Source organism: Euprymna scolopes, chromosome 36, assembly GCF_053919585.1.
Source record: "Euprymna scolopes isolate OS-2025 chromosome 36, ASM5391958v1, whole genome shotgun sequence".
In the NCBI taxonomy this organism is placed as follows: domain Eukaryota; kingdom Metazoa; phylum Mollusca; class Cephalopoda; order Sepiida; family Sepiolidae; genus Euprymna; species Euprymna scolopes.
In genome coordinates this window covers 11,609,609-11,681,697 of record NC_136517.1, presented here as the reverse complement: position 1 = coordinate 11,681,697, position 72,089 = coordinate 11,609,609, and the positions used below count along the sequence as shown (strand labels likewise).

Sequence of the window (72,089 nt, the reverse complement as noted above, 5' to 3'; positions counted from 1 at the left end):
TGACGACTGCAGATTTGGTAAGAAAAATCCGGTGGTTGTTCTGAATTCCCCCTATATTAAAAAAAAAAAAAAACTTGGTTTATTCATTTTATTTTTTACGACAATACCCGGTAAAATCTCTTCAGAGCGTATTGTGGTTATGAGAAAAAGCTGTGTACGCATTATAAATGTTTCTTTCCCGTGTCTTATTAGTACATTAGGGGTCATTTCGAGTTAAAAATTTATTTATTTTTTTTTTTTTTTTTACATGGAGGTCACCACTTATCAAGGCCCGAAGGCCACTCAGGTATAAGGGTTATTGCGTGTACAGTAATCAATGAGATAGTGTTGTAGTAACCATTAGTATTGGGGGTTTTGATAGTGTCTTACTTAAGGGGGCGGTTTGTCAGGAGTTTGTGTATGTTGGATTTGAAGACATCCAAGTTGTAGTCAGGTGTGAAACAGGCAAGCGGCAGAGAGTTCCACGTTCCACTGGCGTGCAGTTTTAAGAAAGTAGCTTTGCTCATGGAATCTACATTTTGATTTAGGCACAGATAAAGAGTGGGGAAAATTATTGACCGTAGTTTCAGCCAGACGGGTGTTTCTCGTGAAAGACTGGCGAGAGGGGACGAGGGATTGGAGCTCAGACGAGCACCTGCCATGGATATAGCGATAAAACAAAGATAGGCTCACAACGTCTCTTCTGTGGAAGAGAGGTTGCAGGGAAGAGAAAAGGGCATCCCCCACTAAACCACGAAGTCTATTTTGTACTCTGTCAAGGCAGGATAGGCTGTTTTTAGCAGCCCCTTCCCAGATGTGGCAGCAGTATTCCATTCTTGGACGTACTTGGCTTTACTGCACTCATCTGAATTAGAGAAAATCGTGATTTAAATGTGTGTCTCGTGTGATCGAGCGTGCCGGAAAATGAAATGAGACCCACTTGACAACTCGAAAATTCTAAAAGAAACAATTTAAACAAATTTTATTTTCTACTTATGTAGAATAAATGCAACAACAAAAGAAAACATGAAAAATAATTGTAATTAATTTTTTTTCAAATGTTTAAAAAAAATTTTTTTTTTTTTTTTCCAATATAATTATTGGAAAAAAAAAAAAAATTTTTTTAAACAGTCGTGTTCTGGTCGAATAAGTTTTTTTTTTTATTTTATTCAAGAAAATAAAAGGTACTCATTTTTGTTTATCGCTACAAGTGCTAATCTGGACTTGCACCAATTTTCTTGATAATAATTACCTATAACTATAATCTCTGGCAAAAAGAACCCCCCCCTCCAAGAAAAAAACCGGCCAAACAAAAAATATCCATCCAAAAAGAACATGCCCCCCCAAAAAAAAAACATCCATAAAAAACGTCAAAAGAAAAAAGAAAAAAAGTCAAATAAATATCCACCAAAAAAATAAAACCTAAAATAATCCAAAAAACGCAAAGTCCAAGCAAAAAAAACCAAAAAGGCCACACATGCCAAACTTCTTTCCTTTTCGGATTAATGAATGCTCCCTCGAACGAATTGCGTACAAGAGTTATATTTCATAGGATTAGCAAATCTCTCGACAAAGGCTTGCTTTCTAAGGCAATTGCTCTTGACATATCAAAGGCCTTCTATAAGATTTCTAGCTACGGTATAACTGGAAATGTTTTCTCAATTATTAAATCATTTCTCTCTGATAGGCGCATAAGAGTAGTGGTTGATGGGCAGAAATCAGAGGCCCACATTATTAATGCTGGAGTCTCTCAGGGGTCCGTCCTGGGCCCAACTCTCTTTCTGATCTACATCAATGATCTCCCAAAACACATACTTAAATCATTCGTTGACATCTATGCTGATGACACGACCATCTATGGCAACGCATCAAAGGCTGTAAATGACAAAAGTTCTCTGATTCTCTCTCTCCTTTGATCTTAGCGCGTACAGTGGGGGAAGAAGTGGCTGGTTACTTTTAATGCATCTAAAACCAAGCTCCTACCTTTACATCATCAATGCTCTGATCTCCATCTGGCATCAATTGAAATGGATGGCTTTTGGTTTGAGGAGGCTCCATGTTTTGACAAGCTTCTGGGTTTGACCTTTACTCCTGATCTTAAAGGGAACATGTACATCAAGTCTGTTGCCAAGGTCGCTGGGAAGATGGTGGGATCCTTCTACCACTCCAGAAGATATCTCCCTACTGATGCAATTCTCTATCTGTATAAAAGTCAAGTACATCCAAGGATGGAGTACTGCTGCCACATTTGGGCAGGAGCTGCTAAAAACAGCCTATCCTGCCTTGACAGAGTAGAAAAAAGCCATCATGGCTTAGTGGGGGATGCCCTTTTCTCTTCCATGCAACCTCTCTCCCACAGAAGAGACGTTGCGAGCCTGTCTTTGTTTTATTGTTATTTCCATGGCAAGTGCTCGTCTGGACTCCAATCTCTGGCCCCCCCCCCTCGCCAATCTTTCACAAAAAATACCCGTCTAGCTGAAACCACTGTCATTAATTTTCCCCACTTTTTATCTGTGCCTAAATCAAAACGTAGATTCCATGAGCAAAACTTCTTTCTTAGAAATGCACGACTGTGGAACTCTCTTCTGTTTGCCTGTTTTCCACCTGACCACAACTTGGATGTCTTCAAGTCCAACATAAACAAATTCCTGATGAACCGCCCCCTTATCCCTGACTGGCTTTCGGGCCTTAATAAGTGGTGACCTCCATGTAAAAAAAAAAAAAAAAAAAAAAATTGGAGCCAATGCGTGTACATTAACAAAAATAACAACTTGCTTAAATTATTTATTTTAAAGACATTAACCATTAAAGTTTTTTCATTTTAGAATTTCCGAGTTGTCAATTTAGTCTCATTTTGTTTTCTGGTACGCTCGATCTGACTTTTTGATCACCCGTCTAGTCTTCAGAACGTCTTCTGGTCATATTACATATTCATCATTAGTTATTTAGACGAGACATACACATTTTAATTATGATTTTCTCTAGTTCAGATGGGTGCAGTAAATAAACTTTTAACTTGAAATGACCCCTAGTGTACTAATGTATAACATAAGACACAGAAAAGAAACATTTATAATGCGTACACAGCTTTATTTTCTCATAACCACAATACGCTCTGAAGTGATATTACCCAATACCCAGCGTAGTATAAACATCCCCAACCTCTCCATGTTAAGAACGGCTTGCAGAATAGACACCCCTTAACCTCAAAAGCCGTTCTTAACATGGGGAGGTTGGGGGTGTTTATACTACGTTGGATACTGCCGTAAAAAATCTTTATATGATGTACAGGTTAAGTCCAAAAATTCAGTACACAAAGTTAAGATGCCGGAAGTGGACGGTTTAGCTAAAATATGGAACGAAAGTCACTAAACATAAAACGAAATACAAAACCATATGGAAATAATTTATTTCACAAAATTTTGTGCTATCAGGAAACAATAAAAAAAATAATAATAAACTTTGGTTTCATAATTGTTTTATGAGACATTATTTACGATAAAATTTGTGAAAGAAATTCTAAGACTTTAAAATATATATTTAAAAAATTATTTACAGAAATGTAAAAAATAATTTTATTTCCATTTGAATATTTTTTTAATATAAAAAAATAATTTTAATGCATCTTGTGCTATTAGGAAACCATAACAAATAATAAACTTATTTTTTATATTTCCATGAATAGTTTTTTTTCTATAGTTTTTAACACTTGTTATCACAAAAAAACTAATGAGAATTTGTATTTTTGTCATTATGATAAAATAAAGTGTTTCTATATGGTTTCGTATTTCGTTTCATGCTTAGTGACTTCCATTCCATATTTACCTAAACCACAACCACTGAGAGTAAAAAGGCCTGTTAACTGAAAAATGTCTGCAGGCAATGTAGGTAAGATTTGTCAGACTGTCTTAAAAAAAGAGCAATAAAATCTTTATGAAAAGAAAAAGGAACACAGTTCGATTAATACTGAAACTGAACTCTATTCAATATAAAATATAAATATTATCTATGTAAAATTAAGTAATTTTAAAGCAATATACAATTTAATACTGATAAAACTGAATTATGAATTTAGGGAACAAACAATTAAAGAAACGTTAAACAAATATTTTTTGGCCTTCAGAACAAGATCAGTGTAGTATCTGTTTTGATGCTACACTTTACCTTTTCTGTCGTCGGTTGGTGGAGGAGAAATCTTTCATGACTGAGATTATTTTTGATCCTATGAAATTAGTTTTTGGGGCCCTAAAAGCCCAAAATTTGACATTTTTGGAATATTTCAATTTCTTGTATTTGACTTCTCGTTATGCTTCCAAAAAACTTTCAACCACTACCTGTAATAGAGCACGTATGAGAATATCAGTAGTAACCAAAGGGTAGATGGCTAGTGAAAATATGAGCAGCAGCAGGTGTTAAAGCATGTATGCAAATTAGCAGGTGTGTGTGAGGTTGCATCACAGGAAAAGGAGAGAAAAATACTCCACGTAGTCAGAGAGAAGCAAAGTATGCACCAGGTAAAATGAACATGTGAAAGTTGAGGGTAAGAAAGCACTAGCTGTCGCCAGTATGGGGTGGCAGCAACAGAAACGTAAAAAAAAAAAAAAAAAAAAAAAAAAAAAAGCATGTGTGTGTGAAGAGACTTTAAAACAATGAAATGCATTGTTTTGGAAGAACCACAAATAAATGCATTTCATTTGCACGTTTTAAAAAATATGCAGAGTCAGATTTTATTTTTGTTTGTTCCTTTGCGATGGTACCAGATGGTGTGGGTGTCCAAGAGAGGTTTGAACTGTAGCGACACAGTTAAAAAGTAATGATCATGCCACGTTGAATACCTGAGAACTTCTCATTCTCTCTTTCCACAAATGAGCGCTCTGGGCCCAAAGTGCATTTTTATACATCAAAGTCAGTTAATTTTTAGTCTTGATATCCACCTGTCGTTAGCTCAGACAGTAACTAATACGGCTGGAGTGCTAAATGTTTTGGTTTCAATTCTAGCTGATGGCACTCAAGTCTTTTTTTACAAAGGAGTCACCACTTGCCAAGGCCCGGAGGCTACTCGAGGATAAGGGTTAATGAGTGCACAATGATCAAGAGGAACATGTCATAGTCATCGTTAGTGGAAATTTGGTAAATTGGATTACTTAAGAGGATGGCTCATCAAAAATTTATTTTTAACTTTAGAAATCACTACTATATATTGGGTACAATATAATAACCAATAGAATTATTGACTCTATAATACTATTATAGTCAATACTCTATTGCAGATTTATTAAATATGAAATCTGCATAAATTATAATATTAAGTGTATTTTATGACTGGGCCAACTGGGCAGCCACTATTAGGTACAAAAAAAATAATCGATTGAGAATTGAATCTATAATAAAAAATATTAAATCTGTATAAATTAAAATATCATACTTAGATGTATTTTATGGCCGCGTAATGCCGGGTTGCCTGTGAGTATATAGTATGTATAGATTATATGTGAATTATTGCTAGTGAAAGATTTCTTTGACTAGAGTTAAGTATTCAAGCTTTTGATTACACAACCCTGATCATAATGATCTCCGTCAACCCTGAAGAATAAACATAGCCAAAGAAAACTCTGTGCTTGTGCAATATAATGGAATTTCAAACAAATGTATTTCAGGTATAAACTCTATCACATACTTGCATGCTATGTCGAAATTAGTATAATTTCCAAAAACTACGAAAACTTGTCCAGTAGATGTGCTAGATCTATTTTTCAAAAAAAAATTATAGACACTAGCAGTTCGATATTTTCTATTTTTTCAATGTCAGATTTCAAAGAAAGTAAGAGCAGTAACTCTATTTGTTGTATAAAATTAATTGCATAATTCTTCCACATTAAGATATACGATAAAACTTAATTTGAAAAATTCTATTTTTACTTGTAATTTTCTACTGGATCATCTTTCATAATTTTACTAATTTTGACATAAGTTAGTACATAATAATGTTTTTACCTGAAATTAATTGGTTTTAAATTCAATTTATACTGCATAAGCATCAAAGAATTTTTTTTTTTTTTTTTTTTTTATAATCGTGATCAGAAAATTTAAGCTTGCTTTACAACTTGTAAAGTAATGAATTTGCTCGTACTCTCTAACTCCAACTCTGGTCTTTATACCTTTTTTCTTTTTCTTTTTCAGAAAGAAGATATTCAAACTATACCAAATCTGCTAACATGTTGTCGAATGGCATCAGCTCCCTTTCTTAGTTACCTTGTATTAAATGGTTCCTACTCCTGGGCCCTCGGCTTACTTATGCTTGCTGGAGTCACAGATTTGGTAAGATTTGGAAAGAATCCATTAGGATTCTTTCCTACCATTTAATTGGAAGTGAAAGTATTTCCACTGTTTGAATGCATGGAAAATTGAAAAAAGATAATGGTTTAGAAACCAGTTAATATGCAGATTGTTTTATAAACATATTTGTTTATTTAAATTTTACTTTTCAACCCATATAAGAATCCTCATCATAAAGATACACAAAACATTTTAGTGTCCCCCCCCCCCCAACCATAAAATAACTATGGCTATATTCTACATTTCAGGAATGTGGAGTTAGAAAATAGTTTTCTGGATCAAAGATTTTTTAAAGAACAGGATCTCATCCTAGCTTTTAAGATTTTATTACAAGTATCTGAATCAGTTCATAAAAATGTTTTTATTTTTTTAAACTCAAACGAAAAAAAAAATTGGAGCATGGCAAAAATGGTTAAGTTCAGGGTCCTGTTAAAAACTATACCAGTTCTATAATTGAATAGCCCTCTCCAAAAAAGAATGAAAAATGTAATAGTATGTTTTTGTAAACCGCTCGTGAAAACTTACTGACAGCATTATTAACGTCCTAAATTGAGATGAAAAAAAATGAACAAATTTCTTAGTAAAAAAAAGTTGTCTCCCTCAGAACAATGACAAATTGTAAAACAACGCCTTGTAATACCTAATAATAACCTATTAATCGCTTAAAAATGATTTGCCTTATAAAAATATAACTATATTTATGATTTTTGGAATGTGATATTTTTGTTTCGTCCTTTGTTTTTCGATATGAGCGAATCATGGACAAGAACCATATATTTTAATATTCTTAAAAAAAAAAAAAACTTATCAACTGAATTGCGAAAATTCTGACAAATTAAAAATATAAAACTTAAAATTTTATTAACATGAATGCATTCCTTTCTTTTTCTTTTATATTAAAATTTTTTTTTTCTTTAGCTTGATGGTTATATTGCACGAAACTTCAAGAACCAAAATACTATGTTGGGTACGGCACTCGACCCATTGGCTGACAAAATCCTTATTAGTTTTCTGACTGTCTCTTTAACAATGGTTGATTTAATTCCATGTGAGTCTTTTTTCATCATTGCTTTCATTTTTTTGTATTACATAAGTTACTAATTTGTACATATGATGATTTGTGTAGATAAGAAGACTTTGTTAGTTTGGTCACATTGAAAGAATGGACGAGAGTGTTTTGGTTAGATGTAGAAGTGTTGACCTTCATGGTTGAACAAGGAACCTTTTTTTTTTTTTTTTTTTCTGTTTTTTTTTCTAGCTGGAGATGGATCATCCTACCAGATGCCAGACCTTCACCTACTATCTCATACATTCCAACTAAGATCTTTTTAAGATTCTAACCATCTCTTTAAGTGCAATGTTTGTATATCTCTTGCACTTTGGCCATCGCACAAAGATCTCAAAGAGTACTAACAAGCAATAAATTAAACCAAACAATCTCTTCAACATTAAATAACCCAAAAGGGGTTGATATGCAAATGAAATAAACCATCAAATCAATCTGCATCTGAATTCTCATCAGTCTATATTTTTGTCTTATACTTTTTATACATAAACCAGTTATTCTCTTTCAAAATGCTTGTAATAATCCCACTATCTTTCCTGTGTACTTGATGCTTACAAGTACCACAAATCTAATATATAAAAGGTTGTCTGTCTCCATATTTTCAAACTATCTCCTCCAAAACTAGAAGTCGCAGAGCAGCACTAGTTATTGGATTTTTTAATTGATCGTTCTTCTGTGTCTTTAATCACTTAAAATAGTTTTTAATGGGTCAAAATTGAAAAAATTGTGATACATTTTGTACATTCATCTTATTTCATTTTTAATTTTAATCAGTTCATATGCGTGTCACATTGGTACAGTGGTAACGTCATCAGCTTTGAATGCTAGTTTTGATTTTGATTCTAGCTGATGGCACCTACTTTTTTTACTTTTGAAATCATGACTCTATAATATATATGAAATCTGGACAAATTAAAATATCATATTTAAGCATATTTTACGTATGAGTAAAGTCCCCCCCTCCCCCAGCGTTGAATAATTCCCTTTCCACAAATTGAGTTGGAGAACTTCACTCTTTGTGGAGGCTTTCCAAAATGTGTGTGATGAAAGTATTTCAAGTGTTTTTTTTCATTTATTGTCTTTCTCTGTCATTTCAGTTCCGCTTTTGCTGATCATCATTGGACGTGATTTAGGTCTCATAGGTGCTGTCACTTATATCAGATATATTACACTACCTCCTCCTGTAAGTACTCGGCCTCAAGCATCCCTCGTCTATCATTTTATTAATGTCTTACATTTTTTGACATTGAACATTATTTTGGTGGGCCAAAAAAATATTAATATAAAGATTACAATACTTTAATTTTATTAAAGTTGTAAAAATGCTTAAATATGTTTTAATTTATGCAGATTTCATATTTATTACTACAGAACCAATTCTCTTATTAAATATCATATTGTACCTACTATATAGTATTGACTTCAAAAGTTTCAAATAATAATGATTTGGGTACCATCAACTAGAATCAAAACCAAAACACTTAGTGCTCCAGCCTCATTCCCTATCGTTTGAGCTATCAACAGGTAAGAAAGATTTAAAATTAAACTATTTCAAGCTATGAATGAATTTTCACATGTGCAAAAGTAAAAGAAATCTGTCAGCAAGTTGAAATGAACATTTTTTGCATTTCAACTTGCCGACAGATTTCTGTACGTGTTATCCATCCATCCAAACAAAGATTTTATTCGTTTATTGGTTAAATATTTTTACATGTGTTCACTGATTTAGCATGTTTAACACCTGCAATCTTTTTACATTATTCAATTTTTTTACCAATGTGATTCAATATTCATATACAGAATCCTTGTCTAACAAAAATTCAAACATTTTAAGATTTATATATGGCAAAGAAAAAATCAGGTTCATGATTTTTATGATCTTGTGGTACATTTGATGAATTTTTTCATCATATTGTTGTCAGGTGTACGTCTTTGTAAAAATGATTTCTCAGTACATGATCTGGATATTTAACAATTGTACCTACAACTTACAACATGTTAAGTGTAAAAGTTTCTACATTGATAGCACTGTTAGGCCTTTACACAAACACACTAAAGATCATGTGAATTTATACATATCCTCCTTTTGCAAACATGTCACAACACACAATCTAATATTCAAAATTCTTGCAACTGTTATAAATACACAGTGGAACAAAAAATTTGTCGTCCTAAAGAAAACAACACTGTAGCTTTATTTTAAAACTTTTATTAAATGTCAATTCGGGTAACTTAATTATGTAGTAGAGCTGACCTCTATTCAATGTAGCTGCCTTCAGCCTCGATCACTGCCTCAATACGGGTCCAGAACAAGTGCCGGTGAGAGCTTGGCAAATACTTGGCAGATGGCAGCGATCAGGCTGGCTTTGGTGTTGTGGGAAGTCATGTTGATGTTCTTGACGTATGACCAAATGAAGTAGTCCATCGGAGTCGGGAGGAGGAGGAGGGTGCCAATGAGTAGAAGGGTACAAAGTCATAGCACTTTTTCTGAAGCTAAACTTGGGTCTCTTTTGACTTGTGGGTTGTCGCAGTCCTGCTGCCACACATAGGGTCTGCCAGCGGCTACCTGATTGAACCAGGGAATCACCACACTCTTTGGCACATTCAGGTACACTTTGGTGTTGATTTTAAAGTCATCTTTGCAGATGTGAGGTGGCATGATGTGGCCCTCACTTGAAACCATATCAAAGACCATAACTGTGACCAGAAACTTTGTTTTCATCATCCTGGGCACATCTGTTATTCGTGACAATCCAGAGATGCATTTTGAGGTGCTGGTAATGGTCCTGTTGTCATAACTTGGATCCGTAGAAAGCATGAGTTGTACATTGGCACATCTCATCTCTTGCTCGTTGAACATTGTGTCGCTTTCAGGCATGATAGAAGGCTCCTATCGCTCTTGGAATTTGTATAAAATTGGCCAATTAGTAGATGGTCTGCAACAAAATAAGAAAATGTTTTCATCAAGGAGAAATGGAATCATGTTGTCTTTTCTAAAGCAGCAATTTTATTGTTCCATTCTGTATAGATAATTTACACATATCTGAGGCCATCCTTAATTCAAGACGCAAGCTAAATATTAAGAACAGATTTGAACTGGACTATGTTTTTATAATATCATTCACACGTACACCTACATGCTGCCTCTTATCGCACATATTCTAATGCTACCCTCCCACTCGTCACACCAGATCTCTGCTCTACATTTCAATCATCTCGCCTACACTATCAGGACTAACATAAATACCAAAACATTAAATAATGAAATTAGACCACTCTGTATTCCTAGTTTATAGTTTTAAATTAAAAAATAATAATAAAAAGAAAGGACTATACACTAGAAAATTAAATCTAGACTGAATTTGTGTGTAATAAATAAAGCTAGGACAACAGCATATTCTTTTCATTGTTTTGACTCTCTAGTATATATCTGTTGATATCTTATATGCTTTTATATAGAGATGTGGTTCTCCGTTGATTATCTGTGTCTAACTCTGTCAGATATATACTCGAGAGTCAAGTATTAGTAATATAACACCATCTATGTATGCTATTGTTATGAAACAAAAAAAAATGTGAAAAACAATATCCTACAAATTTTTTAATTTTTTTTTTTTTTTTTTTATATAAATGGAATTTTGGACAAGAACCAATTATTGCATTTAGCTGACATTATGATTTGATGTGTTAAATTTTTTTATCAATTTTGTTCTGTAATTACATTGAGCTTACTAATGCAGAGTTACCCGGAAAAATACATTATATTCAATTTGACTCAACCAATCAATCAAAATATATATATATATATATATATATATATATACCTACTGAATTGAATGTGAGAAGAGAATCCCTTTTTATTACACACACATTCCAGATAACAAAAACTGTAATCAGACATACAAACATTATTTTGACTTAATTTCAAACATCTCAAGTTATGCTAGGGATTACCATCACCATGGCATATAAGAAAAAGAAAACAGAAGAACAAACTGAAGATGAATATTTTATTTGAAAATTTTAAAAGAGATTTCAATTTTATCAATAAATAGCAATATTAAAAAATAATTTCACTCTCGTTTGGTCTTTCTAACCATTAAATCTTATATTACATAAATATTTTTCATAATTATATATAACGGCACAGCCCATACACACTATGACAGCAACAGACAGGAAGTCTTAGGCTCAAAATGCTCAGATACATTTAAACTGTCCATTAAATATGAGTGTTTATTGATGAAAATATATCAAACTTATGAGTGACAGACCAATAAAATAAAGGGCATCGAGACATATCTTAAAAAAAAAAAAAAATTGATCTAAAGTATGAAGTTATCCTGCCAGATTTTTTAAATCCGAACATATAAATGGCATTTGCTGACTAGGCTTTACAAAGCAATGATTCGTCCCCACTTGGAATATGGGTTCTTAGTGTTTGCCAGAGTTAGCAAGGTGCTCTCTGATTCTTGAGCATCTACAGCATCGTACCATCATAATTTCATGCTGTGACCGTTCCCTCTGAAATATGTGCTTGGATTAGATCTGCTGTCGAAATGTAACAGTTGCTTCTGTTGCCTACATATTATTTTATGGTTCTTGCCCCACTGCAATGCTTAAATACCACCCTGTGCTGCGGCTGAGCAGACCAAATCACGTTAGACCCTCGGCATAATCACACCAGTGTTTGCTCAGAGATGTACTGTCAATCTCCTTTCATATTGTGTTCTACAGTCCTGAATGTGCTGCTTCAGAATTGTGTTAATAAACATGTATCACTGTCAAATTTTCAGAGTTCTGTATTGGCTATTATTCATTCCTTAATTAGCTTAGTAACCTTTGTCTATTGCTAATGGTTTTATGACCATGGCTTAATAAAGGGGAAATGTATATCCATCTGTTAGAAATATTAATGCTTTACTATTTCTTCTTTCTACCATGTTCTTAACACAAGTATATTTTATTTCATGTTGGTATCTTTTTGAAAATGCTGTTTTCTAGAAAATAAAACTTTTAGAGTGAAGACTTTATTTACTACTTTTAAACGTTTAAGTGGAAACAATTGTGTAATGAGTATTTCCCTTGACTTTTGATTAAAAAAAAAAAAAAAATTAAAAAAAACAAGGGAGGTAAATATTTTCTGGAAATTTTAGGCCAGTTTAGCAAAACTCAATTTTCACTAATTGTCTTCAAAAACTGTTTTCATTAATAATTAATTTTCTACTTACGATTTTCATAATTTTTGGATATGTTCATTACTGCAACATGACAATTAAATAGATACGATTGGTTTTACTTGAAATTCAATATTTCGATTTTCAAATTTCACTCCAATAACACCTATTTATTATAACAAGAACCCAAGTTTGCCCAGCTGGGCAAACTTGGGTTCTTGTACCAGAAAAATATCCAGTAAATAAAACATTGTTTAGTAAATCGTTATTTTTTTGCATTTCCATACACCAAACATGGATATAAATATCACTAAAACATCCGCTGGGTCATAAGCTTCATTTCGGTACCTTACTTAGGTTGCCTGTAGGCTGAGATAAACCGTCTCTCTCTCTCTCTCTCTCTCTCTCTCTCTCTCTCTCACACGCACACACAGTAAATCAAACTTACTAAGGGAGATAATAACTTTCGGTGAATACCGGAAAAATATCCAGTAAATAAAACGTTTAGTAAATCGTTTTTTTTTTTTTTTTTGTTTTTTGCATTTCCATACACCAAACATGGATATAAATATCACTAAAACATCTGCTGGGTCATAAGCTTCATTTCAGTACCTTACTTGCCTGGGTGGGTTGCCTATAGGCTGAGATAAACCACGTCACACACATACACATAAGGAAAATTTATAAGAAGTTCACTTAAGATATATTTTCTTTCTTTCAGAAAACATTCAGAAGGTTTATGGACATAACTCATTCAACTGCGGAACTGTCGCCATTATTTTTGAGCAAAGTAAGTTTCACTTATAATTTCTCAGTATTTATATATGTATACTGAAAAAAGAAGTCCCAGAAGCATTATTAAACCCAAAATGATTATATGTCTTTTATTGAAAATAAGACAATGAGAAGCAAGAAGAGAGAAATACTGCTGTGTCATCTGCGCAACGAATTGATTGATTAGCTGCTGTCAGTATAATCTGTTGGGATTGAAGAATTGGTCCTCTGTAATTTGGATTTAACATTAAATAACCTGAAAACTTGATGTGCTAAAAAAAATTGCTGGCATTTTATTATATACTATTAATACATTTAAATTAAACAATGCAGAAGCATAAGGTACTAAAATTAAGTCGGCCATTTTAATATTAGTTTTATTGAAAATTTAAATCCTTTTTAAAATAGGGCATATTTTTAATTAAAAAAGATGTTTTAATTCTTATATTCATTTTTACTCATATCTCCCCCTCCCCTCCCCGAACAAGGCACAAATTGCCACTGTGACGTAAGGTGCTTCTGTGAATTAGGAATCATGCCTACAGGGAGTTGAGTAGCGAGATGTCTGTTGACATTACATTTAAATTTCTACATATTAATAGGGTCGGAAGCAGGATACAGGGATAGAATTCCAAAGTCTAGCAGTCGAAAGGAAGAAACTTTTAGGGTGGAAGATTCTCCAGCATCAGTGGACCACTAGAGTGAAAGGGGGGAATTTTGCTGCTTGTCGGGTTGGGTGGAGATATTTACATCGAGGGAGGTGCCAGTGCTATAAGTTTGTCAGAGTACATTCCATGGAAGTGCTTGTAAAACAAGTACAGGGGGTTAGAGCTTCGTTAAGATACCCCCCCCCTCCCCCATAAAGAGATTAGTGATTTTCACCTCAGCCTATGTGACAACAATATTTCATATGTGGGTGAATAGTGGCTTTGTAAAGGTATGGTATTGTAATAACTGTGGAGAAGCAATAAGTGCTCACTGTTGGCTTATGCCCTCTCTAGAGAAGCCCTGGCATTTGAATCCGAAACCCATCCAATACGAAAAATATGATAAATGCAAATTTAAACGCTATTGTGGTTTGAGGTGGCAGTTTAAAAAGACCTTTTTTTTTTTTTTTTTTGTTCCATGGGAGTGAGATTATTTCATGCACGTGAGGCTGCTGTCAGTTGGGAAGAGGATAAAAAGAAAAATATAATGGCTGATTGACAAAGAACAAATCGAGTGATAGAAGAGAATAAGCCAACATTTTATCTGTGATGAAATGTTAACACAACTTTGACGTCATTTGTTCTCAATTCACAAAAATTTACATGACCAAACTAGGGATTAATTCCAGAAAAAAAAAATCGCTTGGTTACGAAAAAAGACAATAGATAATCTGTTAAGTGTATTTTTCTAGCACGGTAGAGGAAGCCAACCTTCTTTGCAGCTGCTTTGGCAATATCTTCTCAGTATTTGCTTGCATTCATGTTACCTGTGAATGTTAGGTTGAGGAGTGAATGATGAACTCTTAGCTAATGTTATTATCCAATGTAATTGGTAGTTGGATATGTTCTTTGTAATCATTGAAGTAAAGGTGTTTTGTCTTAGTAGCATTAAATGTTATCCATTTACATACCCATTCTACTACAGACTGGAGGATATTTTTTTAAGGTTTCAGAAGTTGGATATGTGTACATTTATTTCTATCGCATGTTTTGTCTAGAGCATAGTGTCATCAGCAAATATACCTATCTTGGACACAATTTCATCAGAGAAGTGGTTTATGAATATTAGGAACCATAAAGGTTCTAAGATCGACATTTGAGGCACATGTGTATTAATATTGTGCTGTTTGGATGTACAGCCATCAAGGACCACCTGAATATTTCTTTCATCAAAAAAGGATCTGATTATATTAAGTATTCGTCTAGTAATACTGTATAATTTAATTTGCTTGAGAAAACCTTCATGCTATACCCTGTCAAATGCTTTGGGTGTATCAAGAGCTACCATTGTAGTTTCCTCTGCTTTGTCCAGGATATGGTATCTGCTTGGAGATGACCGTTAGGATATCTGTAGCAGAAAAGGCTTGCCTAAATCCATCTGTAATGTTAATCTTCAATGATGTTGTTACATTTTAACACTCAGACCCAACACGTATCTGAAACAGTCACAAAAGGAACAAAAAAGGAAAGGAATTCAATTTTGCTTTTTCAGTTAAAATAAGTCATTTATTCATGGTACTTTTCAATACAATGCATTGCATTTAGTTTTAAGTCTTAGTTCATTGCGTCTACCATGTAGTTAACAAAACCTTGCCGCCTCAACACACTTTTTCATCCTCCTTGCCACATGGTATATTTTCTCTTTTCTTTCCCTTCTCTTCTGCTGTGACGTGACATTATGCGCCAGCTTGTTTATTTGCATATGTGTCATACGGCTGCTGCTAACACGTGACAGCGACTCTGTTACACATTCTGTCAATCAAAAAGAAATTTAGCATTTATGAGGTGTTAACAAGCACTTGGTTGATTCATGATTCAAAGATTTTAGAGAAACGGTGGAAACTAATGGGCGATTATTGAGTGAGTCAGTTGTTTCACCAGAATACTTGAATAATGATACTACAACCAATTTTCCAGTTATCGAGGAATCACGATCTAGTAATGCATTTATTGTAGAGTTTCGAGAGAACCGGAGCTAGCTCAGCAGAGCATTTCTTTATTAGTACTGGAGGGATGGATCGGGCTCACATGTCTTTGAGGTGTCTAGGATTTTTATTATATCACAAACTTAGGAAGGGATGATTACCAAATAAAGTGTAGCTTCTGTTTGCAAAGGGAAATTTGAGAGGGAGTGGTCTATGGTTGAGTTAAAGGCAAATTGCCAAGCAAGCAGTTCAGCTTTATTCATTGCTGTACAGAGAATATCATGACTGTTGGATAGTGGTGGAATTGTTGATTTATTATTCATTGCACAATTATAAATTTTCCAGAAATCATGAGTTCCTAATTTCTGAGACTCTAAGTGGTTTTCAGTACATCTTCTCTTGGCTAGTTATTTTATTCTTACAATGATTTTTAGCTTTTGTAACTTTTTGTCTCTTTGTATTTAACTTATGGTGGCTGTATTTGTGAACCACTTTGAGTTCTTTGAAGATGCCAAATGTGTGTAGTGTGACTTTTTTCTATAAATAAGCATTTTTTTTTTCTAGGTGTGTGTGTGTGTGGGGGGGGGTTCTTTAAATATTTTTAGTTGTCTGGAAGTTGTTTAATAGTTTTCAAGAAGAGGATCAATAATCCATATGATTTGGATTCTTCAGACTATTTTTGTCATCTTGAATGTTAATTGTATAAAGGTTTGGTCAATGTAACCTGTTCTAATCTAATCTAATCTATTTTGTCAGACTCTGGAATCTGTACAGAATTTCGGATGGAACTTTTTATTTCTCAATCTTCATCTTAAAAATTCAGGAACTGTTTAAATATTTTATTTTTAATTTTTTTTTAGGTTCAACATCATATTACAAATGATCTTCAATTTTAGTTTGTTATATATTGTACTGATTTCACAAATATAGTTTCATTACTAAAAATAATTTTTCAATATAAATTTAATGGATAAATTCAAAGTATCTAACAATTTAAACAAATTCTGCATTTTATTTTTTATATTTATACATCAGTATTATATAAGTAATAATGTGTAGTTAATTTATTGATACAAGCAACTTCAGTTATAACAATGTGAAAACTGTTCTTCGTGGCACACCAGTAATCATTCCACAGCAGAGTGGTTGGGAACCTCTGCTCTAACACGTCTTAAAATTATTATTGTTTCTATCTTCTTTTCATAGGTGAATACAGCAATTCAACTCTCTTTACTTGCTTTAAGTGTAGCTGCTCCAGTTTTTGGTTATGTTGACCATATTCTTTTGAAATCCTTGTGGTAAGACATTTTAAGTTTTCTATCAAAATTTGTAACAATATTTTTACATTCATAAGGCATGCATACTTTTTGATTACTTATCGATAATGAAACTTGAAATAGTTCTAACTAAAAAATGAATACCCCTGACTAAAAAAATAAAATCCATCTAAAATCAGAAATATTCTTTTTATGAAACTTTCAATATTTATTAACTAGCAGGGAGACCCGACATTGCCCAGGATTGAATGATGATCAATGAATATTTCACACTCCTATATTTTTATTGTCATCGAAATCTGTGAAATCGTTCGGGAGGAAGCTTCACATGCCTCCATGACTTAGTCCAAAATATGTTATTCTACATTGCATTCTAGAGAACCTACTGTTTCTTTTATGAATTTTTTTTTTTTTTATATATATATAAACTTCTTTCCAGTTAACAAAAAAAACAAAAACGTTAAGTTTACGTGCAGGGTTTGAACCTACAGATCATGTCGTGCAAAAAAAAAAAAAAAAAAAAAAACGTAAATTTTCAAGTTATATAAAAAAAATTTTGCAGTTAATGAAAAAAAATTAAGAAATTTATGTGCAGTGTTTAACCATGTCATGCAAAAAAAAACACGCTATCAACTAACCTACAGTAGAATTTTCATGGCCCGTTGTTCTATCATTGTTGCTCAGCGATGATATAAATAAAAATAACGGTTTCGATTACTGGTAATTATTGGGGGTATTCAGAGACAAAACTTGACTAAAATCATTCCCAGATTTATACACTAAAGTTCTGTAAATTTTAAAGAATCTGTTCAGCCGTTTCAGCATCTATAGGGAACGAACTCGCACACAAAGTTCCATTTATATAATTGTAGAGATAAATGAATATATAAGAAATGTAAGTTTATAGAAAGCAGAACAATGCAAAGATGTGACGAATAGACTCAAACTGACGCGACTTCAGTTATAATGGTAGAACCAGCTATGCAGTTGCACTTTTATTGATTAAATACGTTTTTGTTTTTATATATATATGTATATATATATATATATATATATACACACACACACACACTATTTTACATGTAGGATGTTCTTTGCTTCTGGCAGTCAGGTGGTGTGTCTGATTGTATAAAAAAGAAAAACATATATATATATATATATATATATATATATATATATATATATATATATATATACATATATTAAAACTGGTAATTAGTAAAAACCTGAAGAGTGCTCAATACTATTGCAGTGCAAACGTGTTTTAGTTTTTTATTAGCGTTTTATCTGTTTGGTTACATATGTTTCGGATGTTGGATCATGTTTACGATCCAACAGCCTCGTCAGACCTTACAGAAACCTTCTAAGGTCTGACGAGGCTGTTGGATCGTAAACATGGTCCAACATCCGAAACATATGTAACCAAACAGATAAAACAGTAATAAAAAAAATAAAACGCACACACACACACATATATATATATATATATATATATATATATAATATGGTTATACACATGAATTGGATCATTTAAAAGTAAAACTGCATAGCTGGTTCCACCATTATATCTTGAGTTGCAGCAGTCTGTCTATTCATCACACTTTTGCATTGTTCTGCCTTCTATAAACTTACGTTTCTTATTCTACACATTAAACAATGCTTCTAGCAATACTTTAACCTATTAATCTATTAATAAATGGATGTTAATATAAAGCATTTTTTTTTTTTTTTTTTTTTAAAACAACTGTTAAAAATTAAGGTCACCATTTTATGTAAAAACTGTATATAAAAAAAACTCTAGTAATTACAAGAAATTAAAAAAAATATTTTTTTCTTAATTCATTATTAATGTTTTTACAATTTTTTATTTTTTTTTTATTTTTCTTATGAACACATTTAAAAAGAATGTTAATGATATATATTTTTTTTCTCTTTAGGTATATTACAGCATCAACAACTATACTTTCTGGCTGTAGCTATGTTCATCAACGTAAAAAAGTGATTAAGATCCTTAACAAAAATTCCAACTCATATTAAAGGCATAAATAACAAAAAAAAAAAATGGATGAATCTTTCAGCATAAAAGCATTCTAATTGCTACATACCATAATATATTCATGTATAGGTTGAATTTTGAAGATCAGATTTTCTTTCCGTAAAAATGTTTGGAAGTCCAGAGTTCAGCCTAAAAACAAAATACAGAAAAATCTTTATGGTGCACATACTCTGCACAGAACGAAAATGTCATATTCCACAAATCACATAAACTGCTCAAATATTACAGGACTGATTTTGCTCTCTGTAGTTCGAATTTAGATGTCATCTCTTTATTTATTAAACATGATGGATCAAGACACAATGTCACGTTTCCTCACAAAGTTTGATTTTCTTAGTTAAAAAAACTACTTGATCAATTTACATGATTTTTTAAATATAACCTCTTTGTTCCGTGACTGCTATGTACATCATAAATATTTTTCTGTAATTTTTTTTATTTTTTATTTTTTTTTTATTGGCAAAGTTGAAGGATAAGCCGCTCTTAACTTTTGGTTTCACAAATTAAAATATTTATTTACTAGTTACTGAGTTCTGGGGCATTTTCATATCTCAAATCTCAATATCTGTAAGCAGGTCCATGGAGAATGTTTCATTTAACTTTTCTCGTTTCTTCACTAAAGTTTTTTAACACTCGTATTTCAATCCTCTTCCTCTTGCCATATAAGTATGTCAATAAACCAAACATATGTCTATTTCTAACAGAGAATAATAAACATGTTATGATCTATAACAGAAATCTCTCTGTTTAGGGATGAAATTGAAAATGAAGCCCTATATCAAGATCAAAGAATGGTATTGTATATTAGAAATTTGGTTCCTGTCCAGGATTCCTCTATATTAAAAAATAAAAAGAAAAGAATGATATACATATCTATGGCATAACGAAAGTATCATATTCCAAAAATTACCTAAATTTACTAAGTAGTTTTATTAAATAAAATCGAATTTTATGAGTAACCGAAGGGCAAGTGTCTTTTACTCCATGTTGCAAACAATCTAAAAAAACAAAGGGAGATAATTCAGTAATAATTCAAACTTGAGATTTCTATTTCTATGCCTATGAATTACCATTAATCACTTTAAAATGTTTTTTTTTATAAGAATAAAACTACTTGATCAATTTACAAGTGATCAAGTGATTTTTGGAATATGATATTCTTGTTTTGTCAGTTATGTACATCATACAGAATTTTTCTTTATTTTTCGTTTTTAATATATGGTAAATTCTCAACAAGAACCAGGAATTGAAAAAAAAAAAAATTCCTGGTTCTTGTTGAGAATTTCTCATATATTAAAAATCAAAAATAAAGAAAACTTCGACCTTCTTCAGCTGCATTTGTTCTGAATTTGGAAACTTTCTAGTCTAACTTTGAAATCTTTGTTGTCTAACTCAGATTTTCAAGTTAGTGGAAGCATTTCCCAAGTTTGCCAAAAAGATGCCCCTTATAAGGGTTGGATGATAGATCAGCCAAAATGTTGTGAATTAGCAACCAAGTTGAGAATCGTAGTTCAAATAAGGCAAAATAACAATCAGTTGAAAACTCTCAAAACGTAATCTTGGAATTATCATTGATAGGAATGCTACTATTTTTAACATGGATGTAATTTATGTTGTGCATATAATTTTAACAATTCTCTTTAGAGAAATTCTAAAGGAATAAAGTTTGGCTCAAAATAAATGATTCATAAAGTTTTGTATGAGCTCTGTTATTAGGCCAATCTTCAACAAAAACGTTCCTCTCGTGACGACGACCGGTTCTACGCATGCGTCAGATGACGTCATGACCTGATTTACTTTAAATAGTTGAAAAACTGACTAAATTTCATGTACGTCGCGTTAGCTCAGTTGATTAGCGCATTGGTTCATTATCTAAAGGTTTTGGGTTCGAATCGTGTGAGATGTCTTGTTTTTTTTTTTTTAATTTAAATATTAAACTAGTGTTATTTAAGCCATTTTTTTATGTAACGTTCGTTTTTCTGTTTTATTTTTACTTTGCTTATTCTTAGGTTTTCTGTTTTTTTTTTTTTTTGTTTTTTTTTTTTGTTTTTTTTTTACTTTGCTTATCCACCCCCGACCACACACCCAAAAACACCCGGGTACCCACCGATTTTTTAATTTTAATATCGAAACGGGCTTATTTAAGCCATTTTTCATGTGTTCGTTTTTCTGTTTTCATCGTTCGTTTGCCTTACGTTAGTTTTTTTTGTGTTTTTTTTTTCGATGTTTTGACCCCCCCCACTTAAGTTTTAACGTTGTTTTCTTTCACTTCGCTTATAACAAACAAACCTGGTCATTGACGTTATAGTCGTAACGCTCGACGACTTCTGTGCGCGCACCTGTCAATTTGGTTCTTACTTAAATAAATGCAAACATCTTTCAGTAACTCATTCTGGCTGGCCGATTTTATTTTCAAACTTCACCTCAGGGCTTTGGGTTCGATCCTACCAACTCCCCCCCCCATCCGTTTTCTTTTTTATTTAACACCACAAGCACCTCCAAACACCCAGGCAACGCCGGGTAACCCCACTAGTTATATATAAAATGCACATACGGTCACGGATCATGTTTGTTTTCTGGTTTAATGGATAATATCATCAGTTTCTTACTTCATTATTTATAATATAACTAGCCTGGGTGCCCTGCATTGCCCGAGTGTTTGGAGTGGTGTGTTGAGGAAAAAAAAAAAAAAAAAAAAGTGGTAGTAGGTAGGCAGGCTCAAACCCGTACCACAAATGAGGAAAAGAATGTTGAAAAAAAAAGTGACATCTTTGCTGTTGCGCTCATCATCAAACCTGAAGTGACATAGGTTTAAATTAAGGCTAGACAACTGAAAAGAGGGGATGACTTTTGAAAATATCGGTAGAAAAGTGCCCAGTTGAGGGTGAAGGAATTAATGTTTTTGGCCAATTTTTCGATATTTGTCGTCCGAAGGGTCGAGCTTCAAAATGATACTGATCTCGTGAAAATCCGTTGCCTCTGTCGAAAGTTTTAGGTAGACATACATACATACATTTAAACAGACAGGTGAGATTTATATTATAGACTAGTGAGGGGTACCCGGCGTTGCCCGGGTATTTTTCGGGGTATGTGGAAAAAAAAACAGGTGCCCGTGAAAAAAAAACGAAGCCTTCACAACGCGCAGTTGGAAAATAGTAAAGTGTTAAAAAAAAACAGGTGCGCATTTTTGATTGACGTGACGGCGATAGGTATTCAGCAGTTATGATTTTGTGCGGGACAGTTTTGAATGAGGTGAATAAATCTGTTTGTTTGTTTTTAAAAACCCGCTCCCTGTTTATTAGGAGGAGTGAAATGAAAGCTACAGTCTGATATGACGAAGTCGACATTGAACAAACGTTACTTAGCTCTCTTGAGACAACTGGCTTTCGGCCTGTGATTAGAGTCGAGTTTCGCTTTTTTTTATACCGAAAACCGAATGTAACGCGTGCCGATGCGGGAAATGTGGAATAATTAACGTTTGAAAGTCAATAAAATTAAATAGACAGGTGAGCTCCGTGGATAACTCTGAGATATTACAATTTATAGATGATATAAAAAGTTTTAAGTTGTGAACTGAGCAAGCGCTTCTTTGAAAAAAGCCTTTTGTGGACATCGAGGAAAAGCATACATACATACACACATACATTTTCGCTTTTATATATATAGATGGATCTCTTCCCCTTGTCTATTCTTTCTGTTTTATTGGATGACGTCTCAAAATAATATCTATTTATGACATCATAAATATCTTTCTGATGTCTCCCATTTCTGTTCTCATAGATAAGTTCAAATTAAAGGCAAGGGAGGGGAGGGCAGTAGCCCTAGGTATATCTAAGGCTTTTGACAGGGTACGGCACGATGGTCTTCTCATGAAAATAAAATCCTATGGTATTACTGGACGAATGCTTATCATAATTAGATCCTTCTTAAATAAGAGAAGAATTCAGGTTGTCCTCGATAGACGTACATCCAAAACATTTGGTATAAATGCGGGTGTACCTCGGGGATCGATCATTGGACCTTTATTATTTCTGATATTCATAAATTACTTACCTTATAAAATTGTCTCTGAGATGGTTATATTTGCCGACGACACCACGCTCTATAGCAGGCACGTAGCGAAAACTAATGAGCACATATCTAAGGTAATGGCCGAAACCCTAGAGGAAGAGCTTCAGTCTGTAATAGAATGGGGTCATGAATGGATGGTAACGTTCAACGCTGCCAAGACAAAGCTCGTTTCCTTTAATAATTACATGAAACCTTACCAACCACCAATAGCTATGGCTAGAGATATTTACCCGAGAGCACTTCGTTCAAGCTCCTTGGCTTAACGTTCACAGGAAACCGGAGTTGGAATAGATACATTGAGATCATTGCCAAGGCTGGTGCAAAGAAGTTGGGCTCTCTCTCTCTATCATGCTAGGAAGTTACTTACGCTTGAAAGTATCCTGTATCTCTACAAAACCTCCATTCGCCCATGTATGGAGTACTGCTGTTACATTTGGGCGGGTGCATCTGCTACTAATCTCTCACTCCTAGACAAAGTTCAAAAGAGTCACCAACCTAATAGATCCTGAACTGTCATCTAAGCTTCAGCCTCTGTCCCAACGATGAAATGTAGCATCCCTCTGCCTGTTCTAAAAGTATTTTAATGGTGAATGCATTGACGAACTGCAAGCACTTGTACCCCCTCAACGTAAATATCCCCGACAAACCTGACAAGCAGCAAAATCCTACCCCTTCAGTTGAGATCTCTAGATGTAAGAGAGCCTTCTACTCCAGTAGTTTCCTCCCCAGAACTGCTGGACTTGAGAATTCCCTTCCGAGTTCCTGCTTCCCTAACTGTACTGACATGCAGAAGTTCAAGTGTAATGTGAACAGACATCTTGCTGCTAAACTCCCTACACAGTACTCCTGGAACTTAGGTCCCTGATAGTAGCCCCCTACATCAAAGTTGCAGTATGCCTTGTTTGAGGTGAAAATGTAATAAAAAAAAAAAAAGAAAGTTTTTTTAAATAAAGAAATCCAACATGGCAGCTGTGTTATCAACAAATTATGTAGGGGTAGATAACCTCCAGTTACTTGTTTAGAAATATAGGCTATATGGTAATTTCCTAATTTAATAGCATAAATTTTTTTATTTTTTATATTTCCAAGCTAAAAGTAACTTGTTATCTGCCCCTAGGTATTTTGTTGATAGGACAAGCAAACAAAGGTTGCCATGCTAAATTTTAGTTTTAATATATTACCACAAATATGGTAAATACTGAATATTTGTTAGGTATTTTTGTTACCCCTCCCCCCCCCCCCAAAAAAAAATGACATGAATCATGATTTGAATACAAAATAAGTGTTTGAGAATTTTATCTCTTTTTAATAAAAATGGGTCCAAACAAGGCATGAAGCCACTAAAAAAAAAAAAAAAAAGTTCAAGGTCAAACCCTCACCAAAAATGTGTGATGGATAGATTTCAACCTAGAAAACAGCAATTTTTCCTTTATCAGCAACATTATTCATGGAATGTAAGGACTAAAGGATAAAATAAGGCTGCCGAGAGTAAGCTTTCTACTCTCCTTCATAAAAACGAAGGTACTTGTGCACAATTTGAACCCGATAACTCAATGTTCAATCTCCTCTACTCGAAACATGAAGTCAACCACTGGTGTTCGCCGATTATGAAAGCGTAACAAACGCTACTCAAACAAACACTGAATAAAACATTTAAATGTAATAAAATTAAGAGGAAAAAAAAACACTAAAATAAAAGAAACGATGATCTCCCCTCAAACAGCCATTCTTAACAACCATATACAACATGAATATCTCCACCTTGGAGTTGCAGATGCTGGAAGATGTCATTTCAGAATGCTGCAATCGCTGCAAAGAAAAAATGCAACTGTAGAAAAGTCTACCTAATCCTAATATCCCGGCTGTCTTTATTTAATTTGATTTAAAAAAAAAAAAAAAAAAAAAAAAAAAACGTTGCCTAGCCACATCCTACAGAAAAAAATTATTTGTGAAAAGAAAAAAAAAAAAAACAAATAACAAGCTTACTTTACATTAGTTACAAAAATAAAGAAAAAAATGAAAAAAAAAACACATTTAAAAAAAAAAGTGCTTTTTTTAAAAAGCTTAAAAAATATGAAAAAACACAAAAAATGATTTTCTTAATAATTTTGGCTGACAAAAAAGATTGTTGCAAAAAAAAAAAAAAATTGTTTACTTTTTTTTCACTTTAAAAAAAATTGTTACAAGAATAAAACAAATTGCTGTTTTCTAGGTTGAAATCTATCCATCTGGCATCAATTGAAATGAATGGCTCTCGTCTTGGGGAGGTCTCATGTTTTGACAAGCTTCTAGGCTTGACCCTTAGTCTGATTTGAAATGGAACATAGACATCAAATCCATTGCCAAGGCCACTGGAAAAATGGTGGGATCCTTCTATCGATCCAGTAGATATCTCATTGCTGATGCAATTCTCTATCTATATAAGAGTCGGGTATGTCCAAGGATGGAGTACTGTTGCCACACCTGGACAGGAGCTGCTAGAAAGGACTTATCCTGTCTTGATAGAGTTCAAAATAGACTTTGTAGCCTCATAGGGGATGTCCTTTTTTCTTCCCTGCAACCTCTTTCTCACAGAAGGGATATTGCGAGTTTCTCTGCTTTATCGTTATTTTCATGGCAAGTGCTCGACTGAGCTCCAATTTATGGTGCCCCCTCACCAAACTTTCACAAATGCTCATCTAGCTGAAAACGCTATCAATAATTCCCCCCACTCTTTACCTGTGCCTAAACCTAAATGTAGATGCCATGAACAAAGCTTCTTTCTTAGAACTGCACGCCTGTGGAATTGTCTTCCGTTTTCCTGCTAAGTCCAATGTAAACAAGTTCTTGATAAGCCGTTCCACTTAAGTTAACAAATTTACCGAATTTCCATCACTAACGATTACCATATTGTCCAACTGTATACTTTTTACCCCTTATCCTCGAATGGCCTCTGGGCCTTGATAAGTGGTAATGCCTGTAAAAAAAAAAAAAAAATTGTTACAGTAGGTCTTTGTTTTTTTTTATTTTCATTATAATTTTTTTTATCTGATGATTTTATATTTAAATGTTTTCTTCTGTATTTTCCTTGAGTAGCATTGTTACAATTTGATAATCAGTGACGCTTGTTGAAAGCCGATGGTTGACGTCATGTTTCAAGCAAATCCAAGCGGTTAGTTAATTACTTCTGGTTCAAATTCTGCACCAGTACCAAAACGAATCCATTTCACTGTAAATAATTAAAGATGATGATATAGTAAACTACACAGCAATATTTGCTTAACCAGCATATAATAAAGATGGTAAACTTATACATGAATATATTCGGTATTATTTTCCAATTTAAAAAAAAAAAAAAACTATTTTGAATGATTTGGTTCAACAAATCGTTATTAGATCACGCATATTTACAAAAGTGAAAATATTTGCATTTTTTTTTTTTTTTTTTTCTTTTAGAAAATATCTTAAGTAAATATTTACAAATTCATTCAATTTTTTTTTTTTTTAAATTATATTACTTGACCCCTGGTGTCATTTGAACAGTTCCAAACTGCTGTGATCGTTTTTGTAATAAATCATTTTCCTCAAACAATATGTTGTCTTCATTATTTGGTCTTGTTATTATTGTGTAATATGATGCAGACAAAAGGACACTGTAAGTAAAAATCCGGACAAAATCATCTCCACCCAAAACGAGGTATGAAAAGATATTTAAAAAAAAAAAAAAAATCAAATCAAAGCTTTTTTTTTTTTTTTATATATAAAGCATTGGAAATTACAATGGGATGGTTACTAGCTGGGGGAAAATGGAATTCAGAATATCTGACATGACGTAGGACCAGTGGGAGTTTTGCACATAACAGACACAATGCCCAACACTTTCAGTCTCAAGACATATAATTATCACCCTTGTTGCATGTTTCAGCCGATAGTTGGCAATATCAGTTTTTTTGTTTCTCTCTACACACGCAAACTAAATCTGAGGTGAACTTTCGCATACATTCCAGCCTTATCGAGGTAAGCCATCCATTGCAAAATTATAAACAAACTCTACAATCATGAATTACATCGGTAACAACTTTAAACAAAATAATCTTAGTTTACATCTGATTAGCAGCAAACAACACGCATGTATGCACATGCCTTTTTCACTAAAAGCTATTGTCTATAAAAAAAAATGTATATTCTTTCTTGTTTTACATAAAGTCTACGGCTGTGTGTGTATATATGGTATCTATTTCCATTAATTTATATTATCGAACGTGCAGTGCATACCGCAACACAAGTATTATATTAAGCATGTGTGTGTGAGGGGGGGGTAACAACGAGAGATTAGGACTGGGGAGACAATCTAATAGAGATGAAGCAAGGGTGCACAATCTAAAGTTATGCAACAATATTGTTCAATTGTCTTGTGTGAAATAAACAAAAAAGTCACCACCATTTTTTTTTTTTTTTTTTTTTTTAAATATTCCATTTGCTTGAAGGGAAAGAACTTAACTAACAAAGACAAAACTATTAATCAAGTTACTGCCCTTACATTCAAAATTATTTATAATTCAGGATAATTGAAATTCGTAACATTGTGTATTGTTGTATGGTCATTATGTTGTATATTAAAGATTCAGCATTTTAGCTAAAGTGCAACAACTGCCAACCCCGCGCTATTTTTTGTGGTTTTCTCTTTCATCTCTTCTTCCTATCCTAACTGAATCATCGTCTCTCTGAGAAGGGGGGGGGGCTTGCAGTGGCTCACAAATATCTCTACTATTATAGAAAAGTTATTTTGTGTGCGAGTTCTTCCAAATTTTGCACAAAGGTAATTTGTATGTCTAGCAGTGTCTTTAGATATGTTTTGTACAGAATTCATCCGATAAGTATGGAGAATCGAAAAAATTGGATCTTAAATATGGTACTGGTCGCGATTAGAGTTCCCTGCCGAACACCCTAAAAAAACACTGACTTCTCCCTTAGTTGCCATAGTAACTAAACGATCATGAATTTTTATTGACTTTGTTTTACTGTTTATGAATATTGAAATAAAAGACATTACTACACATTTATTAATAATATCTCACTTTTAATCACTTTTATCGACTTTTTCTTTTCTTTTTTAAATGACTACGTTTTACTGTTTATGTCTCACTTTTTTTATATTGTACTAGTGCACTTATTGATCCGTGCTGAAATAACGTTATTATTTTAAAAGCCATTCTTAACATGGGGAGGGTGTTTTGTACCTATTCTCTACTTTAACCTTACAATTGAATAAAAAAACATTAAACTTTAATTAAGCTTAGAAATACGATTTAAAATATAGCGCGGATCATAAGTGCACTTGCACCCATTTTTTTTTTAATAAATGTTTAGTAATTATTTTTCTTTTAATATTCATAAACAGTAAAAACGTCATCATTTAAAAAGAAAATGCTATTTAAAAAAGAAAAGAAAAAGTCGATAAAAGTGACACATAAACAGTAAAAAAAAAAGTCGATAAAAGTGATTAAAAGTGAGATATTATTAATAAATGTGTAGTGATGTCTTTTATTTCAATATTCATAAACAGTAAAACAAAGTCGATAAAAATTCATGGTCGTTTAGTTACTATGGCAACTAAGGGAGAAGTCAGTGTTTTTTTTAGGGTGTTCGGCAGGGAACTCTAATCGCGACCAGTACCCTTAAATATAGTCTTTCTTCTCTTATAGATTTAAAAAAAAAAAAAAAAAAATAATTTTCACAGGGGAATATTTTACGTTATATCGGCCAAGGTTATATCGGTGTAACATAAAATATTCCCCTGTAAAAATTCTTTTTTATCTATAAGAGGAAAAAGACTATATTTAAGATCGTGAAACCCAAATATTAACTGATGTCATATTGATAAAGAGAGACAGAACGACATTATTATTATTCCTCGTAATATATAATAATTAATAGAGGATTGATTCTATAATAATACATACATGATCTATATAAATTAAAATATATTTAAGCATGCTGTATTTGGAGCAAACTTTTAATTTTTGGCTAATCAGAACTAATCTCTTATGTGAGCATAGCTCTGGTTTCTAAAGTTTACTTATAGGAGTGTATCAGTGCTACTGCTGTTTACTTTCTTTAGCTGCAAGAAGACATAGCTATTTAACTCGCATATGTCACTCAGCTCAACCAACTAACTCTTATTTTTATTTTTTATTTTTTTTTAAATTTATTTATTACCTTTATTAACTTCAAACAAATTATATTGCCATTGAGATGTAAGGAGCTACTGTGGATATTAAGCCAGATTTATAGGAGGCATCCAAATTGGGGAGTGGTGCAGTGAGATGTTTGTTCACATTACATTTAAATATCTGCATATTTGTACAGTCAGAGAAACAAGGAGCAGAGGAGAAGTTCTAAAGTCTGGCTGTTCAAGAAAAGAAGCTATTGGTGGGTAAACCAAACAGCCATTAAGTACGGGCTATCAGTGTCGACAAAAATGGTAATCTACCGCAAGTGGACCTACTCCGAATTCCAGTCTACATGTAGACTTATCTTCAAATCATGACGCTATGGACTCTTTTTCAATTCCCTACAAACAGGACATTAGTTCCATATATTATGGACTGTCATGGGAGGATGTTTTCCTCATAAAATATTAAGATATTACAACTTCTTATAATTATCTTAAAAATGTATAATTATTACTATTAAAAACATTACACTAAAATTAAAATATAAAAATGTGCTTTTGAAGAGTTTCTAGAGAGTTCTAAATATAGACTACTAGCATGGGTATCCGGCGTTGCCTGGGTGTTTGGAGGTGTATGCTGAGAAAAAAAAAAATAAACAAAAAAAAAAAGGTCAATTTTTTTAAAACTTTGACCCCTTAACATTTATTGTTTTGGGCTCAAATCAAGTTATTAAGTTAGATCCATGTCCAAGCAACCTATATATAAAATTTCAAGTGTTTAAACCCAAAATTGTCGGAGGAGTTTGGTAGAGTTCTCAAAGGTCAAATCGCTCAACTTTGACCCCCTTATTCGCAAAATTTCTGCCTGAAAACCGATCATATAGATTTTCCCAAATCTCAGTACCCTGTACATCAAATTTCGAGTCTGTAGGCTTAAAATTGACAGAGTTATTGCATAGGGAAATGTACGCACACACACACACACACACACAGACACTTTCACTTTTATAGATATATAGATAAAAATGTTCTTTTTTGAGAGATTCTGGAATGTTCTAAGATTGTGGTGTTCCATTTGGAGCATTTCTGGATTTTTCCATTTACCATAACTAGATAAAGAAAGCTGATAGCATCAACTCTTTAATTAGTTAATTAGTGAGTCAGTTTGAGTCATTATGCCGCTCCAGGTTGTCAGACACTGACTAGATTAACTGGCCAATATTTCCTGGGATCCAAATCTGGTTGAAAGAAATCTTATAAAAAGAATCAATTACAAGCACCCCCAAAGAAAACTGGACACATTTGATAATTATAAAGATTTTCTGACCAAAGAAATATTGTTATTAATCTATAATATAAATTTCACCTGTCTGTTTAAATGTATGCACATATGTATGTCTGTATGTCTGCCTAAAACTTTCTACAGAGGCAACGGATGTTTATGAGATTAGTATCGTTTTAGAGCTCGACTCTTCAGACAAAAAATATCAAAAAGTTGGCTAAAAGCCCTCAATTCGGCACTTTTCTACACGGAGGGAGTCGCTTTTTTTCGCCGATATTTTCGAAAGTCATTTCCTCTTTTCGATAGACTAGCCTTAATTTAAACCTTCACCACTTCCGGTTTTGAGATGGATGCAACGGCAAAGACGTCACTTTTTTTTTTTCTCATGTTCTTTTCCTCCTTTGCAGTAAGGGTTCGAGCCTGTCTGTCTGCTACCACTTTTTATTTTTGCTCAACACACACCTCCAAACACCCGGACAATGCTAAACACTCAGGCTAGTTCTCAATAAACTCGGTCTTTTTTTCTAAATCTAAACTAGGCTGAATTAAGAACTTGCTTATCTCCCTTAGACCATTTGTAAATATTTTTGTTTTTATGTACAATAAATACTTTTTATTTTTCTTTAAACCTTGAGTTTTAATTTTTTTAAATATATGCTGCATGTTTAATACCCCTGGACTCAAACACACGACTCTCAAACTGTTTTCTTTGTCCAGCTTTATAGACTTATCTTCTATACACCTTATCTATTAATGCATATTTTATGAAGATAGCAAATTAAATTGATAGAAATGTTAAAATGAGACTTTGTTTTAATTCTACATTAGAATTTATTTCCGTTGCACCACAAATTCTTGCGGATATAGGTGTTAAGTACGAAGTGCCTTCAATAAGTTTCCACACTTTTTCCACATGATCACTTTTATTGATAGTACACACCCGACTAGCAGTAATTATCACTTTCTACACAGATGATTACATAAGCATGAAACACTAGTGTCATTGAGTATGAAAATAATTACAGATATTTATTTGAAAAATATTATAGCTATAAAGCTCCCTTTAAGAAATTAAAATTAAGCCCTCTTTATGGAATTGAGAAAAAAACGGTCAACTTTAGTGCAAATGTGAATTTTTTACTTTCTATCATTGAATGCTCTCTGATTGTTTAATATGAATGCCTATAATCTGGAATTTATAGGTACTTAATTCCTTTCAATTTTTCTACTAATTTGCCAGTGGCCTGGAGGAAAGATGCTAGCCTACAAAGCGAAAGGTGGTTTTGTGACAGAGTTTGAATCTCCCATCCAGCAGTAATTATCACTTTTTACCCTAATGATTGCATAAGCATATGTGGAAATTTTATTTCCACCATTTTCTTCTTCTTTATTCTGTTTACTCCTCTTTAATAACATGTGATCCTGTTCGGTTTGCTGATTGGATGAGCGACTTATTTATTTATTCAACAGTGAAGCATTTGAATTAAAAAATCAATTGATAACTGGTCGTCTTAGCATTAAAACGAGTTAAATATGTTTAAGTTATCTGACATATTTTGTCAAGGTCTTTGGCAAAGAAAAAGGGATCATAAAGCTTATAGTGGACACTCAACAACTCTGTCTTAACTAAGACATAAAAATTAGTTGTAAATTTGAATTACGGCAGAGAGACGTGAATATTTTAATTATCTCGAAAAGGATAATTATGAAACAAAGAATCGAAAATTCATTTCTAGAAGTTTTCTAAGCTACAAGAAAAAACGATTATCAAATTCTGCCGAAACCTTGAAATTTATCCTTTCTAATCCACTTGGAAGGAAGACTATTGTCGTTAGCATCATAAGTGCAAGGAATATTCGGATTAATTCGGTTAATTTTCTTCTCTAAAAAAAGACTTGTTCGCTTTGGTGAATGCACTTTTTTCAAACATGAGAGAATTCATGCAAGAAAGTTAAAAAAGAAAAAGCACAACGTGCTAAAGCATATACATATATTATTTAATTGGAATTCATTATTGAGATGAGTATTATTTATTAATTTATTTATTGCGGACTATTATCCCCATCTAGTTGTTGTTCCACAATGTTTCGGGCAACTATTCCTCTGGTCTTTCTCAGGTGGTAACCGTGATGGGATAGGAACTCTGAATCTTCTAACTGCATTCTCAGGATTTCAATCCTACCCAAAGCCGGTCAGAGGCTTACTTGGTTAGAACGTGGTGAGACGACAACAACTATGGATGGCAGTAATTGCTGAGAATGCAGTTAGAAAATTCGGAGTTCCTATCCCGTCACAGTTACCACCTGATAAAACCCTAGAAGAATAGTTGGCCAAAACGTCATGAAACAACAACTAAGAAAGATGAGGATAATAGTCCACAATAAATAAATTAGTGCTAAGGCATGTTTGAAAAAAAAATAAGAAAGCAGGATTACCTATAAAAAAAAAAAGAATATGCTGAAAATTCCTTTGGAAGGAGGATACTTTTATGAACACAAAGAACTCTTCTAAAAAAAAATGGATTTAATTTGAACTGAATATTATCCATCTAGTAAGTGAACTCTCTCTCTCTCTCCTTCTATTTCTATCCTTTCAAGAACTGTCACTTTATAAGAACTATTCTTTATGAACATGATTGACATATCTTGGCAGCCAGCGAGTGACTAAACTCTTTTCTATAACCTCCCTTTCTTAGACTATAGGTCCATCTCCTCAATAAAAAAGTTTTTTTTTTCTTCTCTTCCTTGAGTGTTTCTTTATTTTTATCAAGGTTGTCAAGTTAATATGCTATGTGGAAATGCCCTTCGTGGGACATAGCAAAAATAATTTCTGTACAGGAAACACTAGTGTCTGTAGATATAAAGATAATTGTTCATATTTATTTGAAATTTTTATATATATTTTACCTTAATCAAGTAGGTGTCGGACTGAATCAGATGTAGGGTTTATAGGTGTATCTTGGAAAGTTTCTGTCTTTTAGCTGGACACACACACACACACACACACACACACACACAAAAGAAAAAAATAAACATTATTCTGGTTTTGATAGGAGCAACTGGCATAATAAAAAAGAATCTTTAGAAATACTTAGAAACAATCCCTGGAAGACCAAGCTATAACGAAATACAAATAGCAGCCATAAAAGGAACAGCGTCTATTCTTAAAGAAGCCCTCAGATATAAATTTAAATCATAACGGGATCAAGTGTTAACTACAGGAGGAGTTAGCTCCCTTGATTTCTTAAACCTAACCAAAGTGAAATAAAAAAAAGGGAACACAAATAATTATGACTTTCCTTTAATGTATAATGTAATTTTATACATGTAAATATTTAGCAACAAAAAGTATGTCTATATTTAAAGAAGAATTGTTTAAACTTCTATTTGATACATACATAGTCATTATAGAATGGAGTTATATCTTTTATTTTCATGAAACAGAAAAACAAAAAATTAGGTACAAGGCCACCAAAAAATTTGGAAGGGGGATTTTTGATCATCTTTGTCACTCTACCTTAGGTAGGATTTAATAGATATTATGTTTCTAAAAATAAATAAATGAATTGTAGCGACTGCTATATATGGCCGGAACAAATCTTTGGCAGAGACATTTCATCGCAATCACCCATGTATGAAATATGTGCAAAGACACAATATCGTAATTGGCCCATCCGCACACATGCAGTAAAGGAACTATGTTGCATTTCGCATGCAGTGATACAACAAATAGTCTGGAGCATTCTAGAACATTTGTATATAAGCTTTTGCGCACGTAAATTAAATCTGTTCAGGATGCAGTTCTATGAATAATCATCATCGCTGCCCGATTCTGTTTTGTGAGACGTTAAATCACCAACATGACTTCGCATGCGTCATGCACCTAAATTCTCGGCATGAAAAGTCGCCATATCGAATACGGATTAATTAACAGTTTCACTTCAGATTCCTTCAGCTCAACTTGCGTCTAAGAGACTTTGTCTATGCTGGACGTTAAATTTTGTAACAGGACTTCTCACGCGTTATGCATCTTAAATTCTCAACATGAAAAAATTATCATATCTATCGAGATTTATTCTTCTGGGCAACTCTGTTATTTTGAACTGCTGTTTGCATACATATTAAACACACACACAAGCACACATGTCATTTAAGCAATTAATGATTTTCTTTTCCCTCCAGAAAATAACAACGTGTGTCTCTTTTGCTCATGAAAATCTGTAACCATGAAATTTTTGTCTTTTCTACAGGACACTTATTAGCAAAGACTGTCTAATGAACACTTGTTGCAAGACCCTTAATGTTGGAATTGTTATATTAGGAATAAGCGTATGGTGGTGAGAAGGAACCAGGCAAACAATATAGGTTTAAATTTTAAATGATTGATTTCTTAATCATTATTTAAAAAAACAAACTTAACGAAAGCAATAAAAAAAAATGTTCAAAGTTCGTAAGGATGTGAGAATGTTCAGGAAAGAAAATTTTTGGCGTAAAGTTAATGTTTGTATGTAACTTCTTAGGAGAGAAAAGTCGGGCGTTAATAGGAAACATGATGAAATAAGAAATGTAAATGTTAATTCTCGCTGTTGGTGCTTCCATGTGGAGAAGTTGATGAATGATGCATGCGAAAGTGATTTTTTAACGTCGGGAAAAGAAATCCGACAGCCGATGATTACCCCATGCTGGTTGACTGACTGTGACTCTGGGCTCGACTGACTGGTTTTGGCGCGTTTGCCCCCTTTTTATAGTGGACAGACCGGCTCCAGCAAGGGCTGTTAAGGAAAATATTTTTATATTCTCTTTCCTTGCAATATGATTGGCTGAAAACACGCTTCCAACCACGTCCAATGATGTATTCGCTGCTCCTGCTAATTTTGTTGCTTTCTTGCAAAGAAAGCTTCACAAATCGAAATGAGATCTCATATGCACTTCATAACAGAATGATTTGAATAACTTTTTCTTAAACAGGCTAATAAATGTTGTTATTTTATTCCAGTACAGCGATCTTGAGTTCATTACTGAATGTCGTTATTTTTCCGAAGTTATTCACGCCTTTTTAATTTATGAATGCGGATCTGACTCAGTAGTATCCTTCTGTAAATCAGAGATCTCATTAAATTTATCTTTAACGATCCCAGTAATACTCAACCATTTTCGACTTATAGATATTCCTGCACCTGCAACCATGATCTCTAAAATTGATGGATTCCGGTTATAAATTGGTGAATGCAAATCACACCCCACATATCTAGTGACTTCGCTGTGAGTCCTATAGAATAAATAACTATAAAATCTAATATATAAAAGACTATATGTCTGTCTGTCTCCATATTTTCCAATTCTGAAACTAAAAGTCGCAGAGCGGCGCTAGGATCCTCAAATGATTGGATTTTCTACGGACCTTTCTTTGATGAGTCTTTCGCCAGTTAAGATAGTTTTTAAGGGGTCAAAAAAAGGGCCAAAATTAGAAAAGATCGTTATACATTTTGTACATTTATCTTAGTTTATTTTAATCAGTTCTTACGCGTGTTACGTTGATACAGTGGTAACGTCGCCAGCTTTGAATGCTACGGTTTTGTTTTCGGTTTCGATTCTAGCTGATAGTACTCAAATATTTTTTTTACTTTTGAAATCACAATTCTATAATAATATATACGAAATTTGGACAAATTAAAATATCATATTTAAGCGTATTTTACGACTGGGCAAAGCCCCCCCCCCGCTAGTAAATCAATAAAATAAAAAAAACTAAATAAAATAAAGAAATAAACCAATAGAAAATCTCGTTCGACGAAATCACGTTAAACGAGATTTTCACGAGATCAAGCGTTATTTTACGCATTCCCGTAAATAACCAAAATGGCGTCTCGACGTGTTTTGTCAGATGATTTGAAGAATATTGAATTTGAAACTAGTGAAGGGGTTGAAGTAACCCCAACATTTGATAATATGGGTTTACGTGAAGAGCTGCTTCGTGGGATTTATGGCTATGGTAAGAAAAAGATTTTTTTTTTCAAACTTAGCCGTTACCGTTTTCTGTTTATTCTTCAAATTGAAAAAAAGCTATACACACACGTGTCTAGTTTTGTATCTTTATATATTTCTATCTTAAAAACAATATTACCGCAACATTTTAGTTATAGTTTTCTGACAATTTCATTTAATTAATATTTTAATAACCAAATGATACCGTAATATTTTTTAATTAACTTTGAAAATCCTATTAAAACAAAAATGAAAATAAAGACTTCCGATCACTGTCGGATAGTTACAGCTAAATGTTTAACAAGATCTATATTTGATTTAATACTTCTAAAATTGGGTACTTACGGACCGTGCTGAAATAATAACGTTATTACTTAAAAAAAAAAATTAATATAGGGGAGTTGGGAGTTTTTTTTTTTTTTTTTTTTTTTTTTTACTTTTGTAGTTTCACCTAATTTAATAAACAAAACATACCGTAAAATTAAAGGTGCTAATGCAGACTGATCCGCGCGATTTTTTAAATCGTATTTCCACATTTAATTAAAGTTTTATATGTTTTTTTTATTCAATTGTAAGGTTAAAGTACAGAATAGATACAAACGCCCTCCCCATGTTAAGAATGGCTTTTTAAATAATGTTATTATTTCAGCACGGATCACTCTCTGCATGAATACCAAATTAAATTAAACTTGGAAATCCGTGTTTGCGTACCTCAGTCTCGAGTAAAATGAACTCGAAAATCTAAAAAAACAAAACAAAACAAAAAACACACAATCCGTATTCTGTATAAGTACCTAAAAAACTGTTCGTTTCGACACTAGTGCATACTGCATAAGCAAATTGTTTTAATTTTAGTAAAGTCTCGTCCGTGCAAGGAACGGTTAACAAAGAATGTCAAGAATCGCTTTTTAAATTTGCTTTTGAACGTTATGTACAGATGTATGTTTTTATAAAATAATTAATGTAAATATTAAATACATGGTTCGCTTTGTAAAGTGTCTTATATGCACTCATACAAAATGGAAAACATGCTTTGCTTTAAAACGGAAACATCTGGATCTTTTGTAGATTAGTTGCTCCTCCGCGACATGTTGGACTTCTTAAGAACGAATATTAACAAATATATATATATATATATATATATATATATATATATATATATATATATAAGACTCATGCAGAGAATGATCCGTGCTGAAATAATAACGTTATTATTTAAAAAGCCATTCTTAACATGGGGAGGGAAAGGTTTTGTACCTATTGTTCTGTGTACTTTAACCTTACAATTGAATTTAAAAAAAACATAAAACTTTAATTAAACGTGGAAATACGATTTAAAAAATAGCGCGGTTCATCAGTAAGTGCATTCATTAGTACCTATATAATTATTATTGGGGAAGTGGTATTTTACAGCTGTCCTATTTTTAAATCTTCGAAACAACATGGAGGCAACTGAGGATCCACGTTTTCTATTTAAAATTTTGGTACTAGTGCAGTGCACTTATTGAACCGTGCTGAAATAATAACGTTATTATTTAGAAAGCCATTCTTAACGTAATGTTGAATACTGCCGGAGAACAAGAAAAGATGGCGTCATCTTTGAAGATTCGATAATCACTCGAAAATAAGAAATAAAACAATGGTGGTAGAAAGCCCAATAAAAAATGTGGGGTTTAATTACTGTAAACATAGATTCGAAAAAGTTGTCAAAAAACAAATATATAACAAATAAAATGTTATCAAAGGCAAGATAAATTACTTTTCTACCAAACTGGATATATTTTTCATGTTTTTATCAATGTAACATGTTTATTTAGCTCGAAAACCATACAGTGTTTACCGATGTATTGGAAAATTCAAGATGGCGCCTGACTCTCTCTTTAACACAGTAAGTTTGGGAAAAGTTGTTATAAATAAAAAATTAGACAAAATACTGTTAGAAACTCACCGAATATATGTCACCTATGTCACGGTAACATATATTGAGCGGGTTTTTAATAGTATTTTGTCTAGTTTTTTTTTATTTATAATACCTTTTCCACAACTTACTGTGTTAAAGAGAGAGTCAGCCGCCATTTTGAATTTTCCAATAAGTTGGTAAACACTATGTTTTTCGAGCTGAATAAACATGTTACATTGAATAAAAACACGAAAAATATATCCAGTTTGGTAGAAAAGTAACTTATCTTGTCTTTGATAACATTTATTTGTTATGTTTGTTTTTTGACAACTTTTTCGAATCTGTGTACAGTAATACAAACCCAAAATGTGACATTTTACGGTGGCCATGAAAATAAAAAAAAAAATTAAAAAAAATCAATATCGGTGCCATTTTTTGTTTGCCACACAGTACACACTGTCTGATATAATGTTTACGTCTGATCGTTTGAAAATTGAATGTGATTTTGAAACTTTTAAAATATTGATTTGAAAGCAATTTTATGGTTCAATTGGGGATCACGCATATTAACTTATTAGAGTTATTGCTTGTTGCCTACTTCATGGGGAAATAGTCAATTTGGCTATCCCGCCCAATTACATTCCACACTTTCTTGTTTGTTTTTTTAAATATAAGAATTTCCGTAAGCTAATTTTTTTTTTTTTTTTTTTTTTTTTTTTTTCAAATAAATTCCGTATTTATGGACAGATGAAAAAGGAACGAACCAAATTATATGTTCTGTGAGATATTCTCTCAACTCGGTTTTGCTTTTGGCAGAAAGAAAACCAATCAGAAATCACAACAGACTCACCTTTAAACTTAAACGTAAATTTTATTAAAGTAAAAAGATCCAAATTGCAAAAGATGTGTCATCTTTAGCTATCTGCCGAGCAGGACTGGTAACACCCGAAAATTGTAGTAGTTTGCGGTTTATCTTCGCGTAATGCAGGAAACAATACTCCACGCTGTTCGAAGAATAGCTTCAAGAGGTCGATGAGTTAAGTGATGCCTTTCAAATATGAATGCTGCGAGTCTGGTAGTCATCATGGAGTTCACTGTGCATAACCGTCTGAATGGCGGACAAAGGACAGGTCAAAATGTAGACCTTAATTTTGTCTCTGAGAGACCTAAGTAACGATGAAAGTCAATCAAATCGGAGAGCACAACAGTGTGTGATGAATAGAATATTTCGCCCAACATAAGGACATTGGTGTTTGCAAATGATAACATTTCGCCCCACATTGAGCATTAAAACGTCTCAATGAGACAAAGGGGTTTGAGGCTACAAGCCTCGAGTGAGTTTTCAGACGTCCATTTCCACCTGTTTATGTGAAAATTGCCAGGCTGAAAAGATAAATTTAGCGCCAAGAATACCCTCGGCAGTTAGTAAGAACAATCAATCTGATAGGATCAAACAAAATCATGGGCAGTCAAACCGACCAATGAGGAGCCTGCTTATTTCTGCAGAATTTCTTACAGTTCATCAACATTTCGTCTTTATTTCAATGCACTCCTCGAGATGAATAATTTGAAGAAAATAAAATACGCGTACAATATATTTGTTTGTAATGTGACAAGGATATAAAATATATTTATATACATATTTATAAGATTGTGTTTATTATGGAGTTAAATTCAAGTTTAGCCCCCTGATGTTTACAAAGGTTTTCCCCAGAGCTGTCATCTGCAAATGAAATGTTTTTTTTTTAATAAACAAACGAACAACGAAAAAATTGGGTTATCAATTTTTCTGTTTATTTCTTATTTTAGTAAATTTTTGCTTTAACCTCAACACTCACCTTTAAATTGATGACTTTTAGAAGTTTTTGAGTCTGCTGAAAACGAATATCAAATTCGAATTTGGGGGCAGACAAGTAGTTTTTTATTTTTATAGATATTAAGACTTTTTTTTCCAATGTATTAATGAATTTCATTGACAATCGCTATTCTTAACATGGGGATAAAGTGTTTTGTAACACGCATCCGCATATTCAGTTGTGGAAAAACATGGCCGCCAGTGGAAACAAGGGATTACATTGGATAATAAGGATTTTAATATCCGGAAAAATACTTAGCTGCCTCAAATTTAAATGTGATATTCGTTTGTGAATAAAGCCTATTATGAAAGTCATACGTTACATTTAATATTCATTATTTTTGTGCAGATGTCTAAATAAATATATTTAAAAAATGTAAATTAGAAAAAAAATGGTTTGTTTTACAATAGACATCAAATCGAAAAAGTGATAAAGAAACAAATATATAAATAAGTTACCAAAGGCAAGATAAGTTACTCTTCTACCTAGCTGGATAATTTTTTGTATTTTAGCATATCTTAAAACGTTTATTTGGTTTGACATACAAGCATTGCCATGTGGGTAAAACTTATCCAAGTAGATAGAAGAGTAACTTGCCTTTGCTTTTTTTTTTTTGCTTTGATGTCTATTGTAAAACAAACCTCTTATTCATTAGGCATTGCCAACTGAATGTGAAAAAAAGAACGCATGATGCTGTGACATCAAACTTAACTATACGAACTATGGAAAAGCAGAAGCAACTTAATGATTTTTTTAAAACCTTTGTTTATCTTCTTCAAGCTGCAATTAATAATTAATCTTTGTTATAATTTTAAGATTTACACAGTTTAATGGTTAATAACATTATAAACATTGGTATATTAAATATGAAATATGGTTTTACTGAATGTTCATTTGGTTAACTACCAGCTTCCACACTTTTATTCGGTAAAAAGACATGAGAGCCGTCTATAAAATGTGTAATATTTGTGCAATAATATTTTTGAATTGGTTTTAATTTGACAATAAAATAGCTGACAAGAGTCATCTTTATGTTAAGACTTAATATTTAAAAAAAATTTAAACAATTAAAAATCTATATTGTAATGGAACATTTTGAAATAATGGAATTTTAATTATTTTAATCTTTTAAAAATTAATTTTTAGGAAGTTTCTTTTTCTTGGCAATTCAACTATAGTATATATTGAGAAAAAATGCTATTTAAAAAAAAAAACCCATTAAATCATTTTTTAAATTGCAACTACAACGTAAGTTTTTGTTTGATATGTGTATTTAAATTTTAAAAAATAAATATTTTTTACTTATTTGAACTCTTATGTTTCATAATAAATAGAAATTTCAATAAATTTTAAATATATTTTGTTCAAATTTCGAAAAAATAAATAGGGAGGGCACGCACTAAAAAAAAATTTTTTCTCTCGTATATTTTACGGAAACTGCATTTTATGTAATTTCATTCTAAAATGCATAAGTATCGAAAATTTCATGAAAATCTGACCATTAGTTGATTTTTGCTAGATTTATTAAACATGGATTTGTTTTCACGTTTGGAATGCTTACTACATGGGAACGTTATTTTAAAGCGCCAATTATGTAAACACGATTTTCGTCTCACAATTTCATTATTTTCATATGATGAAAAATATTTTTTAAGATAATTAATAGTTTATTTTGCCCTTCTTTTAAATGGTACAAAAGTTATATTGATAATATTAATTTATAATAAAGTTACATCGTTTTACATATAGAGGGGGTAATTCTGTGGTGACTTTTGGAGGTGCCTATTATTCATATTTAAATATTTAAAAACACTAAATGAAACAAACAAATTGTGAAACCTTGTTACGTTTGTTGGATATTGAGGTGTGAGTTAAGTGTTCACCAATTCATAATTGGAATCATTTTAGAGATCAAGGTTGCAGATGCAGGGATATCTATAAGTCGAAAGTGATTGAGTATCACTGGGGCCATTAAAGATAAATTTAATGAGATCTCTGATTTACAGAAGGATTCTACCGAGTCACATCCATATAAAATTTCAAAGTTATCACCTTTAAGGTGATAACTTTGAAAAAATGACATTTGACAAGACTTGAGATCGCTGTACTGGGATGAAATAACATTTATTAACCTGTTTAAGAAACAGTAATTCTATTCTAATGTTAAGGTTTTTGCAATGAGTGTTCGTTAGACAGTCTTTGCTAATAAATGTTCTGTAGAAAAGGTAAAAAGTTTATAATTTACTTATTTTCATGAACAAAGGAACACGCGTTATTTTTTGGAGGGAAAAGAAAATGGTCATTAAAACATGTTTTTTTTTTTTTTGTTTTTTTTATTACATTTTCACCCCAAACAAGGCAAATTGCCACTTTGGTGTAGGGGGCTACTATCAGGGGCAACAACTACTGGGGTACTATGTAGAGATTTGGGCAGCAAGATGTCGGTTCACATTACATTTGAACTTCTGCACGTCAGTACTGTTGGGGAAGCAGGGACCTGGAATGGAATTCCAGAGTCTAGCGGTTCTGGGGAAGAAACTACTGGAGTAAAAAGATCTTTTACATCTAGGGATCTCTACAGTGTGGGGGTTGGATTTAGCAGCCTGTCGTGTTTGTCGAGGGTGCTCACATCGTGGGGGCACAAGTGATTGCAGTTCGTCAGAGCATTCACCACTAAAATATTTGTAGAAAAGGCAGAGGGATGCAACATTTCGTCGATGGGGCAGAGGCTGAAGCTTAGATGCCAGTTCAGGGCCTATCAGGTTTACGACTCTCTTTTGAACCTTGTCAAGGAGCGAGAGACTAGTAGCAGATGCACCAGCCCAGATGTGGCAGCAATACTCCATACATGGGCGAATGGTGGCCTTATAGAGGTGCAGGATACTTTCGGGTGTTAGCACGATAGAGAGAGCCCACCTTTCTTGCAGCGGCCCTGGCAATGCCTTCAATGTAATTGTTCCAACTCATGTTTCCTGTGAACATTAGGCCAAGGAGTTTGAAAGATGTACTTTCAGATAAAGAGTCGTTGGCCATTGCTATAGGTGGTAGAGAGGGTTTCTTGTAATTATTGAATGAAACTAGTTTAGTCTTGGCAGCATTGAACGCGACCAACCACTTTTGTCCCCATTCCACCTCAGATTGGAGGTCTTCCTCTAGTGTTTCTGCCATTTCTTTAGAAATGTGTTCATTCGTCTTCCTGTCATGCCTGCCATAGTGTAGTGTCATCAGCATATATACCCATCTCGGAGGCAATTTTGTTGGGGAGGTCATTTATGAATATCAGGAACAATAGAGGTCCAAGGATAGAACCCTGGGGCACCCCTGCATTTATATCATATTGTTTAGATGTACGACCGTCGAGGACAACCTGGATTTTTCTCTTATCTAAGGAGGATTTAATTATGTTAAGTATTCTACCAGTGATACCGTATGATCTAATTTTCCTGAGGAGACTCTCATGCCATACCCTGTCAAAAGTCTTAGATATATCTAGAGCTACCGCTCTGCCCTCTCCCGCTTTGTCCAGTGAATGGTATATACGTTCAGAGATTACAGTTAGGATGTCTTGTCTAAATCCATATTGTTTGTCAGTCAGAAGTTTAGCATCTGTAAGGTGATGGACTAGAGCATGGTTAATTAAGGTCTCAAATATTTTGGCAAAAAGTGGGAGGAGGCTAATGGGGCGATAATTTGATGGGTCAGTCCTTTCGCCAGAATTCTTGAATACTGGTACAACAGAAGCAGTTTTCCAACAGCCCGGAAAGCAAGCTTCGTTAAGGCATTTGTTGTAGAGTTTGGAGAGAACTGGAGCTACTTCGGCTGAGCACTTTTTTAATAGCACAGCTGGGATAAGATCTGGTCCACATGCTTTTGAAGTGTCAAGGTTTTTTATGATAGCATGCACCTGAGCAGGGGTGGTTTTCAGATCGTCTAGCGTGGCGTCTGTCCGCATAGGAAAGTCAGGTAGGGGGTGGTTGGAAGGGTCCAGTGTGGAGTTTGAGGCAGACCGACTGGCAAGCATGTTAGCCTTGTCGGTTGCTGAGGAGACAACCTCGTGATTGTTGGTTAGTGGAGGAATTGTTGATTGCCCATTATTTACTACACTGTTGTAGATTTTCCTAGTTTTTGTGCTTCGATGCGCTTTTTAGTGGTATCCGTAAATTCTCTCTTAGCTGTCGCTATTTCTTTCTTAACGTTATTTCTAGCTTCTATATACTTCAGTCTGTTTGAACTGGACTTATGTCGGTTAAATCTACTGTATGCATGCTGCTTTTGAGCAATGGCAGTTGCACAAGTCGACGTAAACCATTGGGGAGAGTGGGGCTTACTATAAAATTTCCGCATGGGAACTTGCGCTTCGATTGCAGTTTTGAACCAGTCAGTGGTCTCGTTTGCACACTGTTCAGCAGGGAGAGAAAAAATATTTCTCCATGGGGCATCTCTGATTAGTTCCCTGATGGCTTCCCAGTCAGCTTTTTATAATATCTCGTTGTTTTGAGCACTGGCTCTTCAGTTTTGGCTCTAGAGTTTAGGGCGATTTCAACCATTATCACTGCATGATCAGCATTCCCGAGTGGGCTGTGGGCCTTCATTATGCAGTCATCGGGAACTGTGGTCAAAAACAGATCTAGAAGTGATGCGTGTTGTTCTTCCTGGTCAGGGAAACGGGTTGGAAACGTAACAATTTGTGATAGGGAGTGAGATATAGTGAAGCTATGAGTTGTGCTGCCCGCTGCATCTGTGTAAGTAGAGAATCCAAGCCAGTTTTTGTGGTGGACATTAAAGTCACCAAATACGTGTATTTGTGCGCTAGTGTCGAGGGACAGTGCCGTGTCTATGCTGTCAGAGACTTTGTTTATTATGGTGCAGTCCTGAGTCGAGCGAGAGCGGTAGAGAAAATAATAGTAGCTAATATTGTCTTGTGTGTTCATTACATATGAAAACGGCAGTTCGAAATAACTTGTTGAAAAGAGTTAATTCGCGTTCAATATGGTAACTTTCCATACTAAGAATTTAGGTACATGATGTGTGCGAAGTCGGGCAGCGATGATGTTTACTTGTAGAATTGCATCCTAGACTGAATTGATTTTTGCAGTCAAAAAAAAGCTAATATACCTGTGTTCTCAAATATTTCAAACTATTTGTTGTATCACTACGCACAAAACTTAACATAGTTTTTTTTTATCGCATGTGCGCGGATGGGCAAATTACGACGTAAGCTTGCACGTACTTCATACGCGTGCGTGTTGAAAACGGTGATTGCTATGAAATGTTTCTGCTGGAGATTTGTTCCAGGCCGTATATAGCAGTTGCTACATGTGCAAAATGAATGGTCGATCCCTAAAATGTATAAACATTTTGACACCCCTCCTCCGCTTCATTTAAAAAGTCACCAAAATGAATAGTTGATCCCTAAAATGTATAAACATTTTGACCCCCTCCTCCCCTTCATTTTAAAAAGTCACCAAAATCCGAAGGGTCGAGCTTCAAAATGATATCAATCTCATGAAACTCTGTTGCCTTTATCGAAAGTTTTAGGCATACAAACATACATTTAAACAGATGGGTGAGATTTATATTATAGATGGTTTCTTCATTGTTTAGAAGAAACAGAAGCGTGTGCTCCATCCCAACTATTATCAATGGACCTGAGGTAATCTCGTCAGCATCAGACAAAGCCAAACTCTTTGTCAAGAACTTTGCAGCTAATTCTACCCTTTGCGACCAAGACCGCCAACCCCCAATATTTCCTCCTGTATCAGAAAACACGCTATGTGATATACGTATATCTGTACGTGATGTTGCCAAGCTAATCAAAAACCTTGATTCCAGTAAAGCAACTGGCCCTGATGGTATTCCAATTATAGTACTCAAAAAACTTCAACCTGAACTAGCGCCCATACTTACAAAACTGTTTAAACGTTGTCTTAAGGAGAATAGTTTCCCATCTCCCTGGAAAATCTCATCAGTATGCCCTGTATTTAAGAATTCAGGTGATCGCTCATCCCCCTCTCAGTACAGGCCAATAAGTCTCCTGTGCGTCATGAGTAAGTTGCTAGAATCTGTGTTAAATACAGAAGTAATCAAACATCTCAACAAAAATAACCTTCTTAGTGACACTCAATATGGTTTCCGTTCTGCTAGATCTACAGCAGATGTCCTTACAGTTATATCGCATAGGATTAGCAAATCTCTCGACGGTGGCAATCTTTCTAGGGCAATTGCTCTTGACATATCTAAAGCCTTTGATAGGGTATGGCATAAAGGTTTACTTCATAAGATCGCTAGCTATGGTATAGCTGGAAAAGTCTTCTCAATTATTAAATCATTTCTTTCTGATAGGTTCATAAGAGTAGTAGTTGAGGGGCAAAAATCAGAAGCTCACAGTATTAATGCCGGTGTCCCTCAGGGATCCATCCTGGGCCCAACTCTTTTCCTGATCTACATTAATGATCTTCCAAATCATATCCTTACATCATTTGTAGACATTTATGCTGACGACACTACCATTTATGGTACCACATCTAAGACAGTAAACGAGCAAGTACTCTCCAATTCTCTCTCCTCTGATCTTGAGCAGGTAGTACAATGGGGAAAGGAGTGGCTGGTTACTTTTAATGCATCTAAAACCAAGCTTCTCTCTTTACATCATCAACATTTTAATCCACATTTGTCATCAATTGAAATGAATGGCTCTCGTCTTCAGGAGGCCTCAAGTTTTGACAAGCTTCTGGGCTTGACCATTACTCCTGATCTTAAATGGAACACGTATATCAAATCTGTTGCCAAGGCCGCTGGAAAAATGGTGGGATCTTTCTATCGATCCAGTAGATATCTCACTGCTGATGCTATTCTCTATCTATATAAGAGCCAGGTACGTCCAAGGATGGAATACTGTTGCCACATCTGGGCAGGAGCTGCTAGAAATGACTTGTCCTGCCTTGATAGAGTTCAAAATAGACTTCGTAGCCTCGTAGGAGATGTCCTTTTCTCCTCCTTACAACCTCTATCTCACAGAAGAGATGTTGCGAGTTTGTCTCTGATGTATCGTTATTTTCATGGAAAGTGTTCAACTGAGCTTCAATCTATGGTCCCCCCTCGCCAAACTTTCACAAGAAACACTCGTCTAGCTGTAAACACTATCAATAATTTCCCCCACTCTTTATCTGTGCCTAAACCTAAACATAGATTCCATGAACAAAGCTTCTTTCTTAGAACTGCACGCCTGTGGAATTGTCTTCCGTTTTCCTGCTTTCCGGCTGACTACAATATGGTTGTGTTCAAGTCTAAGGTAAATAAGTTCTTGATGAGCCGTTCCATATAAGTTATTAAATTTACCAAATTTTCATTACTAATGATTACTATATTGACCAACTTCTACTGTACACTCTTTAACCCTTATCCTTGAGTGGCCTCTTGGCCTTGATAATGTGGTGATGCCTTTGTAAAAAAAAAAAAAAAAAAAAAAAAAAAAAAAAAAAAAGTTTTTTTTTTTTAATTCTCTCACAAAATATACTGTAAATGCATCCACATTTTCAAGATTATGGTGTTAAGAATTTTCGGTGCAGTTGCTAAATTGACATCCAAGAAAATATTATCTCCAACATTACAGTTCGTGTTCGCTGCAAGATCCACTCCCTCCAAAAATCTCTCCTTGCCATATGCCTTTCAAAGACAGTTGAGTGACTTCATCTGTGAAGTCATCGGCTGGAAGAAACCTTGCGATGATCAACTCAAAACCTGCCTCGGGACGGTGAAGCAGGATTGGGTCTATTGCTGGGACTGTAAATAGTTTACATTCATAGTGGAAACAGTCTTGGATTGCCATGCCTAGTCTGCCAGTATTCGTGACATGAATTTGTTGGAAAGAACTGACCCAACCGACCCAGAGTAAATGCCATGATCATCTTAGTAAATATCGGGATTTACATTATCAACAGTAAGTTTCACCAAACATTTCCAAGACTGGCGAGCAGTAACAAATTTTGCCAAAGAAACTGAATGTATAAAGTGAATTTTTTATTTTTACGTTTTTTGTGACCAAAAAGAAACTGGATGAGAGCCTGTGACTTCCAGCATTAATATGTTAGAAGTTTGAATTCATATCGTAAACAAATTGCATCCATCAGCATTGTTGATATATTTTGCTTTTGATCATGCTTAGATATTGGAAACTTCACAAGTTTCATTTCTTTATATAAACAGAAACCTGATGGGAAAAGCAGATTTTGCTTAATTTCTTAAGATGCATATTTTTCCCCAGTTTTGATATGAAAGATCATCTTTAACGGAAATGTTTTCATTCTGAAGACAAAACTCACCAATTAAGAAACTCTTTAAATAATTGTGATTGTATAACTATTTGCGTATTAATGTGATGTATAGAAATAAAATCTGGTCAGTGTATGTTGAGGACGTGTGTTGCATGATATGATAGGATGATTTAGATCTGCACAGTCTTGGGAAATGTGTGAAGAACAAGAAACTTTGTTGGTTTGGTAACATGAAAAATGACGTAGATTCCATGAACACAGCTTCTTTCTTAGAACAGCACGCCAGTGGAACTCTGTTCCGTTTGTCTGTTTTCCACCTGACTACAACTTGAATGTCTTCAAATCCAACGTAAACAAATTCCTGATGAACCGCCCCCTTAAGTAGACACTTTATAAAATCTCAACACTAACGTACAACGTACTGTACATGCAATAACCCTTATCCCTGAGTGGCTTCCGGGCCTTGATAAGTGGTGACCTCCTTGTAAAAAAAAAAAGAAAAAAAAAAAAAAAAAAAATTTTGTTTGGTGTAGAACAGTTGAGGTATTGGATTAGCAAAAGAAAGCCAAGAAAAACAAACTGTCCAGCAAATGGCAGCATGTACACCAAATGATAGTTTCCTTTTGTTTCTATCCTTTAGGTTTTGAGAAACCCTCAGCCATTCAACAGAGAGCTATTAAGCCCATCATTAATGGACGAGATGTTATTGCTCAGTAAGTATTTTTATTTTGGACACTAGTTTGGGTAAATTTTGTTAGCGATTTTAAAGAAGTCATTAGGCACCAAAAGTTCATGGACATCCACTGCACAGTTTTTCACAATTTTCTTTTATTGCATATTTCATGGAGCAAAAATCAATTTTAGAAGAAAAATCTAAACATAATAGAGATGTGCCAAATTTTGGAGAAGCAGAAAATATGAAATTTATACGTATCATTTGGATTATTCTACTGTTCTTTTATTGAATTTCACAACGTTTCGGCTGATGCAATCTCTAAACTTCTTCAGTTTAGAGACTGTTCTGTCTGCCTGCTTCCCACCTGACTATAACTTGGATGGCTTCAAGTCCAATGTTAACAAATTCTTAATGAACCGCCCCCTTAAGTAAACACTTCATCAAATCTCCACACTAACCTAATGTACTTGCAATAACCCTTATCCTTGAGTGGCTTCCGGGCCTTGATAAGTGGTGACCACTGTGTAAAAAAAGAAAAAGGTGTATCTTGTTGAACTCTGATGTTGGCATAGAATTTCAAACAATTCCAGAGTTCAGCAAGATACATCTGAAGAAGGTAACATTAGATGAAGCCTAGTAAAAATAACGCAAGATGAGTACAATAATATGAATTATGAATTCTTAAAAATTCAGAAACATATCAAATATATATACATTTGTTTAAACGGATTTTGACCCAAAAACATTGATATAATGAAAATATTTAAATAATAAATGAAAATATTTAAATAATAAACACACATCGCATGTTAGATCTGCAATACATTTGATATGTATCAAGATTCCAGATGTGTTTAAAGAATTTCTAAAGAAATGAATTTGGAATTTGAAAGTGGATCTATGTTTTCAAAGTTTATTAAAATTAGTGTTCCAGTTCTATTGGTGAGAAAGTCATGTTTATTTGCGGTGAAATAGTAATGAAATGATATGCCATGACTATCTTTTTTTTCTACATATGAACTTGAAAAAAAAAACACTGAAAATTATCAATAATGCTTTGGTTAGTGTACACATTTCAAATATTTATCGAGCAAGAATCAATATTAGTGATATAAAAACTTTACAGTTCTGAATTTTGAAGCTGGGGATTGATTATACGTATTTGGATTCTTCAGAGTACTCTTCTCATCTTGAATGTTATTTTCACATTGTTTGGTGGCTGTAACCTCTGACCTTTTTGTTCACAAGAACCCATGGTGCAATATATAGAGTACTTGGTAAAATTCAGTTGTAAAAGTTATACTGGAGATTGATGGTTCAATCTTCAGTGTGGGCAACACCCAAAATACAAATGTAAATTAAGATTTCTACCCAGTCATGGCTGATGGAATGAGAACATGCTACCTTTATGGATTAAAGAAAGATTTCTGTTAGAAATTCTGTGCATATTCCCAAGTTTGACAAAATCCATCTTAAGGTTTGAGGCTACATCAGCTGAAACATTATGCAAATGACACTCAAGATTAGAACAGTAGTCCGAAGAATTATCTTCCAAGTTTATGAAAAGAGTAATATAACACAGATTTTTTGCATAATTTATGTCATTACAAGAATAACCATGAAATTTACATTGTAAAAGAGTTAATTAATCTCTATTATTAGTTACATTATTTATTAATTTTTAACACAAAAAAAAAAACAAAAAAAACAAACAAACAAATTTTTATTTATGTTTTCCTTTTCATTCTATGTAGAGCCCAATCCGGTACTGGTAAAACGGCTACATTTGCTCTGTCTATTCTACAATGCCTGGATACTCAAATACGCGAGACACAGGCCTTGGTTCTTTCTCCGACTCGTGAGTTAGCAGTTCAAATTCAAAAGGTATCATGTTATTTTGATTAATACTTTTGTGTGACTTAAAAAAGCATGTTTGTTTAGTTATTTTATGTTTGTTCTCCAAAAGAAATAAATACAACTGCAGCATATAATATTCAAAATAATCGAATTGTTGAAAAGAAAAACTGGATAAATTTACATAACGTAACTAGTTGATGCTGTCAATTTCATTGCTGAATCAAATGAGGTTTGTCTCCTCCTCACCATTAAATGAGTGATTTTTGGATTCATATACTTAAAAACTGTCATATTGTGTTTTTCACCTTAATTTGATTTATGGGCGTTTTGTTGATTGGGGCATTCAAGTTACGGTTAATTAAAATATTATTAAACTCTACACAGTTTTTATGAGTTCTAAAAGTAATGCCTCTTTTTTCTTTCTTTTCTTTTTTTTTTCTTTTCTTTTTTTTTTTGCCCAAATAGATCAGAAGAAATTGCAAATTGCATTGTTATGATTATTGAACTTATGCATTCATGACCTGAACGTGTAATCTCTTTGTTGCTTATATTGACGGTGTGTAAAAAGCAACCCTTGTCATGAGCATGCGTCAGAAGCAGAGATGTATCATTGAATTCCTGGTAAAAGTGTATTGAGAATGGTGGTGACTATGTAGAAAAATAAATTCTGTAGCACAAAAGATTGCTCGTTTTAATGGTATCACCCCTGTCTTTGTAGTTTTTTCAACTTTTTGAGTTGAAAAAATAGGAGGCTTTACTTTTGGAACAACCCTCATATTTAAGTTGATTAAAACTGCTATGACTTTACTATCAGACACTTCTAGGCAACTTTTACAGACCAACCTCAGTAGTTGATATATCATCAATTACCTGCATTTCTTTTTGCTTGGTTAGGTTGGCTGCAGGGTTTGTCTTAACTGCCTTTATAGTTACCAAACCTTATAATTGAGGTCATTAAAAAGGTACATTAAAATCATATTTAAAGAGAACAATAGAAATACATAAGTGATGTGTGACTTGTTCAATTAATTCTAAATTACAGCTAATAAGAACCATTAAATTTATGTTTTCCAAACAATTCATAAAGTATGTATTTTATTATTAAAGTCCAGAAAAAAAAGCCTTAGGGAAACAAACGTTGATTAACTCAAATTTAGTACGATAGATTTACTTACAAATGGATGACATCACAACGTTAGCCTTATTTTTTATTTATTTATTCATTTATTTTTTTCAAAAGTTGCCAAAAATTACTATTTTTCTTGGTTATCCATTTTGAAGTAAAATACCTTTTTATAAAAAGAATGGTTCACAATTATAAAAGCATATAAAATCAGTGAAGGTTTTTGTTATGAATTTCGAAATTGTTTAGGTTTTTAAAACTAAAATTTTATAAATATACAAAATCCTTCAGCAATTTTAACTGAATGATGCACGGTACATCTGTTAGTATCTTATAAAATATTGTATTATATATTTCCTTGTGTTATTTTTAGGTCATTTTGGCTCTTGGTGACTACATGAACGTTCAATGCCATGCTTGCATTGGTGGGACCAACATTGGTGAAGATATCCGCAAACTTGATTATGGTCAGCATGTTGTTTCTGGTACTCCAGGTCGTGTCTTTGGTAAGAATTCAGTTGAATTTTCATTTTTGTAAAATTCTTGTCATATATTTATCTGTAATATTTTGCATTCATTTGTTCATAATATTAATTTAGATAGATAAAATCTCATTTCAAATTTTTGCATACAATCAAAAATAATGTCATATCACACATATTTTGTAAGATATTGTTTGTTTTTCAGCTATTTGAATTTATATTTGAACGTGTTATAGATATTAATACACTTCTAAGACAATAAGATTTACTGTGAAACTGCAGTATAGTTAGTTCTCATCCCAAACTCCCCTTATATTAAAAAACAAAAATAAAATATGTATATAATGTGATGGAATCAAGTAGTTTTATTTTTATAAGAAAATCAAATTTAATGAGCATCCGTTGAATGATTGTCTTGCCTGCCATTTTGAAAAAATGTCAAGAAACAAAGGGAGATAACTCCACAAATATTCACACTTTATAGATTATTGAACGTTAAAAAAAAAAAATTTATAAAAATTATTTGATCGATTTACATGACTTTTGGAATATGATAGTTTCGTTTTGTCACGGGTATGTATATCATAGATTTTTCTGGTAAAATCCATTGAGTGTGTACGCATTATAAATGTTTCTTTTCTGTGTCTTATGTTATATATTAGTACATTAGGGGTCATTTCAAGTTAAAAGTTTATTTACTGCACCTATCTGAACTAGAGAAAATAATGATTTAAATGTCTCGTCTAAATAACTAACGATAAATATCTAATATGGCCAACCAAACTGGTGATCGAGCGTACCGGAAAACAAAATGAGACCAAATTGACAACTGGCCTTTTTTTTTTTTGCCAGTTTATAGGTAATTATTAATAACAAAATTGGTGCAAGTCCAGTTAGTAGCACTTATAAACAAAAATGAGTACCTTTTATTTTCTTGAATAAAAAAAAACTTACTCAACAACTGTTTTTGCTTTAATAATTATTTTTTATTCAAACGTAACAAATAAAAATTTCAATTTGGCTTGAACTTTGCGGTTTTCGGATTATTTTTAATTTTTATTATTGTTTTTATAGTCGGATTTAACTAACAAACAAAACAAAAACAATTTTGGTGTTTATGCATTTATGTTACCATTATTTTTTATGGTTTAAGTGCCTTCCCCAATGTTTGAAGTGTTTCTAATGTTTTTACCTATAACTATAATCTCTGACCCCCCCCCCCCAAAAAAAAAATAAATATCCACCAAGAAAATAAAACATAACCAAATAATCCGAAAAGAGCAAAGTTCAAGCAAAAAAAAAAGGCCAGTTGTCAATTTGGTTTCATTTCGTTTTCCGGTACGCTTGATCAGACTTTTTGATCACCCGTCTGGTCGGCCATATTAGATATTCATCGTTAGTTATTTACATGAGACATACACATTTAAATCATGATTTTCTCTTGTTCAGATGGGTACAGTAAATAAACTTTTAACTCGAAATGACCCCTAATGTACTAATGTATAACATAAGACACAGAAAAGAAACATTTATAATGCGTACACAACTTTATTTTCTCATATAACCACCATATGCTTTCAATGGATTTTACAATTTTTCTTTATTTTATTATTGAAATCCTTTGCGATGACTAATTTGTATATTTATTTATTTATCCTTATCTTCATAGTTGTTTGACGATGTTTCGACCAACTATTCCTCTGACCTTTGTCAGGTGATTAATTGCGATGGGATAGGAATGCTGAGTCGTTTAACTGTATCCTCAGTAATTACTGTCCTCCATAGTTGTCGTCTCTACATTTTGGCCAACTAGTTTTCTGGTCAGCTTTAGGTAGGATTAATTGACCAAAACGTGGTGAGATGACAACAACAATGGAAGGCAGTAATTACTTAAGGATACAGTTAAGAAACTCAGCATTCCTATCCCGCCGCGGTTAACAACCTGATGAAGACCAGAGGAATAGTTGGCCGAAACGTTGTGAAACAACAACTGTAAAGATGAGGATAACAGTCTGCAAATAAATAAATATAGATTTTTCCTGGTCTTTTAATATCGGTGAAATTTTTGACAAGAGCCATATAGTTTTATAAGTTCTGCTTCCATCCTTATTTCAAATCTTAAGTCTGAAAACAAATGAAGAACAAATGAATTTATGTCGTGATTAATATGACAAAACTTTGTTTTCCTGATTTTTTTTTTTTTTTTTTTTTTTTTTTTTTTAATCCCCAAAGACATGATTCGCCGAAGGAATTTACGTACACGTTCCATCAAGATGTTAGTTCTTGATGAATCTGATGAAATGTTGAACAAGGGGTTTAAAGAGCAGATTTACGATGTCTACCGTTACTTACCACCAGCAACACAAGTTCTCCTCATCTCTGCTACCCTTCCCCATGAAATTTTGGAAATGACTGGTAAATTCATGACTGATCCTGTGCGCATTCTTGTCAAACGGTGAGTTTTATCATCTAAATCATCAAACATGTATAATAATAATAAATGTGTATCTTTTTTTTTTTTTTTATACATTTGCTGTCCCTCCACTGCAAAGCTTGAGAGTTAATGTTTTCCGAATACATGATGGATAGAAAAATGAATTTCTTCATAAAATAATTAAAAATGGCTGACTTGTGTTCTAAGAAATAGAAAAGCATCCTAGTGGATAAAATGTAATTATTAAATTCTACTTTGTAAATAAATTGGTTGTAAGGAGGACTTTTATTTCACAAAGTAATTCAATAAAATAGATTTATTTTGTATAAAAACAAAATGCATTCAAGTCGATTAATTTTATTAGCGGGATCTATGGAAATTCCAGTTCTATCTTTCATCTATTGTAGATATTACTGTCATGTCTAAAGATATTCTCATGCCATGAATGCATTTGGCAAACATGAACTGCACAGTGTTATTATACCATCTTTGTTCAAACTGAAACATGCTTATCAAACTATTCTGATGAGGTAATTTCAGAATATATCTCGTCATAGGAATCTATGTAAAACCTCTGTAGAAGTTTGACATATTTTCATTGTATGACTATCCAACACCAACTCGGATCTCACAATATTATTGTATCACTTTCGGGCATTACATATATTGCATATTGATCTTAACCTGAAGCCCAAGAGAGTTTATTTTCACATTCAACACAACAGTGACATCAGATGAAATTACGTTTTTTGCTTTACGTCTTTGGTTCCCTCTTTTGAAAAAGTAAAGGTCGATAACATATGAACATGAAATTGCTTTCACTCATCAATAAATAGATCAGTAATTTTTGTGAATCGTTTCTCAATAAGATTTTTATTTCATAAAGTAATTCATTAAAATTGTTGACTTATTAAGAAACAAAAAAGCATTAAAAAAAATGCCTCCTTCTCTGGCTAAGGACAGGAAGTTACTACACTTTGGTCTCAGTCTGAAAGTCGTGGATCAACAGCAAAATCACTTTCTGAAACGATATGATAAGAAATTAATCAAACATTTACACATATATTAAGAAAATAATTTTGTACCCGTTTAAAGATTGTTGTTTTTTTGATTTGAAGGGAATTTTACTATAATGATCACTTTTCTCATCCTAAACTTTTTTTTTTTTTTTTTTACTTCAATTTGTGATGCTTAATAGTTTTCTTTCTTTTCCAGTGATGAATTGACTCTAGAAGGGATCAAACAATTCTTTGTGGCTGTCGAAAGGGAAGAGTGGAAATTTGACACTCTTTGCGATCTCTATGATACGCTTACAATCACCCAAGCTGTCATTTTCTGCAATACAAAAAGAAAGGTAATGAATACTGTGCACTTTCCTATTTTAGGATTTCCCCATATAAATTTGGTCCCTAATCACAATGACCTCTTACATCTCTGACATTTTGACATGTTTAGGGTTAATCAAAGTGTTAAAAAAATGTTAGAAAATATTTTTTATCTGAAGTTTTTTTTAGTTCTTTTATTAATGAGAAGTACTTGGAAAATTTATTTCTGTCAAGACTTTTTGTTTTCCCATCTTTCTCTCATATATATAGTCCCGATTAAGAATGTACTCGCATAAAATCCAAAAATATCCACTAGGTTTGTTTAATAGTGCTCAATTACAAATAGATCTATTTATATGAATATTTATTCATGCAGACATGTTTAGGCTTTGCTACACTGGCATGATAATGTTTCTATCTGTAGTTATTAATAACTAAGATCTCATCAGGTAAAAATGTCTGCCTTTTCCTTTTGATGTTCATATTGAAAAGTATTTTAACATTCAAACATTTAAAGGAAAAGATAGACATGCCTGTATAATAAAATAAATAAATATGCGTGTGTGTGTGTGTGTGTGTGTGATTTCTGCGGTGGCTTTGGCCGATGGCAATAAAAAAAACTAAAAATGTCAAAAAGTCCGTTGAACTTTAGTGACAGATGAGTGAAGATGTAAAATTATGGTTTATCTAGGCAATAAAAAAAAATGAGATTTAAATCAATCAGAATTCTAATCAACAGGAATGGATAAAATTTGTGAGTTTATATAGCAATACAAATTAGCTTCAAATATTTGGAAATTAGGATTTTGATGACTGATGTGAGTTTGGGGGGGGGGCACAGAATGTTTTATCTATATATATAAATTTGTATTCCTGTCTGTTTGTTTGTTCACAATTTGATTAATATATACAAAAGATCCATTACTTTATTATTTCATTCATTCTTATATATAGTATGATTATTGCAAAATATACAATTAAGAGGTGACCTCATTTGCATATTACATTAAGAAAAATCGATTTTATTAATTAGCTGTATGTTAGTTGTTTATAGTGAGAGAATTGTTTTAAGTGTTCTATTTAAGTTTGGTATTCAAATTTGATTTATATTGATAACATATTTATTTTCACCGACATTGATTTTTTTTTTTTTTTTTATATAAACCAGTTTGTATTATTTCCCCTGGGTGCCAACTTTGTTCTTTTTTTTTTTCAGTGGATATTAATATTAAAAACTTTCAAGCATTATTTTTTGAATTAGTTTAAATAAAATAATTCCTTGATTTCACAATTAATGTTGTGGTCCAGTGGATTTTTATTTTAAAATAAACAAACAATCCAATTCAACTACGATTCTTTATTTAAAACAAAAAAAAAAATGCATTCATCTACATTTTTTACCAGTTTTTGTTCTTCACATTATTTGACATTGTAACTATTTTTTCTTTTCTTTTAATAACACAATAAGTCATAACTCCTCATTTTTATAACATAAAAACATTTATTTCGGTTAACGCAAATTCTACTTCGGTATTTTTGAAACTGAATTATTTACAGTTTTCGTTACAACAGACTGTAAAGACAAATCTTTCTAGACTGAAGTAGCATAAAAGAGATCCACTTAAACTTGTATATATAGGCATAAAAAGGTCCTCAATATCCGGAGAATAGCTTCTCTTCGTATCCCTTCTGCCAAAATATTTGGAGGAGTTTGTCATACTTTTCTTTTTTGGTTGGTGGTTGGGAGTGTGGATTACATTTTTGTGTTTTCATCTGTTCTTTTATTTTTGAAATTGTTGTCGGGGTAATGATGGAGTTGACATATAATAATGAAAAACTGCTCAATATTCTTAGTATAGCAGGTGTGGCCAAACCGAACTTCATGTCAACCCTGTCAATGCTGGGTATCCATGCTAGTGTGTGTATATATATATATATATATATATATATATATATATATATATATATACACACACACATACTAGCAGAAGACCTACCATTGCCCGTGATTGAATAAGAATCAACACATATTCCACACCACTACTTAGTTATATTTTTGGGAAAAAGAATTCCAGGAGAGTGCTCTATTATAAAGAAAAATTTTCAAAATTAGGGCGTAATATTTATATTTTTATTTTCAGAAGTTTAAATATAATATAAACCATCTGTCTATAGGCTGTCAATAGATATGAGACAGATCGGCTGAAGAGAGCTTGATATTAGGAACTAAAACGGTTCCTTATTTACTGGCTTGAAACCAACGGTACTGATGACTTATCTAAACTGTTGATCATCATTCAATCCCGAACAACGCTGAGTGTTTATTTGTCACATTCCAAAAATTATGTACATTGATCAAGTAATGCTGAGTGTTTATTTTTTATTTAACTTGTGTAATTTCATCTAACAATTTAATGAATAAAAAACTGACTTTTATTTAGAAAGCCATTCTTAATATGGGGAGGGGTGGATATTTTTTTAAAAACTATTCTGTACTTTCATCTTAAAATTTCATATACAAAACACTGAGTTATTTAGAATATAGACCGTGCTGAAGTAACATTTAGAAAGCCATTCTTAACATTTTACCATTTTGCATTTTGATCTAACAATTTAATAAACAAAAAAACTGACTATACAGAATACAGACCATGCTGGAACAATAACATTATTTAGAAAGCCATTAATATGGGGAGAGGAGAGTGTTGTGTAACTATTCTGTACTTTCATCCAACAATTTAATAAAATATTAATTTATACAGAATATGAACCATGCTGAAATAATAATTTTGCTGGAGAATTGATCCATCTTGTAAAAATGACTTAATTTTTCTTAAAATTATGGTAGCATGGTGGGAAGAGAAATTATTTCATATATGTTGTACAATACTTGTCGAGATTACTTTAAACTGTTTCATATATGTATTTACATTACCTGTTTGAGGGTAGGTAAAATTATTTTAAATGTGTTTTGTACATTATCCGTCCTAGGGAAGGTAAAATTTATTTCATATACATGCTGTAAATTACCTGTCCTATGGAAGATACAATTATTTCATACATATGTTGAGTAATACCTGTCCTAGAGTAGGTAAAATATTCTTTTGCTCAAGATAGCAAAGGATACATAGACATCAAAAATTCCTCTATCCAAAGAATAACAAGTATGTTCAAAATCTTCATTTTTCTCATTGTTTCATATGGTCCCCGAGCAATGCTGGGTAGTCCTGCTAGTAGAGGAAACAAAAACCAATTAACTTCAAATTAAACTGAAGATGAATTTTTATTTTTTTAAAATAGAGAATAACCAATGGGTTTTAAGCAGTATGAGACTTGTATATATATATATATATATATAAAAAAATTTGTTTATAAAAATATATAAACTTATATATATATATATATATAAAATTTGTTTATAAAAGCAATGGCAAAATTTCAAATTTCACAATTAGCCTGATAAATTCCTCTTGTGTCATGAAACAAATGTTTCTTTGTAGCTCACTTACCATAAGTATATTAATACTACTATATGCATGTGTGCATGTGATGAAGCTGTAAATTGACCATTGAAAAAATAACCGTTTTAAATCGCAGTTAGTGTCAAGATAAAATGTTAAAATCAAGCATATTCAACATTTATCAAGAAATCAATGAGAAACGTTGAATAGAAATTCTATAGGGGTATGGAGCTTATTTAAGACATATCCATATCGCAATGAACTTAAAGTGATTTCATCGCAAACAGGATTGCTGACCAACTTTCAAGCATCACATAATAGATGAGAAACTTACACAGAAAAATAGAAATGTAATTTTTATTTGTTTACAAATTACTTCAGGATAAATATATTCCGTTTTAATAAAATAAGTGTTGCATTATCATGAGGTCTTTCTTTACACATGATGTTCATGACAAAGAACATGTTATATTTTAGCGTTTCTCATTGATTTCTTTGTGAATGCTCAATGTGCATGCTTGATTTTAACATTTTATCATGACACTAATTGTGACTTGAAACGGTGATTATTTTTTTTTTTTATTGGTCTATTTAAGAAAAAACGTATCCGTATCGCAATGAACTTAAAATAACAAACTGAATGCTTGAAAAAGTTAAACTTTTTTTTTTTTCTAAGCTAAATAAATAAAAAATCAAGTAAATGTCATAACTCTCCACCTACACACACACACATGCACACACCATTTTATGGTTGAGGTGAACGAAATAATGTGCTAAGAAATAAAACTGATTTACATAGCATTTAAATATTTTTTCCCCCCCTTTTTTTTTTTTTTTTAACAGGTGGATTGGTTAACAGAAAAGATGCGTGAAGCTAATTTCACAGTCTCTTCTATGCACGGTGACATGCCACAAAAAGACAGAGATAACATTATGAAAGAGTTTCGATCTGGTGCAAGGTAAAATTACTGCGTTTTAAGTTTCTTAAAGCAGAAAGTCTATGCATGCTGACAAATTAAATAGTGGATACAGATAATCCATATGTACTTATTTTATTTTGATTCTATTAAAATTTAATCTTTATTTCAATTCAATGCTTTATAAAGTTAATCTGTGCAGTGATGATTATTACAGTGAATTTTTTTGTTATCAAAGTAATAAGTATAATGTGTGTTTGAGTCAATATTTCTTCAGTTAATTTCAAGAAAAGGAAATTAAAAAAACAAAAAACGAAACAATCTTTATTGCTTGTATTGATTCCTCTTTAAATGAAAATAGTCATAAGTTATCGACTAGCTACAACCACTATCAAGTTTCCCTCACTCTCCATCGGTGCTTAAATTTAAACACAGATTCCCTGGACAAAGCTTCTTTTCTAGAACTGCCTGCCAGTGGAACATTTCTGACTAACTATAATACTGTAATCTTCAAGTCCAATGTAAACAAGTTCTTGCTGAAGTGTCCCATTAAATAATCAAATTCTACCTAACTTACACCGTTAACAATTACTACACTAATCATATTTACTTTAACATCCAATTTTACATGCTGGCATGTAAAATTGGATGTTATTGTTTATTGAAATTTTCTGGTTGTATCCCAATAATCATATAATGTTCATTGTGACACAACATTATTGAATATGGAAAATTAATATTTCTTTTAAGTAACATTACAGTAGAGTCTGTCTGGCATATGTACATGGTGTGATGACGTATGGAAGTGAAGGTTGCGAACGTGTGTTTACTGGAAAGAAATATGAAAATGATATGATGAATATATAATGTTAGTCTTGAAGACATGCTTAGATCTGATGACCTCAGGAGAAGATGAACTCGTTAAGAGATGGTGATTTCTGTGAAGAAAAAAAAATGGTATAGAAACTCTTTCACATTTTATATGACAACCTTACAACACGGAACTGAGTTTGTTGACGACTCAAACCAGCTGACTTTTCATGGGAAGAATAATAGCTGGTTGATTGAAGAGTTAATTGAATGTTTGTTTCAGCCAGATTTTTGCCTACAATCTTCAGTATTGATAATTAAAAAAAAAAATAACGTATCATTAATTTAACTTTACTTTGTCAGAAAGTCTAGTTTTTTCCAGTTTAAGAAAAATAATAAAATAACATAAATATCGGATACATAATTTTGGTTATAGTCAATTCACGTACGTCATAATTTCTAGCGTAGCACTACTGGAAGTAGAGACGAGGAAAATTAGTTCCTTCGTTTTTTTTTCTCTGACTATAAATTAGTTATTTTGATTTCAACAATTTTATTTTTAAACTTTCATAAACATATTTATTCTTTAAATTCAAATACAAGTGGTCATTTTTAAAATTAAAAAAATATACTTATTTTTATAATTTCATAGACATATATTTCTTAAAAAATTTCAAATAAAATAGGAAAAGCATTTTTATTTTTTATTAAAAATGCAAATAAAGACTAATTGTGCTATTTTTATCTGTAGGATTTTAATTTTTTATTTTAAACTTTTCAATAATGTGGTTTTCTTATATTTTATTTCAATTAATTGCTTCACAATAGAAATACTGAAGAACAATAAAAGTGAAGAAACTGATTTGCCTCGTCACTGTTTCCGGTAGTGCTACGCTGGGAATTAAGAAACATGTTATCTGACTATAACCATAATTCTTCCTTTTTTAATTTCAATAAAATTTGTATATTATAGCGAATCATGTTATGATATGCTGGTACATATAATGTTTTTCGGGGGGGGGGGGGGTCTGTACTGAAAACGAAAAAAGGGGTAATTTTCTTTTAGTGTTTTTGATATGAGGCTTGATAGTTTGGATTTTTTTTTTTTTTTTACATGTATATACAAAAGTTAATATTCAATTTAGTGAAGCTATATAAAGAAATGAAGGGAATGTAATGTTAAAGATTTATTTCCAGGCATTTCATTTAATTTTTTTAAATAGTAAAAATTAAATAACTAAAATCCTGAAAATTAAATTAATTTATATTTTGGTGCCCCCCCCCCCATATCCAAGCGATATATTTTGCTTCCAAAAGATACCTTGTGTAACATTTTGAAAAAATATTTGTAATGAAAGATTTTTTTTGCGAAGAACAATCCATACATCATAAAAAAAAAATGCTGTTTAGCTTGTTAGTGTGTGCACACATTTTTATCTTCACATTAATTTTTTAGATGGTGGCAAGGCATAACAAGTGACATCAAACCTTTCATAAATTAAAAAAATATTTTCATAAATATTTTTTATATATTTATTATATATTTAAAAAAAAAAAAATAGTATACCACAGGTCACAGGTGATTTTCAAAGATTGTTCATCGCATGAATATATATATATATATATTTTAAGCATCTTCTATTTATGGTATCATAAAACCCACCTTTTACCAACCAAAACTATAGTATTTTTTTTTTCCTTTTTTTTCAGCCGAGTCCTTATCACTACAGATGTTTGGGCCCGTGGTATTGATGTTCAACAAGTATCATTGGTTATAAATTATGATTTACCAAACAATCGTGAATTGTACATCCACAGGTTAGTAATTACAATAGAAGATTTCTATTTGTTTGTTTTTGTGTTTGTGTGGGTAATATATATATATATAATTTTAACTCGCTTAAAAATAATTTTCTTACCCATGAACTTTTCAGGATTGGTCGATCTGGAAGATTTGGTCGAAAGGGTGTAGCCATTAATTTTGTGAAAAATGATGACATTCGAATCTTGCGAGATATTGAACAGTACTATTCCACTCAGATTGATGAAATGCCAATGAATGGTGAGTTTTTACACTTTTCTACTCCATTTGCTTTTATTTTTAATGTATATTTATAAATCCATTCAAGTACTTATCAAATCTAGATATTATCTTAAAGTGTATCCGGTGATGAGACCTAATTTGGAAACCTTGCAGTTTGAAGTTATTTCTTATTATTACACCCAGGTCCACTCTGACCTGGAATGTTCATACCTGTCAGGATTCCAATTATGTCTCAAATAAAATTTGTCCTACCTTGTATACGCTTGTTTTCTTTTACCTCAGCCCACCACTCCCCTCCCCATCCAAGTATCTTAGGTATGATACAAACTGCATAGAGTAAAGTTTCCCCTTGGTTCACGCATTTCTATGCTTAGATTAAATAGAAATTGTTTACAAAAAATATACAAAACATATCTACAGTTTCAGCATAAAATCATGCAACTACGTTTGATATTCATGTTATTTGGACTACTGAATAGTGCATAGTTGAAAATTCTGATAGGTGTTTCGGAAGCGTATCCATTCAAAGCAAAGATCATATTCTGTAGTTTGTCATCTTCATAATCTGCACACCAGTCAGATTATCTCAAGGAATTTGGAGAATTTGCTGCCGAGTAGTATGTAGGCATTTTTACTGTTGAAAACCAGAGCATACAATTTCTTTGATCAAATTCAATATCAATTGTAGAATTCACACTTGCAATGCTGCACAATCGCCTTAAAACTAAAATGGTGTTACATACTTGCTTAAATGTGGTGGGTACTTTTGCACTAGCTTTCTATTTTTCAGTTCTGCTTTAACAAAGGTGCCACTCTAGAACACTGGGGAAACTGCCAGTCATTTCCTCCTTAATATGAACGATCGCATGTCACCTGCCAACTATCCTCTCATTGGTATTACTAACTGTATCACTAAACTGATGGAATTCTGTGTCAAAGAAATGCCTAGGACACTCATTGTTTCATATGGTCTTTGTAATTTGAATTTATTCCTAATTTCAGTTGTAGCTATCAGCTTGTTGAATTTCTTCTAGACCACTTGATAGCGACTTATGGATGGAAGTTATCTTGATTTTGCTACAGCTTTTCTGTGCAACACGAGACTTCGATGAGTAGAGGATAATCTTTGAAACTAGTTTAAATTCTTCTCAGTCGAAATAAGTGCAGTAAAACCTCTAGATACGAAATCAATTCGTTCCAACTTCGTATCTTGAAAGATGTTTTACACGTAAATCATCTAATCCATTTCAAGTCCTAAGTAAACAGTCATTAAATTTTATAATAAGGGTAAAACCAGGATGAAATGAGAGCCAAATAGTACCTAACCACCTAACTGTTAATACCTGTAAATGAAGTAGATATTAGAACATAATGCAATAATAAATTTTAAAAAATGTTTCAATACGAAAATTAATATAAAATATTGGGGTTAAAACTTGCAACTGATGCATAATGAAAAATTTTTGAAAAACAAAAAAAAATTTGTTCAAATAACTTTTTTTTTTCTTTTTTTTTTTCTTTGACATCCAAATATGAAATCTTATTTAATAAAAAAGTGAGATATGACATTTTTTAATCGTTATTTTAATCATTACTCATAAGGTGACAACCTCAATCAAATTTATGGGTATGGAGGTATGTGGAAGCAAAAGGATTCAAAGTATGAATTAAATTTCTTACAGCTAATTTGTGATTTCTAAGAAAAATAAATTCCCCCATACAAAAATTCAGTGTACGATAAAAATTAAAACATAAAATCTCTTCAATCTGTTCTTCAAATGTTATAAAAATCATGAGTTCATTAATTTTAAAAAATTTTTTTATTTATGAGAGGGAGGGGTAAGTAAAAAAAAATATTTTCCAGATAAAATCGACACAAATATTTCAAGAAAATTATAATACTAAAAATTTTTAAATCGAATAAAATGCTAATTTAAAAAAAAAAATTCAGTTAGATATGAATTTTTTCGTTTTCCCTTCAGATCTGTTATAGAGCATAGTGTCATCAGCAAATATACCCATCTTTGAGACCATCTTTGAGGAATATTGTTTATGAATATTTGGAATTATAAAAGTCTAAGGATTGACCCTTGTGGCACACTCGTATTTATATCCTGTTGTTCAGATGTATAACATCAAGGACAATCTGGATTTTTCTCTTATCTAAGAAGGATTTAATTATGTTAAGTATGCGTCCAGTAATACTACATGATTTAATTTTTATTAGAAGACCATTGTGCCAAACCCTGTCAAAGGCCTTAGATATGTCTAGGGCTATCAACCTAGCCTCCTCTGCTTTATCCAGTACATTGGGGTTAGGATATCTGCAGTAGAACGGGCTTGCCTAAATCCATATTGTCTGTCTAAAAGGTTTATTATTTACAAGGTGGCAAACTAGTAATTGATTAAGATTTTGGCAAAGAAAGAGAGAGGAGGCTAATGGGGTGATAATTTAGTTGGTCAGTTCTTTCGCCAGAATTCTTGAAAACTGGTACAACAAAAGCAATTTTCCAGCATTCAGAAAAGAAAGATTCGCTAAGGCATTTGTTGAAAAGTTTGGAGAGAACCAAAGCAACCTCAGTGGAGCATTTTTTTAATAGTATAGCATGGATAAGATTGGTCCCACATGCCTTCAAGGTATCTAGGGTTTTTTATGGCATCACGAACAAAGGAAACAGTGATTTTCAGATCGATTGTAACTTCCATCCGCAAAATGAAATTCAGGAGGTGGTTTGTTGAATCTAAAGTGAAGATGGAGGCAAACTGTCAGGCAAGCAGATTTGCATTTTCAGTTTCTGTGCAAACAATCTCAATGTTATTGGAAAGTGGAGGAATTGTTGATTGACCGTTATTTACTGCACTGTTATAAATTTTCCAGAAATCGCAAGTCCCTAATTTTTGTGACTCCATGCATTTTCTGGCGATTTCGGAATGCCTTCTTTTGGCTGCGACTATTTTTCTCTTAGGATTATTTCTAGCTTCTACAAACTTTTTCCTATTTATATTGGACATGTTTGATAAGTCAGCGGAAGGCATGCTGCCTTTGAGCAATGGCAGCTGCACAATCAGAGGTGAACCATTGTGAAGGGTGTGGTTTGTTAAAGAACTTTTGTGTGGGAACGTATCCTTCAATTGCTGCTTTGTACTATTCAGTAGCTTCATTTGCACACTGTTCTGCAGAAAGAGAAAAGATACTATTCTATGGAGGATAGATGTGATCCCTTATGGCTTCCCAAGCCTTCTTATAGTACCTTGTTTTTTTTAGTAATGGCTCTTCAACTTGAGGTTAAGAGTTTGGGATGATTTCTACCATTACCACATGATCGGCATTCCCGAGTGGGCCATTGGCATTTGTTACAGTGCTTGGGAACTGGTCAGAAAGAAATCTAAAAGTGAGACTTGCTGATCCTGTCAACCAAGGAGACGGGTTGGGAATGTGACTATCTCTGATAGGAAATGGGATATGGAAACCTACCATTTGAGACATACCATTCCTATGGCATGTCTCAAATATAAGTGTTTCAAAGACAGGAAGAGAGACTTCTCACACAATGAAATCAATTTCAGAGTAAAACTACAATCGTATATCACCTGCAAATCGTCAAAATCTGTAAATGTTGTACTTGACAAGTGAATCGACATTATGTACTTAGTCAGGGGACCAAGCACGTTGGTGTGCAACTATAGGAAAACACTGGTTAAAAATATGGCATAATCACATTGACACACCAGTTCTCGTTGGATCACCAAAGTTAAGAAATGTTCAGCTTATTCAGTACCAGGTGGGTGACCATTTAGAAATATTAGATGCTGTATATAGGACTGCAAAAATCCTAACATCATCATCTCCTCTGATGGGGGTATACATGCGACTGGTGATTATTTCTGAACTTGATATCTCTATAGAACTTTTTCTTTCAGGGGAAGCCAGTTTAACTCGCCTAGGGTGAATGCCGTTGGTTTGGCTACTCATTCAAAATGATAAAAGAGGAAGGGAGATCACTTCAACAAGTGGAAAGTTTAGGATTAGATTGAAGCAAGACCAATAGATTTTTTCCCTTTCAATTGTATGGCAGTGTGAAGGAATTCTATCCAGTTCACCCTACATATTAAAGGCACCCATCTTATTTAGTTTTTACATCCATTTTTTTTTTTTTTCAGCTTATATTGATAAGAATTTAGGATGCCTTTGATGCTACCTTATATGTCCTTTTAGGTTTTTAGAATTTTTTTTTTTTTTTTTATAAGTTAGTGATTATACAACTATAAAAACTAATTTCACCTTTATGTACACTATTTGTTCAGCTTCTAATGAAAAGGAAATATATATACAATCAAACAAATGTATAGTTTATTGAATTCTAATCAATTTTTTTTTCTTTTTCAGTTGCTGATCTTATCTGAAGAGGTTTCCATTATATCCTTGTTCTTGAAGATTTACGTATAACAAAAAATTCTCAATGAATCCCTGTCTTTGTGAACATCAATTCTTTCTGTCTGAAAGATAAACTGCAAACAATATTTTTCAGCTTAATTATTTATAGGCTTCTTTACTCATTTTAACTTTTATTTAATGCTTTCTTGTGATTGGTTGATTGTCAGCAGCCATGTTAAAAAAAACAATTTATTTATTTCTTATACAAAGCCAAACCAAGGATAAACTTTAATCATATTTTAACTTGCAGCCTAATTTTTTGTGTAGCATTTATGGTCAATTTTGGATTATTTAAAAAAAAAAAATTGTCTCAAGATTTTTTTTACTGGTAAATTCGGACCAAATTAGCTTTTAATTATCAAGGAAACTAATTTTATTTCTCCATGTACTTGATCTGCAATATATCTACATCTTTTTTTTTTTCTATCCAGAAAATTATTATGAAACATTTGTAGACAATTCAGGAACTAATTTGTTTTTAGACACATTATCCATTAATTTTTTATGCTTGGATTGAATATTTGTTGCTTCATTACAATAACACGGCCATGAAAAAAAAAAGCTCATTATTTGTTTTGTTTATTTTGTTTTTTTTTTCTTCTAAATAGTTTAGGTTTTTAGTGTGAGTACCTCTACTAGAATGTTTGTGCGTTTTGATAACAGGAGTTTTTATTTTTATTTACTAATAAGTCCTTGCTTATCAAGCGTAAAAGCTATTTGAATATAAGTATTAATGAGATGGTTAAAACAATAATTAAATGATGTAGTAGTGTTTTTTTTATTCAAGATCACATTTTAATACTTAGCCTACAATATAATTGAGAGGCATAAAACCGTCATTATTTCAACATTTGGATGCGTGTTACATTGTGTTTGTCTTCTTTGTTGTTAACGACGGTGCTGGACATGCATGTCCACCATTTTTAATCAACACTGCATGATACATGCCAGTGCCATTGCAACACAGTAAGAATTTGGTTCTTTATTAAATCTTTCTCAGAAAGGATATTTTTATGAATTGTGGTATAAAATCTCCATTGAACTGTACCCAAACTCTGCAGACTGCGAACCATCTCATATTGGAGATGACAATTCTTACTAAATTCTAGATAAGAAAATGCTTGTGACATTACAATGATAGAAGACTATTTCTCAAAACACACATTTTTTAAGACATCTAACATGCTTAGCAAACCTAACATATTGAAGAAATAACAGTGAAAGCAAAAAAGAAAGCTTAAAATTATTTGCGTTTTAATAAATCACAGAATTATTTTGATATGTGGAATCACCTACATGTTAAGATGTTTTATGTTGATTACAAATGTAAGCAGTTGCAATGCTTAATGTTGTTGTCTAATAAGTAACTGTGAAAATAAAACCTGCTTTTTCTTATCAAAATGTATCAATAGTTTACATTTATAGACCCTTTTAGAGATCAGCGTTCCCTAATGGATTATTTTTTAGATGGTCAGAAAACATTTGCCATAATGTATGTATAAATGCTGTGTTGTTGTAAAGAAGTAGCAAATGTTTTTTTCAATTTTAGATTCAAAGTTGCAGTACCTTTCGTCATTTCTGTTACGCTTTATTTTTTTTGAAGACATTTGATTCAAATCGAGGATAAATTAATTTGCATAACTTCACCATCATTTGATAACCATTGTAAATAAAAAACCAATCCCCACTCTTACCCGTCTTTTTTGTTATATATATATATTTTTTTTTTTGTAAAATATGTGCAATGTACACACACACGTGTGTGTTTGTGTGTGAGAAGACAATTCTCCTCCTACATACTCAATGGAGTTTTGATCTGCAGACTTGAAATTTTGTATATAGGGTATTCAGACATGTGGAAAATCTTTTAATTGGTTTTCATCTAGAGAAAAGGCCTGCTAAGGGGTCAAAATTGAAAAAATTGGTACTTGGCGTCATCAGATTTTTATCTAAGTGTAAACTGTTTCGCGACTGCGCATGCACAGCCATGAAATATGACAGCTTCTTCATGTTAAGACTAAATAGGTTTGAAAACACTTTGTAAAGATTGTGTCAAGCTGGTCTAATGGTTATCATACTTGACTCGCTGCCTTTAGGTTTTGGTTCGATAAGTGTTTTTTTTTTTTTTTTTTTTTTTTTTTTTACTTACAAGAAGTGAACTGCTTAGAAAAAACAATACATGCATGTCTGTATGAATTATAACATTTGTTGTGTATTTTATGACTAGGCAACACCGGGCGGCCTGCTGGTGTGTGTGTGTGTATATATATATATATATATATATATATATATATACTAGCAGAAGTACCCATCGTTGACTGGGTTCAAAAACAGCCTACAGAAAATGAACTGTGATTGATGAAAGTATAATAGGTTATGAAAAGGTGGGGGTTGTAAAGAGATACGTTTTGATACTCAAAAGTTTTACCCTAAGCAAAATATGATGAAAGTAAATATATTTTTTTATATCAACTTTGTTTCCATTTGTAGCCAAGAGTGACCAACAAAATGATGTTTCCTTACAAAGAGAAAATGTTATATATATAATGATATAAATATACAAGAAATAAATGTTACCATAGTCAAGAAAAGTTCATTGGTTTGTATTTTTAAATAGTTAAAAAAATTTTTTTTTTTTTTTTTTTTTTTTTTATTCATGAACCGGTTAAAAAAAAAAAAAAAAAAAATGGCAGCAACTTTGAAATGGAGAGCTCCGTTTTCAATTTGAAAGAGGGGCACCTGAGCATTTTGTGTTAACAATTTGAGAGATTTCCGTCAACGTAAGGAATATTTATAAACATGTTTTAATGTTTTCCGTTATTTTGTGCTTGAGGAATATACGATTATGGCATGTGTAGTTTATATAAAAATTCATTTAAGTAGTTATCGCCTCAAATTTCGATTTAATTTTGGTTTGCTGAAATCATTTCAAGTAAAGAGCATTAAAAACTATTTGAAAACAAAAAAAAACATGAACTAAACTTTTATTGAATACGGTAACATTTATTTCTTGTATATTTATTTTTTCGGGTAGTCGTTTATTGGCTTTTCTGCTAAACACTCTTACTAAATAATATCGACGAAATATCGAGAAACAAAAACAGTTTGGAAAAATAATGAAGCTTTACTTACTTTAGTAAAATAATCCGAAACAGAAAAATAGGATATTAAAAAAGTAAACATGTAATTACTTTAGTTTTTTAAAGCAAAGAATAGATATGAATAAGAAGAACAGCTTTGTTTCAGTTTTACAGTATTGAACGGTGTAGCCGTTGGATTCAGGGTTGTACTATTGTAATGTAAAGAACACGCAGAAAGGGTTGTAATCACTGAATTCCTTCTAGTACACTGACAAAAAAAGCTTAAACAGATATATAAATAAAAATAAAAAGGTTATGTAAATGTTTTTAAAAAGACACGTAATCACGTGAGGAGGATTTTTTTTCCTCCTTTTGACACGATAAGAAGTAACATTTTATTTTTATTATTTATCTATTTTCGAAAGAGTGTCACGTGCAAGTAGAGAAGGAAAAAAACAGAATTATGCAAAATTTGTGTTGAGAATTGTCTTAAGTTCCGACTTTTTTTTTTTGGCTTTCACTTTAATAAGAACGTGAATTTATTCGACACAATATGATTCAACTCAAAAAAATAAATAAAAGCTAATATGAATTAAGATTAAAGTTAAGGTGTTATTGTGGACCCTTA

The 72,089-nt window shown here is 32.5% G+C and overlaps 2 protein-coding genes across 2 annotated transcripts in view; both read left to right on the top strand.

The window, feature by feature from the left end:
* The window catches only part of LOC145260340 (uncharacterized), a 20,216-nt gene extending 913 nt beyond the window's left edge, over window positions 1-19,303 (top strand). The window contains exons 1-7 of the mRNA XM_080118256.1: window positions 1-17; window positions 6,160-6,297; window positions 7,234-7,363; window positions 8,479-8,564; window positions 13,280-13,348; window positions 17,171-17,262; window positions 19,179-19,303. The exon at window positions 1-17 is cut by the window's left edge and continues 913 nt beyond it. Coding sequence (XP_079974382.1) covers window positions 1-17; window positions 6,160-6,297; window positions 7,234-7,363; window positions 8,479-8,564; window positions 13,280-13,348; window positions 17,171-17,262; window positions 19,179-19,278 — 632 coding nt within the window. The 3' untranslated portion in view covers window positions 19,279-19,303. The remainder of the gene's footprint in view (window positions 18-6,159; window positions 6,298-7,233; window positions 7,364-8,478; window positions 8,565-13,279; window positions 13,349-17,170; window positions 17,263-19,178) is intronic.
* A 17,303-nt stretch (window positions 19,304-36,606) lies between these two features.
* LOC145260339 (eukaryotic initiation factor 4A-III) lies at window positions 36,607-70,074 on the top strand. The gene is made up of 10 exons (XM_080118255.1): window positions 36,607-36,795; window positions 49,458-49,530; window positions 51,248-51,377; window positions 52,847-52,979; window positions 55,188-55,410; window positions 56,605-56,743; window positions 61,019-61,134; window positions 63,613-63,720; window positions 63,837-63,964; window positions 68,334-70,074. The coding sequence occupies exons 1-10, from the start codon at window positions 36,663-36,665 to the stop codon at window positions 68,348-68,350; spliced, it is 1,200 nt and encodes a 399-aa protein (XP_079974381.1). The 5' UTR covers window positions 36,607-36,662; the 3' UTR covers window positions 68,351-70,074.
* Window positions 70,075-72,089: the final 2,015 nt, after the last annotated feature.

Bases quoted from the DNA above. Each gene is read 5' to 3' on its own strand.
- LOC145260339 (XM_080118255.1), top strand. From the start codon at position 36,663: ATGGCGTCTCGACGTGTTTTGTCAGATGATTTGAAGAATATTGAATTT. The intron at 49,531-51,247 runs GTAAGTATTTTT...CATTCTATGTAG, and splicing joins GGACGAGATGTTATTGCTCA to AGCCCAATCCGGTACTGGTA. The intron at 55,411-56,604 runs GTGAGTTTTATC...TTTCTTTTCCAG, and splicing joins GTGCGCATTCTTGTCAAACG to TGATGAATTGACTCTAGAAG.